The sequence below is a fragment of the Salvelinus fontinalis genome, chromosome 16 (genome assembly GCF_029448725.1).
Source record: "Salvelinus fontinalis isolate EN_2023a chromosome 16, ASM2944872v1, whole genome shotgun sequence".
Classification (NCBI taxonomy): Eukaryota; Metazoa; Chordata; class Actinopteri; order Salmoniformes; family Salmonidae; genus Salvelinus; species Salvelinus fontinalis.
Window position 1 is genome coordinate 21,786,359 of NC_074680.1, and position 72,089 is coordinate 21,858,447.

Consider the following 72,089-nt stretch of genomic DNA (forward strand, 5'->3'; position numbering starts at 1 on the left):
AGAACTACTTCCAGTAGGGAATGCATACATTTTCATTCAGTGGTCCCCCGATCAAGTGCCATGCTCTACCAACTGATCCACTCAGGACAGCTTGGTGAATAAGAGTGGCACCCTGATGCCAAAGTCATCCATTCACAGTTATAGAAAGTCATAACACCTGTATTGAGGCACAAATATTACATTTTTTTTTTCTAATTAATTTCTAACACATATGATTCTATTTGACTCGAGAATTAATAGCAGATACCAAGTTTGATAAATATGAGGGGTTCCAAATCCTCTCTGAAAGGTGAAGCTCAATTTGTCATGCCGCCTGCAATAACGGTAGTGTTAAGGAAGGAAAGGCTGAGAGAGAGTGTTGGGTGAGAGCCAAAGTTATGAGTAATGCTCCCTCTAGTCCATTATGTTAAGGATAATAAGCCACATTCTCCCAGCCAAGCATCCTACAACTAACCTCGTCCGCATGGACTCACACACGCGTACACACACACGTACATAGGCGCACACACACGTGTGTACACTCACACACATACACAGACGCACGCATGAATACACACACACAAACATACACAATCTGGTAAGAAGGAACACAGTCTCACTGCGGGGGCTAAAGTGTATCAGAGGAGAGAGGCTCACTGGCAATGGTGTCAAGGTCAAATGAAGTCAAACTGCACTGAAGTTTGGTTGACAACTTTCATAGAAGGGGGAAATAGAGGGTTTGTGTCGATGTCACGTAGGCCTATCTCAGTTAGCAATGTCTCTAAAACTCACACTCAAGTACCGTTTGTTATTATTTACTGTATATTAATTGCAACTAGATTGAATTCACATTAAAAAAAACAGATTCATTTTATTTTATTGATTTTCATTAAATGGGATAAAAAGTAGTCAGTCATGTTTTGATCTGTGCATATTCTCCATATTTTATCTCAGCGGATAGATGCCTTTCAGCTAGACCAGACGTGTCCTTGATTATGATAATTGTCTGAGCATGTTTCTGATTGACTTTCATGATTAGTGACAGTGATTATAAAACCACAGGCCTGTGGTGCTGCAAACTAACTTAAATTGTCCTCTCCCAAGGAAACCATCCGTCAGTAAAGCACAGATACCCCATAATAACTTGGTTTTAGGGCTTAATCAATGCTGGAAGACGCAAGGACAACCCCAGACAGCATTTAACACAGCTTCTCTATTTTCTGCTAACGTTTGAACCTCATTTGCTCAGAACAGAGGAGGCAGTCTATCTCAGGCCAAACACCATTAGGGCTGGGAATCATATTTCATAATCCAGTGGAGCCCCTTAGATCAATACTTTCCTGTGTGTGTGTGTGTGTGTGTGTGTGTGTGTGTGTGTGTGTGTGTGTGTGTGTGTGTGTGTGTGTGTGTGTGTGTGTGTGTGTGTGTGTGTGTGTGTGTGTGTGTGTGTGTGCGTGTGCATACTCAATCTTTATACCTCTGGCTCAGGAAGCTGGGAGACCATCATTCAGGGGTCCCTTACTCATTAGAAACAGCCCCCAGTGTGTGTGTGTTCATTTAATGGAAGCTGACCATGCTAATGACCATGAGGAATGGAGCCCAAATGTTTCTGTGAGCTGGGCACCAAAATATCCAGTTATTGCAGCCCAAATGTTCCTGTGAGCTGGGAACCATTAAAGCCAGCTGCTGCAGCCAGGCATTATGGACTGATTTCAGGGATAGTCCACTACTATTGTTTTCTGCACATTGCCAAAACCTCCATAGTTATTAGTCACTTACCAGATTGAACCTCTGCTCCCTCATCCTGTTCTAAGCTGTCTAAAAACCATAAGTGAAGCCACAGCAGGAACAGAAACTGCCAACTAGCCACTCAAATGGCATCCTAGTCACTAGAATTTGTGCACTAGGCACTATGGCTCTATTCGGTATACAGCCAACCAGCGACCCCAGCCATTTTGGTAAATCTCTTCAAATCTCTTCAACTTTCCCAAGGGAACTTATCACAATGTATGTTCAATCGATCCCTTCCCTCCTTTCCTGCCCCATTCCTAAGCATCTTCTCTCTCATCGTGAGGAATGTGTTAAATATAGTATGTTCTGTTTCACCCTCTGGTACTAAGAAAGACCATGTGTCCCAAAAGGCACTACTTTGGACCAGAGTCTGAAAGTAGTGCACTATATAGGGAATAGGGTGTCAGTTGGGAGGCACTCACAGTGTCAACCGTGTTATGTCTCACCCTGCGGTGACCCTCTGGTACTGAGAGAATCAGGCTGTCAAGTTAACAGTGGCCGGCCTATTAGTTGTCTGGCCAGCACAGCTACTGTGGTTCAAGGATGACCATGGGCAACCGAGGTGATTACTTAAACATTTCATATACAGAGTCGATAGGCTAAAGACTCCAAGATTAAACTGCAATGTGAGATTCCCATGTGCTGTGGTTGTGGTAATAACCATACAAGTATAGCGCATTGGAATGCTATTTGATTGATATACGACCAACTTAACAGATAAGTATTTTACTTATAGTAAGTAATATTTATTTAAACTAGATTATTTTGATTTAAATAGTAGTCAACCTGTACTAGAATCTTTCTGGGCCATGTCTCACCCACCAAAACATAAAACACATCTTAAAACTCAACGCAATGGTCCTTGAAAACACTCAGTCTAAGCACACCCTCTGTAAGCATAGCGTACAATTGATCAATTGTAAGTAAGTATGCCATGGAAAGGGAGAATATAAAACTCTCAACTGATAGTTGCTCCCAGGCATTTATGACTGAAGAATAATGACTGTCTGTGCTTCCCTTGGTCCAGAAAATAGCCCTTGACACTATAACGTTCAAACTAGAAACAAACCTAAGCAAATAAGACAGTGGATCAATCAAGGACATAAAGCTTCAGTTGATAGACGCTCCAAGGCATAAACGATTGAGGAGAGGTGGTCGCCATTGTGTGGATACAGAACGCGAGAGACTTTGTTGGTTCAGAAACTGGTTACTGAGCTAAATCACTGGTTTAGCACATTCACCAAGAGCTAAAATCTTACTTGAGATATGCATGAAGAACTAACATTTCTGTGGAAATGATTACATTAACAGCAATGCATGATTTATGAAAGTTAGATAACGTTCACATTCATCCCTCAATGTCTCCTCCACACTAGGACCATGGAAGACCTGGACATTTTATTTAACCTTTAATTAACTAGGAAGTCAGTTAAGAACAAATAATTATTTACATTGACGGCCTACACCGGCACTGGGCCAATTGTGCGCCGCCCTATGGTACTCCCAATCACAGCAGGATGTGATACAGCCTGGATTCAAACCAGGAACTGTAGTGACACCCCTTGCACTGAGATACAGTGCCTTAGACCGCTGCGCCACTCGGGAGCCCACGTATACGCACATACACTAAAGTGTATGTATACACTATCTTCAAATACTGTATGTCCTCAAAAAAGTATCTCACTCATGGACACTGGACTCCCCAGAGAGGGAGTGTTTGTTTGGTAGTTGAACTCTTTTATGGATGACCACATAACTGGAGGGCACAGAAGTGTGAGTCTAAAGGCTGATTACTGTCTCCACCAGGTCCACCAGGATCATAGGTTAGAGGTCAGAGGTTAGAGGTAATTTAGAGCGGTATACTATCTATAGGCCTCTTTTAGTTCTCTGCTCTCAGAGGAATCACAGTAGAGTATGTGTTCCTTTCCTAAATTCCTTTCCTGAGGATGGCTCACCTCTCACAGTTCTGGGTGACTTTAACCTCCCCACGTCTACCTTTGACTCATTCCTCTCTGCCTCCTTCTTTCCACTCCTCTCCTCTTTTGACCTCACCCTCTCACCCCCCCCCCCTACTCACAAGGCAGGCAATACGCTTGACCTCATCTTTACTAGATGCTGTTCTTCCACTAATCTCATTGCAACTCCCCTCCAAGTCTCCGACCACCACCTTGTATCCTTTTCCCTCTCGCTCTCATCCAACACTTCCCACTCTGCCCCTACTCGGATGGTATCGCGCCATCCCCAACCTTCGCTCTCTCTCCCACGCTACTCTCTCCTCTTCCATCCTATCATCTCTTCCCTCTGCTCAAACCTTCTCCAACCTATCTCCTGATTCTGCCTCCTCAACCCTCCTCTCCTCCCTTTCTGCATCCTTTGACTCTCTATGTCCCCTATCCTCCAGGCCGGCTCGGTCCTCCCCTCCTGCTCCGTGGCTCGACGACTCATTGCGAGCTCACAGAACAGGGCTCCGGGCAGCCGAGCGGAAATGGAGGAAAACTCGCCTCCCTGCAGACCTGGCATCCTTTCACTCCCTCCTCTCTACATTTTCCTCTTCTGTCTCTGCTGCTAAAGCCACTTTCTACCACTCTAAATTCCAAGCATCTGCCTCTAACCCTAGGAAGCTCTTTGCCACATTCTCCTCCCTCCTGAATCCCCCCCCCTCCTCCCTCTCTGCGGATGACTTCGTCAACCATTTTGAAAAGAAGGTCGACGACATCCGATCCTCGTTTGCTAAGTCAAACGACACCGCTGGTTCTGCTCACACTGCCCTACCCTGTGCTTTGACCTCTTTCTCCCCTCTCTCTCCAGATGAAATCTCGCGTCTTGTGACGGCCGGCCGCCCAACAACCTGCCCGCTTGACCCTATCCCCTCCTCTCTTCTCCAGACCATTTCCGGAGACCTTCTCCCTTACCTCACCTCGCTCTTCAACTCATCCTTGACCACTGGCTACGTCCCTTCCGTCTTCAAGAGAGCGAGAGTTGCACCCCTTCTGAAAAAACCTACACTCGATCCCTCCGATGTCAACAACTACAGACCAGTATCCCTTCTTTCTTTTCTCTCCAAAACTCTTGAACGTGCCGTCCTTGGCCAGCTCTCCTGCTATCTCTCTCAGAATGACCTTCTTGATCCAAATCAGTCAGGTTTCAAGACTAGTCATTCAACTGAGACTGCTCTTCTCTGTGTCACGGAGGCGCTCCGCACTGCTAAAGCTAACTCTCTCTCCTCTGCTCTCATCCTTCTAGACCTATCGGCTGCCTTTGATACTGTGAACCATCAGATCCTCCTCTCCACCCTCTCCGAGTTGGGCATCTCCGGCGCGGCCCGCGCTTGGATTGCGTCCTACCTGACAGGTCGCTCCTACCAGGTGGCGTGGGGAGAATCTGTCTCCGCACCATGTGCTCTCACCACTGGTGTCCCCCAGGGCCCTGTTCTAGGCCCTCTCCTATTCTCGCTATACACCAAGTCACTTGGCTCTGTCATATCCTCACATGGTCTCTCCTATCATTGCTATGCAGACGACACACAATTAATCTTCTTCTTTCCCCCTTCTGATAACCAGGTGGCGAATCGCATCTCTGCATGTCTGGCAGACATATCAGTGTGGATGATGGATCACCACCTCAAGCTGAACCTCGGCAAGACGGAGCTGCTCTTCCTCCCGGGGAAGGAATGCCCGTTCCATGATCTCGCCATCACGGTTGACAACTCCATTGTGTCCTCCTCCCAGAGTGCTAAGAACCTTGACGTGATCCTGGACAACACCCTGTCTTTCTCAACTAACATCAAGGCGGTGACCCGTTCCTGTAGGTTCATGCTCTACAACATTCGCAGAGTACGACCCTGCATCCCACAGGAAGCGGCGCAGGTCCTAATCCAGGCACTCGTCATCTCCCGTCTGGATTACTGCAACTCGCTGTTGGCTGGGCTCCCTGCCTGTGCCATTAAACCCCTACAACTCATCCAGAACGCCGCAGCCCGTCTGGTGTTCAACCTTCCCAAGTTCTCTCACGTCACCCTGCTCCTCCGCTCTCTCCACTGGCTTCCAGTTGAAGCTCGCATCCGCTACAAGACCATGGTGCTTGCCTACGGAGCTGTCAGGGGAACGGCACCTCCGTACCTTCAGGCTCTGATCAGGCCCTACACCCAAACAAGGGCACTGCGTTCATCCACCTCTGGCCTGCTCGCCTCCCTACCTCTGAGGAAGTACAGTTCCCGCTCAGCCCAGTCAAAACTGTTCGCTGCTCTGGCACCCCAATGGTGGAACAAACTCCATCACGACGCCAGGTCAGCGGAGTCAATCACCACCTTCCGGAGACACCTGAAACCCCACCTCTTTAAGGAATACCTAGGATAGGGTAAAGTAATCTTTCTAACCCCCCCCCCCCCCTTAAAAGATTTAGATGCACTATTGTAAAGTGGTTGTTCCACTGGATATCATAAGGTGAATGCACCAATTTGTAAGTCGCTCTGGATAAGAGCGTCTGCTAAATGACTTAAATGTAATGTAAATGTAATGTGTACATACACACACACACACACACACACACACACACACACACACACACACACACACACACACACACACACACACACACACACACACACACACACACACACACACACACACACACACACAACACAAGACTAATGAGGACAACAGCAGAAACCTGGCCTGGTTCTGTACTGGTTCATGTAATTGCATCCTTCAGTAGAAAAGGTGTCAGAGAGCAGAAGAGGACTACTAGTATGTGTGCCCTTCAACGTGGGTTGAAGGGCACCTTTAATTAGATGAGTCTTGGTAAATAGATTATAAAATAGAAGCTTCATGAAACCGAATGTCAGAGGTTGAATGAATGTCTGAGGATGAGGGATGCAACTTCCTACAGTACTCTATATGGTTTTGGAATGTTAGAGATATTAAAGAAACCCCTCAATGTTCCACATCCCCTTAACAAGTGATTTGATATGGGACACAATACTTTTTGTAACAAACAAATTGCAGTATCATCTCCCCAGACTTGGTTCTCAAGGGTAACATTCAGTGTTTCAGACTTTTCTTAATTATTCAGCATACACATGTAAAGTCTGTTGCAAATTGGTGAAATCTGAAGAGACATGTTGATGGAAAATAACTCAAAGCATCATTATAGCTTCTCTACATTATTTGTATATTTCTCCCAGAGAAGACAGTAGCATCATGGATCAAATCTCTAAAAATGATTTCCTATTATCGTAGAAGTCAGGAACATTCTGAGATCAGATGTGAAGTGAATTGTGAGGTAAAAGAAGAAAAGAAAAAACAATACGACAAAAATAAATCATCAAATACCAGGCAATAGTTTTTTTCAACAACAATTCAATGTCAATTGTATGTATATACAGTACAGTACACATTTGTGCAAAAACATGGATTCGAAAGACATTACATTATGAGCGGATCATTTCAAGGCACATATAATGTAATACCATAAAATCATTTTTTGTTGAACAAAAACTGAAATAGTTGCTTTCCATCTTTCTGGACAGACATGCTTGTTCCAGTTAACTCTGCTATGTGTTTAACACCCATCTTTCATTCTCAACCATCACAAAAAAAAATCCTTAGGCTGTAATTCTACTTAATGGAAAGCGTAAGATGCAAACGTATGACTTGTGCATGATTTGTCAAGTCCATAAAAATAAAAAAATCTTTCAACAGCTTGGGAAACAATCAAAAGGTTCAACAAAGCTTGATTACTTCTACCGTTTCATAAACTCTATATCCAAGTTGTGGTAAGTGACCAGTGGCCAATAACATAGGAGTGGGTTGTTATTGAGAGAAATACTTGGATCAGGGCTTGTATTCGTAAAGCATTCCAGAGTAGGAGAGGTGAACTAGAATCAGGTCCCTCCTGTCCATTGAATTCTTATTCAATATGATCTAAAAGGCTAAACTGATCCTAGATCAGCACTCCAAACCCAGGAGTCCGTGCAGCTTTTAGACCAACAGATCTCTCTGTTGTTTGTTGTTGTGATATGTGAAGACGAGAGAGATGTCACTCACTGCAGCAGGACAACATCGGTAGAATCTCTGTTCAGCACTAAGCAATGTCCAAGAAATGAATGTAATGACTAATTGACCATCATGAAAAACTATGCCCTCTTGTGGTAAATTTGAATGCACAGATTCTGCTCACTCTCTCTCTCCCTCTCTCTCTCTCTCCACCCCGTCTCACTCTCTCTATTTCTCTCTCTCTCTCTTTCTCACTCCCTCCCTCCTTCCCTCTGTCCCTCCCATCCTCTCTCTCTCAAATCCTTACCGTGAGACAATATTTCTCTCCAAATATCATTTCCTGAATGGCTGGTTTTATATTGGTTCTCTCTGTCACATTGAGTTGACACAGCAAGTCTAATTTACATAACCCCCAATTATTTCAATTCCCATTGCGAAAACATGGGATAGCCATATCTGTTATTGACACTGTGCTTGTTAGATTCATCACTGGCGAGGCAAATTTTGTAGCAATGAGTACACTGTCTGGCTATCACATAACTTTAAAATGGCCCAGTGGTTATGGAGCTCAAATCAGAACAAAACTGAATATAAAATGGCCCAGTGGTTATGGAGCTCAAATAAGAACCAAACTGAATATAAAATGGCCCAGTGGTTATGGAGCTCAAATCAGAACCAAACTGAATATAAAATGGCCCAGCGGTTATGGAGCTCAAATCCGAACCAAACTGAATATAAAATGATGAGAGAACTCTGATTGGACAAATCTGTCTGCACAGAACCGAGTAACACAACTTCAAGAAACCAATAACTTATAAATCAATTAGCATTTTAACTAAGGGAATATAAAAGGTAGCTGAATTCAACATTATAGTCCAGCTGGTGTATAAATTACATTGTAGACACAGGGGTCTATGAAATATATACTGTACAGGGTACTGTATGTAGTTAAGTGTATGTGTTAATACAAAGGGGGTTCTATAACACTCTGTTGTGCAAAACCATCATGCACGGCAAAAGTCTGTGTCTGCTTGAACATTGTTCTTGCAGTATACTGTGCTATTGTTCCCCACAGGGAAGTCTCTGAAGCCTATGCCCCCATTAGGGGTATACATGGGCTGTATGCGGTAGTCTCCCTTCAGGAGCTGCTCGTTGTTCAGGGACACTATCTGGAAGCTGGTCTCAGTCATTTCCAGTATAGAGTTATCCTTTTTGGTCCCTGCCTCTCCATAGTCATCTTTTCTCCTGCCTTTGTTGTATTTCCAATTGGTCGAGGACGACCGGTCCTTCTTGTGCATGTGCCAGCAGAATATGCTGAGGAGAAGCACCAGGACAACAATCACAGCGCCTCCAATGAGGCCAGCCAGGAGGAAGGGAGAGCTGGGGTCCTGCTGGGTGGCCTGCTCCGGCCACAATGGACCTTTATTATTATCTGGACCATAGGAGACCGGCTTAGTCACAGCCTCTGAACACACTGTATCATCCTTGGGCCGGTAGTTATTGAACGCGTCTAAGGGGATGACACAGATCCGGTAGGTGGATTTAGGCTCGAGGTTGGCCAACCGTATGCCCCGGTGCTCCCCTCCCACCATCCTATCCCGGACCGTGTCTCCAGACAGGCTGGGACCCATCTTGGCCCAGGTGACCTTGTAGGCTGTGACAGGGAAGGAGGCCACCCAGCTGACGTGGATGGCTGAACCGTTGAGTATGGTGAACTTGATTTGCAGGTTCTCCCGCTCTGGGTCCAGGGGTGGCAGGTTAGTCCTCTGTTCCCCGTCTCTGGGAGGGGACAAGGAGAAGAGAGGGGGGTGATGTGTGGGTGAGGAGGGGAGCTTGGAGGGGGGAGAGAGGGAGTGCATGTCTGATGGGGAGTCTGTCGAGGAGGGAGGGGAGCGGGAGGTGAGGCCTGGTGAGGTGGGGGGCAGGTTGATGGGCGGTGGGGCAGTCGTGGTGCTGTGAGGGCACTGGATCAGCTCAGTGTTCAGCTCTCTGATTACCATGCCACGGACCCTCTCAGGCTTCTGGCACATGAAGCCGCGCACGTTGAGGGAGGTTGGCAGGGACTTTAACCACAGTATGACCCAGTTAATGCTGCAGTCACACAGCCAAAGGTTGTTCCGAACAGTGAGCTGTCTGAGGCTGACGAGGCCCTCAAAGACCCCCTGTGTCAGGGACTGCAGCTGGTTGTTGGAAATATCCAGCCTCTCTAGCCTTCTCAGTCCCTCGAAGGACGTCACAGGGATCTCATTCATCTGATTATCCTGAAAGTTCAGCTTCACCAGAACGTCCCCCGGGAGCAGCGGGGGCGGGTAGGTGAGGGAGTTTCGTGCCAGCGACAGCTCCCGGAGCATTACCAGGTCCTGGAAGGTTCCAGGCGCCACACCTTCGTCTGTCAGCAGGTTCCCATCCAGCAGGAGGCGCTCTAACCTCGTCACATTCCTGAACGCCTCCTCTGCGATAACCGCAATCCGGTTCTCGTCCAATCGCAGCTCTTTGAGATCTTCCGGTAAACCAATAGGAACGCTGCTCAGGTGATTCTTTGTAAGGAAGAGCATCTTGAGGCTGATGGCCTCTCTGAACGCCCCTTCTTCCACCCCAACCGTGGAGATGGAGTTATCGTCCAGATGTAGCTCCTCCAGCCACAGCAGCTGGGCCAGTGCGGTCCGGGAGATGGTCTGGATATTGTTCTCCTGCAGGTGCAGCACCCGAACATTCTTGGGGAGGTTGATGGGGAACTCGTCAAGCTGGTTGCCGTAGAGATAGACATTCTCCACGGAGGCTACGTGGTGAAACTCCAAGGGGAAGCCGGCGTTGTTTATCTGATTGTTGTGGAGGTAGAGGGTCTTGTAGCCCTCTCCGATCCCTAGAGGCACCGAGGTCAGGCTCCTCTCGTTGCAGTAAACAAAGGTCCTGTCACAGCGGCACTCCTCTGGGCAGCTGGACCCGGACGCCCGGGAGAACTGCATGTGCAGGCCCAGCAGTATGGGTATCCACGGCCTGAGGAAAGAGACCCAGTCCTTATTCCACACACGCCCTGACTGATGGAGCTCCATTATTAACAATATGACATACAGACGATTTGTCGTAAGAAAAACTACAAATTCCAACAAACAAGCACCACAACAAAAAAAGGAACAAAAACAATAAAAATCCAGAGGAAAAAATGTTCTGTAACAAGCTGTGTCTGCTTAGTTCCCTGCCCCAGCAGGAAGCAGTGTCGGAGCGGCGGCAGCAGCACTGCTGGAGGAGGCCTCTGGTGGTAATCCCTCAGTAATTGCCTGTCCTAAGCCTCCAAACACAAGAGCAATGGTCTCATTAAGCAATGCGCCTCCTTCGCCGGCCTCCATCCACGCTCGCTCGCTATGGGGACGACAGAAAAGCTCATCACATTTTCACTCTCAGTCAGCCGCTGCGGAGCTCTGTGAGGGCCAATTTAAAATGGTGGCTACCAGAGAGCCGTGTAACGTACACTCAGGGTTATCATTGGAGAGCCCTCCCTCCTCCTTCTCTTCCTCTCTTTCAGTCTCTCTCTTGCTGTTTCTCTCTTTTGCTTCACACACGGCTGGGCACAGACTGATGCAGCCTCCGTTGGACTTGAAATTTGGATCCAGAGGCCTATTTCAAAGAGACAAATAGAGAAATCAGTGGGCTGTTCTTTCTTAGAATGCTTGTGTTTCCTCTATATAAACAGAAAGGAATACTTTCATTTGAATAACTCAAAGACAAAGTGAAGAGTTGTCAATTGGAGAGAACAGACTGGTGCATGGTAATGAGTTTGACTCTTATTTCATATTCCTCACCAGACATGTACTGCAGCAGTGGATATTATTTTAAAAAGTTGATGTTGAACCATGCTCTTGTTGTAAAAAATAATTAGATATCACTTACATTACAGTGTTCTTACAGTGTAATTACATTAGAATGAACAATGTAAGAAGTATTGTAACTCATAATTACATAGTTGTAAAAATGAAGTATATATGAACATTTCAGTAAAGCATTTAATCCATGTCAAAATCAACAATGGAAACATAATTGTGTGGAGTTGCACAATATCAATGTGCAGGTTGTACTTTTTAAAAAACTTCAGCATGTGTTGAAGCTGACAGGAAATGCTGAATGAAATCAACACAGAGAGAGAAATAAATACATAGAAAAACAAATGCATACATAAATGAATAAATAGATCAATAAATAAAGTAAATTGAGTCAGGAATAAAGACGAGCTGGCAAATGTCTTATGAGCGCTGAGTCGTGAAGTGAGTGATGCTGAAGAGATCACTGGCTCTGTGCACTCAAACTTGTAGAGGGCATTGAGGTGTTTAATCTGTCAAATGCCGCGGTGATGGACAGAGCTCTGCTCCACTGCACTCACAGGAAGCACAGAGCAGTCCTCCAATGGTAATGAGAAAGAGAGAGAGAGAAAGAGAGGGAGAGTGAGAGAGAGAGGGAGAGAGAGAGCGCGAGAGAGAGAGGGGAGAGAGGGAGAGAGAGGGAGAGAAGGAGAGAGAGAGAGAGAGAGAGAGAGAGAGAGAGAGAGAGAGAGAGAGAGAGAGAGAGATGCACATGACATGAAGAATGACATTTTATAACACAGCTCTTACACAGAGAGAGAGAGAGATACACAGAACCATCAGTAAAAACAGTTCTATTTAAATAAAAAAAAGTGTGATTCAGTTGTTTTCGTTAGAGGGGGAAGAGCAACTTGCAACTGAAGCTAAAGCTGGACATGATGAACATGGGCTGTCAACAGAGATAAAACTGGACAAATGTCTACTGTTCGGAGGGAAACTAAGATCGATGTGGACTACTACTGCTCTGAAGGAAGAGGTGCTGAATGCACAAGGTCACAAGACAAGACACAATACTCCAGTGAAGTTGAATGCCCTAAATATGCAGTTAATGATGATTATGCTTTAAAACATACAATGGAGAGTTGACATCTTTAATTAGCTTGTTATGCAAATAAAAGAGAGTGTAAGAAAATACACGAAAGTGGGCAAATACAGTTTGTATTCAAGCAGTCACAAATAAACTTGCAACCCACCTCCCATAATTGACAATATCACCACTATGCAACCTCAGACAGTATCCATTTTTAAAGCTGTTCGGACTGATCTTCAGATATGACCACATTAATTAATTATAAAGGTAGTTAAGAGATGAAGGGGGCAGGTAATGATATTACACGTGGCTGGCTGTCATTTCCTCAAATGTCATCCAAAATGGCTAAGACATTATCTGATGATGTAATGTAACTCTCCAGTGTTTACACTGTCAGGGCAGGAGGATCAGAAGGCTGGCTGACAAGGAGGTTAGTTGGTGTGCCTCCCCCGCAACGAATGGTAGACTGCAAAACATGGATCATCAGTTTCTAACTGGATACCTATTTATTTATCACAGGTAAAGCCTCGGCAACGTCCGTAAAAATCTTGGCCGATGTCTCCATCATAGCCAGCAATTTTAAGGTTGATTACAGTCGCCAGCAGCAGCGAAGGTAAAAGTTCCTCATCATTACCAATTTGTCACAGACCGCAGGTGAATTTCAAACGCTGCGCAAAAAAAGGGAATATAGGGAGAGACTTGCGGTGCCAATATATTTAATGTCTGAAACGGCTCACCTGCAGTGTCTTATTCAAATACAATAAAAAAATATATAAATTGATTTTGTTGAAAATATGAAGTTGGTGTTGTAGGATTGTTTTCCATTTCGAAATAAACATATGTGTGCGTAAAACATATGCGTAAAATCCAATTAATTATGTTTTAGTTAAACCAGCAATCTGCGACTGCTACATCAATTTTTTGACTTAAAAATGTATGATATATACCCATTGATACTTAAAGAATAGAACTTATGAATGCCTCATGACCTTAGTCTAACTGTCGTACCACACCAAAACACAAGCTTGCTTTACTCTATTGCTTGTAAACAATGTAATTGTAAACAAACAATGTATAGCCTCAAAACATAGTTGAAACTACAATTGTTATATCATGGACGGTCAGTCCTTGCATCCATAGCTCTGTCTATGAAGTTGAAAGTGGTGACTTCAGTCCAGCCCCATCCATCCCTCAGCTCTTTACCAAATCAGTGGCGGGGTATCACTCTGTTATTGTTTCAACTGCAGATTGCCCATTTAAAGTTTTAAAATATATATGTATATTTACCATCGCAGGGCTTTTAAATACCTAGTGGACAGCGTAGTATGTCTTTCATAACGCATGTCCAGATGTTAGCGATAAAACATAGGATAACCTATCGGCTACCAGTAAGACGGGCAACAACAAAGTAATGTGTCTTACTTCACCTTTTTCGGAGATGCTGAAAGCCGTTTTACTGTATATCCATTGAGCATGGTGAACTATCCCTGGTCAGATCCCACCAGTAAATGACACCTAGGGCAGGCTTTTACAATGTCAGGCAACGCTGCGATTCCACATTTTGACTGGTGTACTCCGTAGTTCTAGTGACTCTGTCCGAGACTCCCCGAAGGTGGGTGGTGTTGCGGGGGGCATGCTGTCCACTTGGGTCCGGGTCCAGGCAACGATTATCCGCAGTACGATGCTCCAGCAGCAGTCCTTTGCCTCTTGGGCTGGTTCAGAGGCGCCCCCGAGTTCCGCGTTGCCTTCAAAAGATTAAATGATTACATTAGGCGAAGAACGGGGGACTTTTGGCTCCCACCCCTTCCCCGTGTACACCCGAATGCAGCGGAAGAGCGCTGTTCCCAATAAAGAGGTCCGATCTCCTAGTCACAGTGACTAACATCGGATAGTTTATTGCTAATGCAAGAATTGTATTTTCCCGTTGAAACCCTTGGGAGACGTTTACTGCAATCAATTCAGCTGATAGCGATCTCTCCTCCCTGCCACTGCTCTCTCTCTCTCTCTCTCTCCCTCTCTCTCTCTCTCTCTCGCTATCTAATTCAATGCAAAGGAGCTTTATTGGCATCTGTTTAAATTGGCACAGCAAGTGAAATAAACAATAAAAAAAAGTGAGAAGAAATAAAAGCATCAACAAAGAACTTTCAGAAAATAACAGTAAACATTGCACTTGCAATGGTTTCAAAAAGATAAATACATTTCTAGTGTTATATTATCAGCTTCTACCGTGTTTTATCTATCTACCGTGTTTTATCTATCTACCGTGTTTTAGCTATCTACCGTGTTTTAGCTATCTACCGTGTTTTAGCTATCTACCGTGTTTTAGCTATCTACCGTGTTTTAGCTATCTACCGTGTTTTAGCTATCTACCGTGTTTTAGCTATCTACCGTGTTTTAGCTATCTACCGTGTTTTAGCTATCTACCGTGATTTAGCTATCTACCGTGTTTTAGCTATCTACCGTGTTTTAGCTATCTACCGTGTTTTAGCTATCTACCGTGTTTTAGCTATCTACCGTGTTTTAGCTATCTACCGTGTTTTAGCTATCTACCGTGATTTAGCTATCTACCGTGTTTTAGCTATCTACCGTGTTTTAGCTATCTACCGTGTTTTAGCTATCTACCGTGTTTTAGCTATCTACCGTGTTTTAGCTATCTACCGTGTTTTAGCTATCTACCGTGATTTAGCTATCTACCGTGTTTTAGCTATCTACCGTGTTTTAGCTATCTACCGTGTTTTAGCTATCTACCATGTTTTAGCTATCTACCATGTTTTAGCTATCTAAAACACAGTAGTGTGCAAGTCGTTGTAGTACACTAGTGGGGGAAGATATAGAAACAGATAACTATTTGTGGTATTCACAATGTTGTTTGTATTTCTCCTAACAGATATGGGACTTTATCAATGTTTGTTTGTTTTTAAAATCGGTGTGGGTCTGTGTGATCTGTGGGAAATATGTGTCTCTAATATATTCATAAATGAAGCAGGAGGTTAAGAAGTGCAGCTGTTTCCACCTCCTTTTGTGGACAGTGGGCACATATCATGTATTCACTTGAGAGCCAGGTCTATCTATGGTGTTCTCTCTCATTAGCAAGGCTATGCTCCTTGATTCAGTACATAGCCAATCATTTTCTTAATTTTTGGTCACTTACAGTGGTCAGGTATTCTGCTACTGTGTAATCTCTGTTTAGGGCCAGGAAGCATTTACTCATAATTTGATTGGATCTAATTGTGTTGCTGTCCTAGGCTCTGTGGGGTCTGTTTGTGTTTGTGAACTGAGCCCCCAGAACCAGTTGGCTGAGGGGCCTCCTCTGTAGGTTAAACTGTAGGTGCTTTTGTGGTGGAATGTGTGGGCATCACTTCCTCACAAGAGGCATTAGTGCCTGGCTGTGAAACAGAATAACTAGTCAACGTTGCTCCTCTGTCATTAGCTAGTTGCATACCAGATACATGTGTCTCATTTAACCATTGTTGATATGTTATTGGGCTACATTGCATGAGGCTATAACATATGAACCACAGCTCCACATACAATGAATGTACACAATTTATTTTTCAAAAGGACTCTTACCAAAATGAAAATAAAAGAGTCTTGAAAGACTATTTTGGGTTCCTTCTAATCAGGAACTTTAAGTGGCTAATAGTTTCTTGTGAAGAGTTGGACTGGGATAGGATTACAACATTTCCCGACCACTGTAGGCAGACAGTCTCCCGCTGAGATGAAACGTGTTCATTATGACGGTTTCAGATGGGAGCGTATGCTGTTATGATTTATTTAAATGGATAGCTAAGTCAAAATGGTCAGATGAGTTTGATTCAGCTGAGAACAAGACTCCAGCACACCCGCACATGCCCCCCCCCCCCCCCCCCCCCCCACACACACACACCAGTATTTCCTACATGTCTTAAGAAGCATTCTGCACTACTGGAGACCATAGAATTCCATGACCAATACATTCCCTCAGTATTTAAACAGTCACTTGGATACATTCCCTTAGTATTTGTCCATATCCAGTTTTTCCTACAGTGCGTTACATAGCACTGATTCAGCCCGCTCACACACTCAGCCAGTAGAATCCTATGTAGAAGCACCACATGGCCCATTCTTAGTTCCACACAAAAACAACAGAGTGGACATCCTAATACACAGTGCAGATAATATATTCTTGTCTGTGTTAGTGTAACGGATGTGAAATGGCTAGCTAGTTAGCGGGTACGCGCTAGTAGCATTTCAATCAGTTACGTCACTTGCTCTGAGACTTTAAGTAGGGTTGCCCCTTGCTCTACAAGGGCCGCGGCTTTTGTGGAGCGATGGGTAACGACACTACGTGGGCAACAGTTGTTGATGTGTGCAGAGGGTCCCTGGTTCGCGACCGTGTCGGGGCGAGGGGACGGTTTAAAGTTATACTGTTACATTGATGCTGTTGACCCGGATCACTGGTTGCTGCGGAAAAGGAGGAGGTTGAAAGGGGGGTGAGTGTAACGGATGTGAAATGGCTAGCTAGTTAGCGGGTACGCGCTAGTAGCATTTCAATCAGTTACGTCACTTGCTCTGAGACTTTAAGTAGGGTTGCCCCTTGCTGTGCAAGGGCCGCGGCTTTTGTGGAGCGATGGGTAACGAGGGTAGCTTCGTGGGTGTCAGTTGTTGATGTGTGCAGAGGGTCCCTGGTTCGCGCCCGTGTCGGGGCGAGGGGACGACGTGAAGTTATACTGTTACATTAGTATAATTTGTGGATAAGGCACTCAATCAACAATTCCAATGGCAAATATACATGAATCCTAATTCAAAAGCATTGTAATTGTCATTTTCAGTAAATTGTCCACTCATGTAATGTACCAGATATGAAGCAGCTATTGCCTGTGACCTTGATGCTGCTTTGCCAGCCAAATTTAAATCCCCACATGACCCTGCCTGGAAATGGTTGACGTGTGCTTTTTAATTATTGGTATCAATGCAGATACAATGACAGCATGTAAAGGGGTAGAGTAGGTGTTAATGGATGGGCTACATGGATAACCAATGCAAAGGCAGACAATCTGATCAATTTGTGATCATTAGTCATATGTAGATGACACACACCCGCAGGCACGCAGAAACGCACACACACATTTTAAATACTAACATTTTGCATCCACAAATCACATGACATCATAAAGGATTCAAACATTTCAAAGGTCGTTGATGCAAGGACACTTAAGGAAACAAAAAGCACCCTCTCTTCCACACAGCTAGGCTGCCCTTAACGGCTGAACCAGAGCAGTACCTAGCCAGTTGTTTTCAAGCCTGCGATCTGAAGGCCACCTACTGTAAGACTATGTACTGTATGTAGCCGAGACTGACAAATATCAATGCCACCAACTTCCATCTGTATCCCAGGCTGTCCAAGCATGACGTGATGGGCTGGTATTTAAGGAGCATTTCAGAAAAGGCCTGCTCCATTGAACAATCAAATGAGCAGGACACTTCCAAAATCAGCACCTCCCTCTGGCCTCCCACCACAACAACTATATCTGACTTATTCATACACACGCACACGCACGCACACACACACACACCACACACATGCGTGTGCGCACATACACACTCATGCATAACTCTCTCAAACACACATACACAGGCCTTTAGCCTTTGAATATCATCATTAGTATTATGTGTCCACTGCCTCATTGTGACATTATCTGGGGCTTTATGGCTCTAAATTCAACTGCCAAATGCCACATCTGCTCTCTCTCTCTCTGACCACTTCCATAATTAAAACGATATGCAAATCTGCCTGTTGGTTATTGTTATTAATGAGATGATGGGCCATATCAGGCCCTCACTGACAAAAAATCGCTCATGGTATTTTGTTTGCGTTGTGTTGGAATAACCTGTGTTATTATGCGATTATGTAGCCTACAGAATGAAGACTTTAGGAGTCAGCTGCTAAATCAACAAATGCAGTGTTTCTAAACACAGTCTTCAATATTCAAAGCACTGTCTGATTTTACGGAAATTGATTATTTACTCTCTAGCTCAAAAGAGGGAAGCATAATGATTCTATAGAATTTGTTTTTGTTATGTTAAGTGTGCCACAACTTTGCACGTTTCATCTAAACCAATATAGCACTTCTTATTTGAGAGACTACAGCGTTTGAGATTTTAAAGGAGGACAAAGGTTGTACGCGAACCATGAAATGAAACCTAGTGGATACTTTATGTGGACTATATGCACACATTCAGTCAGGCGCTGCAAGTTCAACAGGCTATATGAAGGTGGCAGTAGTGTACAGGATTGTACCACTTCTTACAGAGAGGGGGAGTCATGGTAAGTCACATGATACACACTCAAGCTTAAGGATATAGAGCTTTCCTTTGACCCCTTGAAGTGTTGTGCCATGAACAGTCTGTAAAACATATCATTGTGACCCTGCGAGTACATAGAGATGTACAGTTGATTATCAGGGCATAAATATCTGTCCAGAAAATATATTAATCTGCTGTGAAAGTAAACAATATGGATGATGCTTCAAAAAACATTTTCGTTCAATGTCTATAAAGGGCGAAGTTATTACCTTCTTAAATGATATTACATTCTGGCTTGAAGCCAATGTAGCTATATGCCAAATCATTCTCCACAGGATGTTGGTGGTACCTTAACTGGGGAGGACGGGCTCATGGTAATGGCTGGATTAGGTATCAAAAGTATCAAACACATGGTGTCAATGTGTTTGATGCCCTTTCATTCACTCCGTTCCGTTCATTATTATGAGCCGTCCTCCCCTCAGGAGCCTCCTATGACTTTCTCATGTTTTCATGCTACCATCAGATCCATCCATCCACGGCTACTTTTGTGAGATGTGAACAATATGAATTACATTTTTCTCTATGTCTGATGAGAGTCACAGCTATGAATGCTTCATTGTACCTTTCCGTTTGACCATATTTCTATCACAACACACACACACACACACACACACACACACACACACACACACACACACACACACACACACACACACACACACACACACACACACACACACACACACACACACACACACACACACACACAGAGAGAGACAGACCGACAGACAGACACACACACACACACACACACACACACACACACACACACACACACACACACACACACACACACACACACACACACACACAGAGAGACAGACCGACAGACAGACACACACACACACACACACACACACACACACACACACACAGAGACAGACCGGCAGACCGACCGACCGACAGACAGACAGACAGACAGACAGACAGACAGACAGACAGACAGACAGACAGACAGAGAGAGAGAGAGAGAGAGAGAGAGAGAGACAGAGAGAGAGACACAGAGAGAGAGACACAGAGAGAGAGACACAGAGAGAGAGACACAGAGAGAGAGACACAGAGAGACCTAGACATCTAGACAGCCATAACACCTCATCAGCCCCCTCAAAGGGAGAAACAATAAACAGACCCGGGGAGTAGGAGAGAAAGGGTGTCAGTGTTCAATCAGAAACGTATTTATTTAATCAGCCAGTTCTCAGTCGGAGGCAAATTATGAGGCAACAAAAAAAACCTGGGTACAACATACGTGATCTGGATGGCAGCACATGGATGTGGTTCGGTAATGTGTGTCAAGCTGTGAAAACACAGACTGGATTATAACAGAGAGACGCCTGTTACTGGCCAGACCACAGACACACTGACAGACAGGAGAGCTAAGGACAGGGAGGGTCAATGAGGTAACAGGAGCTCTCTTTCTCTATCTTTCTCTCTCTCACTACTTCTCCCTAACCTCTCATTTTCTTTGTCCATCCAACTCTTTCTCCTGCTCTACAAATCTCTATCCCTTCTTCTCCCTCACCTCTCGTTTTCTTTGTCCATCCAACTTTCTCCCGCTCTACAAATCTCTATCCCCTCTTCTCAACTCTCCTCTCTGTTTTATTTTCTGTCTGGAACGTTTTATCCCCGTGGCTAAGATGGCCCTGACGGAGGCCGTCTCGCCTCAAGTTCCTACTTAACGTTGCAGGTTTATACTTTCCTTTGTAAAACATACAGGTTTGAGATGAAATAACATTTTGGATTGACTGAGAGCATTGTTGTCACGTGTGCTCCCTCTCCGGCCTCTAGGTCACCAGGTTGCTCGTTATGGCGCACACCTGTCACCAGTGTTATGCGCATAATGACACTCATCTGGACTCCATCACCTCCTTGATTACCTGCCCTTTATATGTCACTCCCTTTGGGTTCTTCCCCAGTTGTCATTGTTGCTGTTTCATGTTGGTGCCCTGTTTGTGTTTCTTGTTAAGTTCATTTATTTATTAAATGTATTCCCTCCCTGAACTTGCTTCCCGACTCTCAGCATACATTGTTACAATTGTGTTTGTTCAACAATAAAATTAATCCTGTGGAATACAATTATCCTAATACTTGTGCATGCAGTGTACACATGACTGCGTGGCCTCACACAGTTCCAACTCCATCATCAAGTTCGCTGATGACACGACAGTAGTAGGCCTGATCACCAACAACAACAGGGAGGTTGCCACTCTGACAGCATGGGCCCAGGTAAACAACCTCTCCCTTAACGTCAGAAAAAAAGGATCTGATTGTGGACTTCTGGAGGAACCAGGTTGGGCACGCCCCCATCCTCATCATGTTCCTCAGCGTACACATCTCTGAGGAGCTGAAATGGTCAAACCGCACAAACACTGTGGTGAAGAAAGCACAACAGCGATTCTTGAATCTCAGGATGCTGAAGAAATGTGGCCTGTCCACGAGGGCCGTCACAGTGTTCTACAGGAGCACCATCGAGAGCATACTGTCGGGCTGCATCGCAGCCTGGTACAGCAATTCAGCTCTACCACCGCGGAACACATTGTTGGAGCTCGGAGCTCCTCCCCATGTCCCTCCCCTTAATGTGTATATATTATTATTAGAATTTTATTCTATATTTGTTGTTTTTAGCTGTGTACTGCATTGTTGGAGCTCGGAGCACAAGAATTTCACTGTGCCCTGTAATTACATCTGCAACACTGTACATGTGACTATCAAACTATCTAATCTAATTCCCATCTATCAAACTCTACCCCCTCTTTTCAACAGTACACACATCAGTCTTTCTCATTCATCTCTCATTCTCTTCAGCTCATTATTTATAGTCTTCTCTGTCAAATTCTATCTCTCCCCGGATCTCTATCGCCACCACTCTCTCCAAAAACGCTCTCTATCTCCTCACCATGCGTTGTCTTTGATATCAAGTCTGATTGGGGATATTCCACTCTGAGTTTTACATCCTAAATCCTTTGTAGTTCTGCCAGTGTCTTTTCTGTCTCTGCTCTTTTTTCTGACCATTACCATTATTTGTGTGACCCATTTTGACATCATCAGGCATCAAAGGAGTTCCCAGCAGTGTGTGTTCCATTTTAGATCTATCTTAGATCAACTTCAATCTCAGATCATAGGTTCAGAGTAGAGATATGGTCTGTGTCGCAAATGGCACCCTATCCCCTTTACAGCGTACTACATTTGACTATGGGGCTCTGGTCAAAAGTATTGCACGATAAAGGGAATCGGGTGCCATTTGTGACACACGCTATGTATCTACCCTGAACCCATGGAGGTTTGTTTAGAACACAAAGCGTGTCTGAATAGATACAACCCCTACTTGTTGGAATGGAATGAGTAGTAAGCTACAGTAATAACGTCCTGAGAGACCGTCATGGAGTCCGGTTCACCAACCAACACCCTCAGGCAGGCCCACAGGCATCCATGTACTAGGACACAACAACACTCACTCAGCCCAATCTAATGCTTCATTTTTCTGTCCTTTATTTTACTTTCATTTCATCCCATGATACAAGTGATATCGTTGTTGATATTCGCTGAACATCCAGTACTGTGCTTGATGGCTGTTTTGTGATTATCGCACCAGGTTAAACAGATAAACAGAGTAAACAGATAAATAGCTTCAAGCAATAACCAGGTTTCTCTCCTGACATCAACGTAGCTCTGATCTTCTCTTTTTCTTTCCACACTTGCTCCCCCACCTCTCTCTCTCTCTCTCTCTCTCTCTCTCTCTCTCTCTCTCTCTCTCTCTCTCTCTCTCTCTCTCTCTCTCTCTCTCTCTCGTCTCTCTCTCTCTCTCTCTCTCTCTCTCTCTCTCTCTCTCTCTCTCTCTCTCTCTCTCTCTCTGTCTCTCTCTCTCTCTCTCTCTCTCTCTCTCTCTCTCTCTCTCTCTCTCTCTCTCTCTCTCTCTCTCTCTCTCTGTCTCTCTCTCTCTCTCTCTCTCACTCTCTGTCTCTCTCTCACTCTCTCTCTCTCTCACTCACTCTCTCACTCACTCACTCACTCACTCACTCACTCACTCACTCACTCACTCACTCACTCACTCACTCACTCCTTCACTCACTCAGCATTCTTCCTCATTCTCTGTGCTCTGTGGAGCTTGTATCACTAGGTCTGCAGTGGCTGACCAGATCTCCTCCCTGTCTCCCCCTCTCATCCCTCCCCTCCACCTCCTTCCTTTCTCTCCCTCCTGCATTTCTCTCCCTCCCTTCTCCTCTCTTTTCCACCCCCTCCTCCCTCTTTGCATTCCTCCTCTTGCTCTGTGCCCTGGGCTGTCTGTATCAGTATGGACCCAGCCTGCAGGGGCCGACCAGATGGTCGGGGCCAGGAGAAGGCTCCACTCCACTGACTCAGAGAGGGTTCTGGCTGTGCTCTCGCCTGGAGGGCCGGACTGGGGGCTGAAGGCCGAGCTGGGGACTGAGGGCTGGACTGGGGTCTGAGGGCCGAGCTAGGGTGTGCCTCGCTTGATCTCAGTTGCACTGCACCACTGAAGACACCAGCTGCTACCTGCTGCCTGCTGCCTGCTACACATAGCTAGCTGCTGCAGCCCAAACCTCCCCCAGAGAGGAGGAAAGGGTGAGAAAGGAAATGTATGTCGATAGGACACACCCTTGCTCTTGGTCTGTATGACAATTAAGGCTCTCTAGATTGCATTCACATACTTTTCTTCATGTGCATCAGCATCATATGCATGCTTCATACATCGCTCCATCATGTCCCCCATTGTAAACATCGCTCCATCATGTTCCCCATTGTAAACATCGCTCCATCATGTCCCCCATTGTAAACATCGCTCCATCATGTCCCCCATTGTAAACATCGCTCCATCATGTTCCCCCTTGTAAACATCGCTCCATCATGTTCCCCCTTGTAAACATCGCTCCATCATGTTCCCCCTTGTAAACATCGCTCCATCATGTTCCCCCTTGTAAACATCGCTCCATCATGTTCCCCCTTGTAAACATCGCTCCATCATGTTCCCCCTTGTAAACATCGCTCCATCATGTTCCCCCTTGTAAACATCGCTCCATCATGTTCCCCCTTGTAAACATCGCTCCATCATGTTCCCCCTTGTAAACAGCGCTCCATCATGTTCCCCCTTGTAAACATCGCTCCATCATGTTCCCCCTTGTAAACATCGCTCCATCATGTTCCCCCTTGTAAACAGCGCTCCATCATGTTCCCCCTTGTAAACAGCGCTCCATCATGTCCCCCCTTGTAAACAGCGCTCCATTATGTTCCCCCTTGTAAACATCGCTCCATCATGTTCCCCCTTGTAAACATCGCTCCATCATGTTCCCCCTTGTAAACATCGCGCCATCATGTTCCCCCTTGTAAACATCGCTCCATCATGTTCCCCCTTGTAAACATCGCTCCATCATGTTCCCCCTTGTAAACATCGCTCCAACATGTTCCCCCTTGTAAACATCGCTCCATCATGTTCCCCCTTGTAAACATCGCTCCATCATGTTCCCCCTTGTAAACATCGCTCCATCATGTTCCCCCTTGTAAACAGCGCTCCATCATGTTCCCCCTTGTAAACAGCGCTCCATCATGTTCCCCCTTGTAAACATCGCTCCATCATGTTCCCCCTTGTAAACAGCGCTCCACCATGTCCCCCCTTGTAAACAGCGCTCCATCATGTTCCCCCTTGTAAACAGCGCTCCATCATGTTCCCCCTTGTAAACAGCGCTCCATCATGTTCCCCCTTGTAAACATCGCTCCATCATGTTCCCACTTGTAAACATCGCTCCATCATGTTCCCCCTTGTAAACATCGCTCCATCATGTTCCCCTTGTAAACAGCGCTCCATCATGTTCCCCCTTGTAAACATCGCTCCATCATGTTCCCCCTTGTAAACATTGCTCCATCATGTCCCCCCTTGTAAACAGCGCTCTATCATGTTCCCCCTTGTAAACAGCGCTCCATCATGTTCCCCCTTGTAAACAGCGCTCCATCATGTTCCCCCTTGTAAACATCGCTCCATCATGTTCCCCCTTGTAAACATTGCTCCATCATGTTCCCCCTTGTAAACAGCGCTCCATCATGTTCCCCCTTGTAAACAGCGCTCCATCATGTTCCCCCTTGTAAACAGCGCTCCATCATGTTCCCCCTTGTAAACATCGCTCCATCATGTTCCCCCTTGTAAACATTGCTCCATCATGTTCCCCCTTGTAAACAGCGCTCCAGCATGTTCCCCCTTGTAAACAGCGCTCCATCATGTTCCCCCTTGTAAACAGCGCTCCATCATGTTCCCCCTTTCCACAAAAAAATGCAGAAGAGTTGCAATAGTTGCTACGCCCATAATTACAGTAGTTCAAAATGTCAGTTGGTGACATTCATTGATTTTGCTGCCCTAAGTGAAGTGTTAGTGAAATTAAGTTTGGACCTACTGATACCAGGGTTTTTTCTTTATTTTTACTATTTTCTACATTGTAGAATAATAGTGAAGACATCAAAACTATGAAATAACATATATAGAATAATATAGTAACTTATTTTTTTTTAACAAATCAAAATATATTTGATATTTGATATTCTTCAAAGTAGCCACCTTTGATATTTGATATTGATACAGCTTTGATATTCTGCAAAGCCGACTTGATGACAGCTTTGCACACTCTTGGCATTCTCTCAACCAGCTTCATGAGGTAGTCATATAGAATGCATTTCATTTAACAGGTGTGCCTTGTTAAAAGTTAATTAGGGATCGGCGTCCCGTCAAAGGGACAGTTGTAAATCATGCAGCGCCTTGTGTCGCCATTGCAGATTTTAGAGAAACAACAAATGTTGTTACATATAAGTGTCTTATATCGGCTGAAAGCTTAAAACCTGTTAGGGCTATAGGGGGCGTATTGGAAAAACTGGAAAATATGTGCAAATTTTCAAACGGCCTCTTAATCAATTTTTGCTCTTACAATATGCATATTGTTAATACTATTGGATAGAAAAGAGTCTCTAGTTTCTAAACCCGTTTTAATTTTTTCTCTGAGTGGAACACAAGTCCTTTGGCAGCACTTTCCCCGACCAGGAAGTAAAATGCAAGATGTTTATGCTCGCTTCAACGCTCTGCCTATACATGGTCATGCCACCTATGACCCGAAACACACCTCGTACGCCTTCCTCTGGGTGTCAAGAGGACGTCAGAAGAGAAATCTTGCGTTTATCTTGTTCTGACGTGAAATAAGACCTATTTCTTTGGCGTGACCGTCAATTTCAGGAAGTCAGAAGCGCGCGACTTGGGAGAGATATCATGTTTTGTTTTGCTGCCGTTTCTGATGTGAACTATCTCCAGCTCGGATTTGATTTGATAAATGAGACCATGTCATCGTAATGTATGTTTTTTCAATATAGTTTAATCAGATTATTTGAATTTTTTCGGGAGTTTTGCCGTGTTCCGTAATGTTTCCTTTGTTTACGTTGGAGAGATCCATGCCACTCGACTAGTACCCCTGCTAAATGAAGATGGAAAGTTGCCATTCTGAATGGATTGAACGACTCTTCTGGACTAAGGACAACTTGATCAACATTCTGATGAAAGATCAGCCAAAGTAAGACCAAATTTATAATGTTATTTCATATATCTGTCGTGCATGTCAACTGGTCGCACGCGCCCAAGTGTGTCTGTCTGGCGTGGCTATGCTAATTTAGCGCTACATTTAGTTTTCGATGTAAAACATTTCATAAATCGGAAATATTGTCTGGAATCACAAGAATCCTGTTTTTCAATTGCTGCACAGTATGTATTTCTCAGAAATGTTTTATGAGGAGTAATTAGGTATTTGATGTTGGTGTCTGTAAATGTTATGTCTGCTTTCGGTGCAATTTTTGAGTGTAGCTGAAATGTAATTTATGATTTATACCATAAATATGCACATTTTTCAAAAAAAACATAAGCTATGATGAGATTTGACAATATTCTTGCAGAAAAATGTAATATGAATGCAACTGTCTCCTTCATGACTTGCCCAAATCTATCTGGGTGACTTCACACTAAATGTCATGAAGTTCACTCATACTTCAAGTTATCCATCTGACACTTTGCACATACACTGCTGCCGTCTTGTGGACACCATTGGAATTACAACCAGAGTGATGGCTGGAACATGGACCTTTCTGTTGCATTTCAAAGATGGTATTTTCTTCTACCAGATCTATTGTGTTATATTCACATACATTCAATTCACATTTCCACAAACTTCAAAGTGTTTCCTTTCAAATCGTACCAAGAATGTGCATATCCTTGCTTCAAGGCCTAAGCTACAGGTAGTTAGATTTGGGTTTGTCATTTAGGCGAATGTTGAAAAAAAGGGGGCTTTCCCAAAGAAGTTTTCATTTGTGGAATTTCTTTCCTTCTTAATGCGTAAATGACAAAGTCCATATAATGGCAAGAACAGCTCAAATAAGCAAAGAGAAATGACAGTCCGTCATTACTTTAAGACATGAAGGTCAGTCAATTCAATTCAATTCAACATTTCAAGAACTTTGAAAGTTTCTTCAAGTGCAGTTGCAAAAATCATCAAGAGCTATGATGAAACAGGCTCTCATGAGGACCGCCACAGGAAAGGAAGACCTGGAGTTATCGCTCCTGCAGAGAATAAGATTTACCAGCACCTCACATCTACTTCCGGGCGCCGAGCGAGATGGCTGCCTCGCTTCGCGTTCCTTGGAAAATATGCAGTATTCTGTTTTTTTATGTGTTATTTCTTACATTGGTACCCCAGGTGATCTTAGATGTCATTACATACAGTCGGGAGGAACTACTGAATATACGATTAACGTCAACTAACCACCGTTCCTACCAGAAATATGACTTTCCCGAAACGGATCCAGTGTTTTGCCTTCCACCCAATACAATGGACCTGATCCCAGCCGGCGAAGCTACTCGACGCCGTAAAAGGGGAAAACGTAGCGGTCTCCTGGTCAGGCTTCGGAGACGGGCACATCGCGCTCCACTCCCTAGCATACTACTCGCCAATGTCCAGTCTCTTGACAATAAGGTCGATGAAATCCGAGCACGGGTAACTTTCCAGAGAGACATCAGGGATTGCAACGTGCTCTGCTTCACGGAAACATGGCTAACTCAAAAGACGCTAACGGAGTCGGTGCAGCCAGCTGGTTTCTTCACGCATCGCGCAGACAGAAACAAACATCTTTCTGGTAAGAAGAGGGGCGGGGGGGTATGCCTCATGATTAACGAGACGTGGTGTGACCATCATAACAACACTCAGGAACTCAAGTCATTCTGTTCACCTGATCTATAACTCCTCACAATCAAATGTCGACCGCATTATCTACCAAGGGAATTCTCTTCGGTCATAATCACAGCCGTATATATTCCCCCCCAAGCAGACACATCGATGGCCCTGAACGAACTCTATCTGACTCTCTGTAAACTGGAAACCACACACCCTGAGGCTGCATTCATCGTAGCTGGGGATTTTAACAAGGCTAATCTAAAAACAAAACTCCCTAAATTCTATCAGCACATCGATTGTCCTACCAGGGCTGGCAAAACTCTGGACCATTGTTATACTAACTTCCGCGACGCATATAAGGCCCTCCCCCGCCCTCCTTTCGGAAAAGCTGACCACGACTCCATTTTGTTGATTCCAGCCTACAAACAGAAATTAAAACTACAAGCTCCCGCGCTCAGGTCTGTTCAACGCTGGTCCGACCAATCTGATTCCACGCTTCAAGACTGCTTCGATCACGCGGATTGGAATATGTTCCGCACCGCGTCCAACAACAACATTGAAGAATATGCTGATTCGGTGAGCGAGTTCATTAGGAAGTGCATTGACGATGTCGTACCCACAGCAACGATTAAAACATTCCTAAACCAGAAACCGTGGATTGACGGCAGCAATCGCGTGAAACTGAAAGCGCGAACCACTGCTTTTAACCAGGGCAAGGTGACCGGAAACATGACCGAATACACACAGTGTAGCTATTCTCTCCGCAAGGCTATCAAACAGGCTAAGTCCCAGTACAGAGACAAAATTGAATCGCAATTCAACAGCTCAGACACAAGAGGTATGTGGCAGGGTCTACAGTCTATCACGGATTACAAAAAGAAAACCAGCCCCGTCGCGGACCAGGGTGTCTTGCTCCCAGACAGGCTAAATACCTTTTTTGCCCGCTTTGAGGACAATACAGTGCCACTGACACGGCCCGCTACCAAAACCTGCGGGCTCTCCTTCACTGCAGCCGAGGTGAGTAAAACATTTAAACGTGTTAACCCTCGCAAGGCTGCAGGCCCAGACGACATTCCCAGCCGCGTCCTCAGAGCATGCGCAGACCAGCTGGCTGGTGTGTTTACGGACATATTCAATCAATCCTTATCCCAGTCTGCTGTTCCCACATGCTTCAAGAGGGCCACCATTGTTCCTGTTCCCAAGAAAGCCAAGGTAACTGAGCTAAACGACTACCGCCCCGTAGCACTCACTTCCGTCATCATGAAGTGCTTTGAGAGACTAGTCAAGGACCATATCACCTCCACCCTACCGGACACCCTAGACCCACTCCAATTTGCTTACCGACCCAATAGGTCCACAGACGACGCAATCGCAACCACACTGCACACTGCCCTAACCCATCTGGACAAGAGGAATACCTATGTGAGAATGCTGTTCATCGACTACAGCTCAGCATTTAACACCATAGTACCCTCCAAACTCGTCATCAAGCTCGAGACCCTGGGTCTCGACCCCGCCCTGTGCAACTGGGTCCTGGACTTCCTGACGGGCCGCCCCCAGGCGGTGAGGGTAGGTAACAACATCTCCACCCCGCTGATCCTCAACACTGGGGCCCCACAAGGGTGCGTTCTGAGCCCTCTCCTGTACTCCCTGTTCACCCACGACTGCGTGGCCATGCACGCCTCCAACTCAATCATCAAGTTTGCGGACGACACTACAGTGGTAGGCTTGATTACCAACAACGACGAGACGGCCTACAGGGAGGAGGTGAGGGCCCTCGGAGTGTGGTGCCAGGAAAATAACCTCACACTCAACGTCAACAAAACAAAGGAGATGATTGTGGACTTCAGGAAACAGCAGAGGGAGCACCCCCCTATCCACATCGACGGGTCAGTAGTGGAGAAGGTGGAAAGTTTTAAGTTCCTCGGTGTACACATCACGGACAAACTGAATTGGTCCACCCACACAGACAGCGTTGTGAAGAAGGCGCAGCAGCGCCTCTTCAACCTCAGGAGGCTGAAGAAATTCGGCTTGTCACCAAAAGCACTCACAAACTTCTACAGATGCACAATCGAGAGCATCCTGTCGGGCTGTATCACCGCCTGGTACGGCAACTGCTCCGCACACAACCGTAAGGCTCTCCAGAGGGTAGTGAGGTCGGCAGAACGCATCACCCGAGGCAAACTACCTGCCCTCCAGGACACCTACACCACCCGATGTCACAGGAAGGCCATAAAGATCATCAAGGACAACAACCACCCAAGCCACTGCCTGTTCACCCCGCTATCATCCAGAAGGCGAGGTCAGGACAGGTGCATCCAAGCAGGGACCGAGAGACTGAAAAACAGCTTCTATCTCAAGGCCATCAGACTGTTAAAGAGCCACCACTAACATTTAGCGGCCGCTGCCAACATACTGACTCAACTCCAGCCACTTTAAAAATGGGAATTGATGGAAATTATGTAAAAATGTACCACCAGCCACTTTAAACAATGCCACCTAATATAATGTTTACATACCCTACATTACACATCTCCTATGTATATGTATATACTGTACTCTATATCATCTACTGCATCTTGCCATCTTATGTAATACATGGACCACTAGCCACTTTAAACTATGCCACTCTATGTTTACATACCCTACAGTACTCATCTCATAGGTATACACCGTACTCTATACCATATACTGCACCATTGCCTATGCCGTTCTGTACCATCACTCATTCATATATCTCTATGTACATATTCTTTATCCCTTTACACTTGCGTGTATAAGGTAGTAGTTGCGGAATTGTTAGGTTAGATTACTTGTTGTTATTACTGCATTGTCGGAACTAGAAGCACAAGCATTTCGCTACACTCGCATTAACATCTGCTAACCATGTGTATGTGACTAATAAATTTGATTTGATTTGATATTGCAGCCCAAATAAAAGCTTCACAGAGTTCAAGTAACAGACACACCTCAACATCAAATGTTTAGAGGAGACTGCGTGAATCAGGCCTTCATGGTCGAATTGCTGCAAAGAAACCACTACTAAAGGACACTAATAAAAAGTAGAGACTTGCTTGGGCCAAGAGACACGAGCAATGGAGATTAGACCAGAGGAAATCTGTCCTTTGGTCTGATGAGTCAAAATTTGAGATTTTTGGTTGCAACCGCCGTGTCTTTACGAGACGCGGAGTAGGTGAACGGATGATCTCCGCATGTGTGGTTCCCACCTTAACCTGTTGGGGATGGGGGCGCTGTTTAGACTATTTATGCTAATGTGGCTAATTTTTTAAACGGCTTCCCACAAAATCCTTGATCGTACAATATGCATATTATTATTATTATTGGATGGAAAACAGTCTATAGTTTCTATAGGAGTTGAAATTTTGTCTCTAAGTGGAACAGAGCCCATTCTACAGCAATTTCCCTGACATGGAGTCAGATTTGAGAAATGTTGGCCACTTTTCTGAAGTCAGTTAAAAGGGCACTGTCGTTGCTATGACTATACGGACACTTCTTACGTCTTCCCCTGGATGCCTTTACGTGATGACGATTCCAACGGGCTCGATTGCGCGTTCACAGGCCCTACAAATGAAAAAACTCTGAAGCTAGTCATTCTTTGGGAGCTGCGTAACGCGCGTGGAAGACACCGACCCTCTCCTGTTCCAAGCGTTAGTTTAGCCTGTTATATTTCTCCGGTCATCTTTTCACTCGTTATAGGAGTTACAAACATCACAAAGTAGTTAATTTAAAGCGTTTTATAGCAATTTATATCCGTTTAGTGCGATTTTGGGACATTTATTTTTGCAACGATGTGAAAAGTTGGGCACGCTTTTCAGTTCATCCCGAACGTAGTTGACATTTCCACATGGCAAGAGGACAGCTTTCCACCAAAAGACGATTTCTCCCAAGAAAGGATCCTTTTACCAAGATACTGATGGAAGAACAGCTCAAGGTAGGACATTTTTATTATGATAAATCGTGTTTCTGTCGAAACATTTTAGTGGCTTAGGACGCCATGTTTTTTGACGTAGCTTCGCTTGGCGCAAACTGTATTGAAAAGTAAGGATAAATTAAAAAATGTAATAACGCAATTGTATTAAGAATTAAATTGTCTATCAATCCCTGTCCACCCTATATTTTTTAGTCACGTTTATGAGTATTTATGTATAAGAGTAGATCACTGTCTAAGTGGCGCAAGGACAAATTCTGACCAGCTGAGTTACATTTCACATTGTCTAACCATGATTTTGGTGGCTAAATATAAACATTTTCGATCAAACTGTATATGCATGTTGTAATGTGATGTTACAGGAGTGTCATCGGAAGAATTCTGAGAAGGTTAGTGAAAAAATTAATATCTTTTGGCGATGTTGACTTTTATCGCTCACTTTGGCTAGAATCAATGCTGGGCTGCTAATTGCTATGTGCTAAGCTAATATAACGATTTATTGTGTTTTCGCTGTAAGACACTTAGAAAATCTGAAATATTGTCTGTATTCACAGGATCTGTGTCTTTCGATTCGTGTATGCTGTGTATTTTTACGAAATGTTTGATGATTAGTAGTTAGGTAAACACGTTGCTCATTGTAATTATTCTAGTCCATTTGTGATGGTGGGTGCAATTGTAAACTATGCTATATACCTGAAATATGCACTTTTTTCTAACAAAACCTATCCCATACCATAAATATGTTATCAGACTGTCATCTAATGAGTTTTTTTGTTGGTTAGGGGCTATAAATATCTTAGTTTAGCCGAATTGGTGATGGCTACTGGTGTTGGTGGACAAATAAAAGATGGTGGATTATGCTAATGTGTTTTTAGGTAATAGATGTACATCTTTACATATTGTGTCTTCCCTGTAAAACATTTTAAAAATCGGAAATGTTGACTGGATTCATAAGATCTGTGTCTTTCATTAGCTGTATTGGACTTTAATGTGTGAAAGTTAAATATTTTAAAAAAATATTTTTTTTGAATTTCGCGGCACTGGTTTTTCAGTGGGGGGGGGGGGGGGGTGCCGCTAGCGCCACGCTGATCCTAGACAGGTTAAAGCATGGAGAAGGAGGTGTAGAGGTGCTTTGCTGGTGACACTGTCAGTGATTTATTTAGAATTCAAGGCACACTTAACCAGCATGGCTACCACAGCATTCTGCAGCGATACGCCATCCCATCTGGTTTGCGCTTAGTGGGGCTATCATTTGTTTTTCAACAGGACAATGACCCAAAACACACCTCCAGGCTGTGTGGGGGCAATTTTTCCAAGAAGCAGAGCACTGGAGTGCTGCGTCAGATGACCTGGCCTCCACAATCACCCGACCTCAACCCAATTGAGATGGTTTGGGATGAGTTGGACCGCAGATTGAAGAAAAAACAGCCAACAAGTCCTACGCATATGTGGGAACTTCTTCAAGACTGTTGGAAATGCATTCCAGGTGACTGCCTCATGAAGCTGGTTGAGAGAATGCCAAAAGTATGCAAAGCTGTCATCAAGGCAAGGGGTGGCTACTTTGAAGAATTTAAAATATTAAATATGTTTTGGTTACTACGTGATTCCATATGTGTTATTTCATAGTTTTGATGTCTTCATTATTATTCTACAATGTATAAAATTGTTAAAATAAAGAACAACCCTGGAATTAGTAGGTGTGTCCAAACTTTTGACTGGTACTGTATATACTTACACATATTTAACCCCTTATGTTTGTTTGCACAAAACTACCTCCATACTTCATTGATTTGTATGGCTTACCTTCAGACAATTCACATAGAGCAAAATGGAGAACAACATCGTTTTTGTGACTGTCTCCCCTATCTAAAGAATGGTAGAATTACTTTGTAGGCCGCAGATGTTTCTGTGAGAATACTTGGTGTGACAGACAGCGCTGTAGCTCTGCCACTTTCCACCGCAGATGCAGAACGGCGACATCGGCGGATGCTGTTGATTGAGTTGAAGCCCATGCAATAAAACAGATATCTCTAGCTGACAGATTTTGATGGGAAGTTTTTATTATATTACTTAGATTGATGCACCAGTTCGTCATTAGACTCTAGATGGGGTTTTATCTTCTCTGACATGCTGTTCTTTCCTTTCTTCTTGATCCAGTCTGATTCATATGACTGGTTAGTTCTAAAACTAGTGTACTATATAGGGAATAGGGTGACATTTGGGATGCAGACCTCAGATTTTGAACATTTGGGATGTAGTCCTCTGTCCACTACGCTTCCTACTTCCAAATCTATTCTCACTGTCGTGCAACGAAACGTGGAGCTCTTCAGAACTATGTTGTTACACAGAGTCAGAGGGAAGACAACCTGATGGTTTGGAAATAAAAAACGATTCATTCCATGTTCCACATGACGTCAGTAGAGCAGTAAAAGCCTGCTCAGTCTACCCCAGCTGTGCAGTTGGAAGGGCAATTTGTGTTCTGACTGACACTATACCATCACCAGCATGAGAGAGAGAAAAAAGAAAAAACAACAAACATATTGCTCTCTTCTCAGCCCAACTCACAATTAATTAATTTAACCACACACAGTTAGTGTAATACAGTAGATCCATTACTCAAAGTTCTACAGTAACATTCTTGGCAGCGTTGGTCTTAACTTCACCACAGCTACATGAAGATCCAGGATCAACACAGCCTCATGACGATCCAGGATCAACACAACATAGACTATCCAGGATCAACACAGCTAAATAACATATATATTTTTTCATCTTCAGCTAGGCCAGTGAGTGACGGTATTGTAAGGCATAAAGAACAGGATTCTTTTTTTGCTTTATATCATTATTTACTAGAGGGTTGGACCTGAAGAGATACACTACATGGACAAAAGTATGTGGACACCTGCTACCAGTTTTTCCCAATTGTTTACACACTAAAACTGGCCCATGAGGCACAATGACCCAAACCTGTAACTCATTTAGTAGAACATAAACCAAATCTGCAATAAAACTAGCACATGTTTTGCTTTACACTCAGATTGCAATTCTATGACAAACATTTGGCAAAACACAACACACAATTCTCTACCTTTGGCACAACCTTCACGACCAAAATCTCTTGTGTGCAAATGAAAAGCAACACTCTTCAACAAGCTAAGCTCAATGTCCAATTGATCACTTTCACCCTGCACATGTGCAAACACTAATTGCATAAATGTTCACTTTGTAATCAGACCTTTGGTATGGATAAAAAGGCCACAGGTGAGTACTCCTGTGTTTGGAAGAAAACTTGGCGGAGAGAAGTAGGGGTAGAGGTAGAGGTGTAGGAAGAGGTGGGGGTAGAGGTGGAGGTAGACCAAGAACAAGGAGAGTAATCTCTGGTGAAATTCTGGCGACTATGGTGGACAATGTGGTCAAGCATGGTTTGACCTTGAGAGAGGCTGGGCAGAGAGTGCGGCCCAATCTGAGCCGCTTCACCGTAGCGTCCATCATCCAGACGTTCCACAATGAGAATAGGTATGTACTGCATACATTGGATCTCTCTACTACTTTTACTACTTGACAGTAGAACAACGTAAAGCACAGTAAAGGCTGTAGATTCCAATACATACTGTAAGGAGAAACAAAGTAAATGTTTAATGTATTACTGTATGAAATTGGGAGCTGTACTACTTTGTAACATGTTTATCTAGTATACTGTATTAATGTAGTGTTTACTGTACTGTATGCTATTTTTATTTGTTAAGCTGAAAGATGATCACCGCGTGTCTATTTACAGACAAACTGGAGGCTGCCATTGTGCAAATGGTAGTTGAAAATAATGCAATAAAACACCGAAAAATCCAACAACAGACTATTGAAAACCCTGCCATCTTCCATAACATCACAGTGAGCTTATCAACCATCGCCCGCATCCTTAAGAAACACCATCTCCGGAAGAAAGGAATTCCCAAAGAGTGGAGGATAAACAGTACGAATATGTGAAAGTAAGTAATGTACTATTATTACACTCTTGAAACATTAGAGACTCATTGATGTTGCCAGTGAACTTTACTATACAGTAATTACAGTATTTACTCTCATTTCAGAGAATCATGGAGACAGACATAATGGTGCCAGAGGGGACGGCATCCGTTTTACGTGCTCCTAACCATAGTGTGGTCTACAGCTTATCATGAGGTACTCTACCTCAAGCGAGCATAACCTCAAGACTTTCTTAATATTAGAGATGGCACATCAGCTGTTATTGACAAATATACACAGACCACCACCCCTCGTCTTACCGGAGGTTGCTGTTCTGTCTTGCCAATGGAGGGAAAACCCAGCCAACTGTATATTATCCATGTCCTTGTTCAGTCACGACTCAGTGAAACATAGGATATATATTTATTTTTTTACTTCTTAGGGTTAGGTCTATTTTCCTGAATTTCCACCTGACTGACGTGCCAAAAGTAAACTGCCTGTTACTCAGGCTCAGAAGCCAGGATATGCATATAATTGGTAGCATTGGATAGAAAACACGTTGAAGTTTGTAGAAATGTTAAAATAATGTATTGATGTGGTATCCATACACAATTACATACACAAATACACAATTGATGTGGTATGCAAAAATCCAAGGTCCCAGGCTCTTCTAATGGAAAGCTATGCAATTCTAGCTCCCAAGATTGCAATTCATATGGCTTCCACTAGATGTCAACAGTCTTTGTTTCAGGCTTGTTTCTTCCAAAACGAGGAAGAATTTGGAGTTTTGGTACAAAGAGTTTCAGTGGAAAATCAGTCTGTCGGAGGAGCGCCTGCTAATTTTACTTTTCTATTGAACATACTTCTTTCCGTATGAAATATTATAGTTTATTTACATTTCATTATAGCTTGAGGATTAAATAGAAATGTAGTTTGACTTGTTTGAACAAAGTTTAGCAGTAGCGTTTTGGAATCCTTTGTCTGCATGTTGAACGAGTGGATTACTGAAATCGATGGCGCCAAGTACACTGACTTTTTGGGATATAAAGGTGGATTTTATCTAACAAAACGACCATTCATGTTGTAGCTGGGGCCCTTGAGATTGCAAACAGAGGAAGATTTTCAAAGTAAGTGATTTATTTAATCACCATTTGTAATTTTATGAAACCTGTGCTGGTTGAAAAATATGTTGATGTGGGGCGCCGTCCTCAAACAATCGCATTGTATGCTTTCCCTATTGTAAATCGGACAACACAGTTAGATTAACAAGAATCTCAGCTTTTAAACGATATAAGATACTTGTATGTTCATAAATGTTTAATATTATGATTATTTATTTGAATTGTGCACCATCCAATTTCACTGGACATTGTCGACAGGTGTGCCGCTAGCGAGACGACTAGTCTTAGAAGTTTTTCCCATTGGTAGGATAGTCTGCTTCTCCGAGACCAGGCCCAAATCCCTGTCATTCGCATGAAGAAAAGACAGAAATACAGGGGTAGAATTGAGAATTCGTCGGCGAGTGGGTAACCTACCTCTACCATCCATTCTCTTGGTCAACGTGCAATCACTGGAGAATAAACTGGATGATCTCCATTCGAGACTTTCCTACCAACAGGACATTAAAAACTGTAATATCTTATGTTTCACGAGTCGTAGCTGAACGACAACACAGAAAATATGTGACCTGTTTCAAGAAACTGGGCGTACGTTGTGGGTCACTTCTTCATACGAGAGCCATTTGAACAAAATGTTTTCTTTTCATCAAAATTCGTTTTTTGGGGGGCAGAAATGCCTTCTGGAACATGTGAACTTTCATGTGCCTTAATAACAACCTTGTATGCCATCTGTAAATATGAATACAATTGTTAAATTCCGATCCTAGTTGGTTAGCCACAGAAAAAGACAGCAACCGGTTCATTGACTACAGCTCAGCATTCAACACCATAGTGCCCACAAAGCTCATCACTAAGCTAAGGACCCTGGGACTAAACACCTCCCTCTGCAACTGGATCCTGGACTACCTGACGAGCCGCCCCGAGGTGGAAAAGGTAAGCAACATCACATCTTCCACGATGATCCTCAACACAGGGGCACCTCAGGGGTGCGTGCTTCATCCCCTCCTGTACTCCCTGTTCACCCATGACTGCGTGGCCAAGCACGATTCCAACACCATCATCAAGTTTGCTGACAACACAAAAGTGGTAAGCCTGATCAGCGACGATGATGATACAGCCTATAGGGAGGAGGTCAGAGACCTGGCAGTGTGGTGCCAGAACAACAACCTCTCCCTCAATGTGAGCAAGACAAAGGTGATCGTGATCGTGGACTACAGGAAAAGGATTCACATCGATGGGGCTCTAGTGGAGCGGGTCTAGAGTTTCAACTTCCTTGGTGTCCACACCTCCAACAAACTATCATGGTCCACACACCAAGAAAATCATGAAGATGGCACGACAACAACTTTTCCCCCTCAGGAGACTAAAAAGATTTGGCGTGTGTCACTAGATTGTCAAAAAGTTCTACAGCTGCACCATCGAGAACACCCTGACCGGTTGAATCACCGCCTGGTGTGGCAACTGCTCACCATCCGACAGAGGGTAGTGCGTACGGACTAGTACATCAATGGGGCCAAGCTTACTTCTATCCAGGACTTATGTATTAGGCGCTGTAAGAGGCAGGCAAAAACAAAATGTCAAAGACTCTAGTCACCCAAGTCATGGACTGTTCTCTATTCTACCGCATGGCAAGCGGTACCGGAGCGCTAGGTCAAAAAGGCTCCTAACAGCTTCTACCCCCTAGCCATAAGACTGCTGAGCGATTAATCAAATGGCCACCCTGACTGTTTACATTGATACCCCCCCCTCTTTGTTTTTACACTGCTAGTGCTTTACCCCTACCTACATGTTCAAATTACCTCAACTAACCTGTACCCCCGCACATCGACTCTTTACCGATACCCCCTGTATATAGCCTCATTATTGTTATTTTATTGTGTTACTTTTAATATTGTTATTTACTGTAGTTAATATAGTAAAGATTTTCTTAACTTCTTGAACTGCATTGTTGGTGAAGGGCTTATATGTATCATTTCACGTTAAGGTCTACACCTGTTGTATTTGGCGCATGTGACACATACAATTTGATTTCATTTGATTTGGATGTACGTCCCATCCCACATGAACTCATATTCATAGAGAAGGCAGGATTCAATTTAGCGAAGAGGAGGAGGAGAAGAAGGAGCATCATTGGTCAACGTGCCATTATTGAGGTACCTGGCCAGCGCGGGGGTAATGTCACCATATGCGCAGCTATGAGCCACAATGGGGTCCTTCCACCTCCATGCCACCCTTGGACCATACAACACTGCCCATCTCCTTCATTTCCTGAACTCCTTACATGACAATCTTTTTCAGCCAGAGCAGAGATGGCCAAGTGATCCTGAGCAGCAAATGTATGTTCTAATTTGGGACAACGTGAGTTTCCATCTGGCTGCTCAGGTCTGCAACTGGTTCCATGACCATCCCAGGTTTATAATTCTCTATCTCCCACCATATTCCTAATTTCTCAACCCCATTGAGGAGTTGTTTTCAGCATGGCGATGGAAGGTGTATCGCAAAACCCCATGAACCTATGGCCCTTCTCCAGTCAATTGAGGAGGCCTGTGGTGACAGTCCTGTCAGGGTAGATGCATCATGTCAGAAGATATTTCCCCGCTGTCTGGCAAAGGAGAATATCAACTGTGATGTTGATGAAAATCTGTGGCCGGACCAAAACGACAGACCTGACTGATTTTGTTTTCGCAGTGGAGTATTTGTTTCTTGATGATTTGGATTTTACTGTATTTGAACAATTTTTTAAAAATGTATTCCCTACAATTCATTTAACATACAGTACAGTAGTACAAATAGGTCTATTTGTCTTCCTTTGCATATGAAAAATATATTTACTATATGTTTTCATTTTTACTGTATGTGTGCTTTCTGTTTGACATGTATTGAATGATGTTGAAATATAAAACGTACATTTTTGCATTTGTGTTCCTTTCTTGTTTGAGTAAAAAAACAATAAACAGTATAACACAATCTTAGTCTTTACACTTAAATAGGTTTTAATAGCAGTGTTTTGAATGTCGTATTTGTAACGGCTTTCATATTCGTCCTCCTCCTCGGACGAGGAGAGGAGAGGCGAGAAGGATCGGACCAATACGCGGAGTGGTTAGTGTTCATGATGAATTATTTATTATAACGGAAAAACTGAACACTGAAAATGCAAAACAAATAAACGAAGTGCAGAAAACAGATACAGTACCGTGTGGTGAAAAACACAAACACGGAAACAATCACCCACAAACAAACGGTGTGAACAGCCTACCTTAATATGGTTCTCAATCAGAGGAAACGTCAAACACCTGCCCCTGATTGAGAACCATATAAGGCTAATTAACAATGAAACTAAACACAGAAACAAACAACATAGGCTGCCCACCCAGCTCACGTCCTGACCAACTAAACACAGCTAAACAAAGGAAAATAAGGTCAGGAACGTGACAGTACCCCATCCCCAAGATGCGGACTCCGGCCGCAAAACTGAACCTATAGGGGAGGGTCTGGATGGGCATCTGTCCACGGTGGCGGCTCTGGCTCTGGACGTTGTCCCCACCCCACCATAGTCAATCCCCGCTTCCGTAGCCTCCTCCCAATGGCCACTCTCCAAATTAACCCACCTGGATTAAGGGACAGCACCGGACTAAGGGGCAACACCGGAATGAGGGGCAGCACCGGACTGAGAGGCAGCACCAGACTGAGGGGCAGCACCAGACTGAGGGGCAGCACCAGACTGAGGAGTAGCACCGGACTGAGGGGCAGCTTCGGACTGTCTAACGGCTCTGGCTGCTCATGGCTCGCTGACGGCTCTGGCTGCTCATGGCTGGATGACGGCTCTGGCTGCTCATGGCTGGCTGACGGCTCTGGCTGCTCATGGCTGGCGGAAGGCTCTGGCTGCTCCTGTCTGGCGGAAGGCTCTGGCTGCTCCTGTCTGCGGGAAGGATCTGGCTGCTCCTGTCTGGCGGAAGGCTCTGGCTGCTCCTGTCTGGCGAAAGGCTCTGGCTGCTCCTGTCTGGCGGAAGGCTCTAGCGGCTCCTGTCTGGCGGACGGCTCTAGCGGCTCCTGTCTGGCGGACGGCTCTAGCGGCTCCTGTCTGGCGGACGGTTCTAGCGGCTCCTGTCTGGCGGACGGCTCTAGCGGCTCCTGACTGACAGGCGGCTTTGAAGGCTCAGGACAGACGGGCGGCTTTGAAGGCACAGGACAGAAGGGCGGCTTTGAAGGCTCAGGACAGACGGGCGGCTTTGAAGGCTCTGGACAGACGGGCGGCTTTGAAGGCTCAGTACAGACGGGCAGCGCAGGCGGCGCTTGGCAGACGGACAGCTCAGACGGCGTTGGGCAGACGGGCAGTTCAGGCGCCGCTGGGCAGACGGCAGACTCTGGCCGGCTGAGGCGCACTGTAGGCCTGGTGCGTGGTGCCGGAACTGGAGGTACCGGGCTAAGGACACGCACCTTAAGGCTAGTGCGGGGAGCAGCAACAGAACGCACTGGACTCTGGAGACGCACAGGAGGCTTGGTGCCTGAACTGGTGGTACCGGGCTGGAGACACACACCATAGGGCGAGTGCGTGGAGGAGGAACAGGGCTCTGGAGACGCACAGGAGGCTTGGTGCGTGGTGCCGGAACTGGTGGTACCGGGCTGGAGACACGCACCATAGGGCTAGTGCGTGGAGGAGGAACAGGGCTCTGGAGACGCACAGGAAGCCTGGTGCGTGGTGTAGGCACTGGTGGTACTGGGCTGGGGCGGGGAGGTGGCGCCGGAAATACCGGACCGTGCAGGCGTACTGGCTCCCTTGAGCACCGAGCCTGCCCAACCTTACCTGGTTGTATGCTCCCCGTAGCCCGACCAGTGCGGGGAGGTGGAATAACCCGCACTGGCCTGTGTTGGCAAACCGGGGACACCATTCGTAAGGCTGGTGCCATGTATGCCGGCCCGAGGAGACGCACTGGAGACCAGACGCGTTGAGCCGGCTTTGTGGCACCTGGCTCAATGCTCAATCTAGCCCTGCCAGTGCGGGGAGGTGGAATAACCCGCACCGGGCTATGCACACGTACAGGGGACACCGTGCGCTTTACCGCATAACACGGTGTCTGCCCGTACTCCCGCTCTCCACGGTAAGATCGGGAAGTTGGCGCAGGTCTCCTACCTGACTTCGCCACACTACCCTTTAGCCCCACCCCCCCCCTCCCAATACATTTTTGGGCTTGACTCACAGGCTTCCGTGCTAGCCGCGTACCTTCATAACGCCGGTTCCTCTCTCCGGTTGCCTCTGCTCTCCTAACTGCCTCCAGCTGTTCCCATGGGAGGCGATCTTTTCCAGCCAGGATCTCCTCCCATGTGTAGCAACCCTTGCCGTCCAAAACGTCCTCCCATGTCCATTCCTCCTTCTTGCGCTGCTGCTGCTTTTTCCACCGCTGCTTGGTCCTTGGTTGGTGGGTGATTCTGTAATGCTTGTTCTCCTCCTCGTCTAAGGAGGAGCATGGATCGGACCAAAACGCAGCTGGTGAGGAATACATAATGACTTTATTTAAACAAGACGAACACGAAGCACACTTGAATAACTACAAAACAACAAAACGACGTAGACAGACCTAAACATGAGAACTTACAAAAACACGAAGAATGCACGAACAGGAACAGATTAAACAAACGAAACAGTCCCGTGTGGTAACAACACAGACACGGAAGACAATCACCCACAAACTTGATTTTGATTGTTGTGTTTCATTATGCACGATCTCTGTGGGATTTAGGGAAATTGTCTAACTGTTTTGTGTTTAGAGTTTTGAGTACATGAGATGTAGTTTCAGCAAAACGTGTGTTAAAGAATTGAGAAAAACTGTAATATGGATGTGGTCCCCCCTTTGCTGCTATAATAGCCCCCACTCGTCTGGGAAGGCTTTCCACAAGATGTTGGAACATTGCTGCAGGGACTTGCTTCCATTCAGCCACAAGAGGGGTGGCCCGTCCTTCTTTCCAAGATAGCATAGCAGTTCCGACCTCATTTTGTCCTTGTATTGTCGTGTCCTGTATATATATATTTACACCTTTCTTCGCATATCTTTTATATATTTTATTATCCAAGAACTCAACTACAAAAAGCTTTCCTGCAACCCGCCTCACCAATTACAGAAAAAAAGAAGTATTATTTACCTCAAATCTGAAAATTCACAATTGAAGCTAGCCAGAAGCTATCCAGAAGCTAGCCAGAAGCTAACCAGATGCTAGCCAGAAGCTAACCAGAAGCTAGCCAGAAGCTAGCCAGAAGCTAAACAGAAGCTAGCCAGAAGCTAGCCAGAAGCTAACCAGAAGCTAGCCAGAAGCTAACCAGAAACTAGCCAGAAGCTAACCTGAAACTACCCCGAAGTTAGCCGGTTTACTGGCTAACGTTCGTATTTCAGCTACCCACGTTTTGTGGTCATCAGCTATTCCTTTAGCTCGATAATCTATCGGCACTTTTGTACAACGCGACTCAGACCAGAACATACCGGACTTATTTTTCTCACTATCCCCGGATTTCAACCGCAAGCTCTGGACATTTACACCTTGATTTCGCAGCTAGCTAGCTGCAAACCGTGTGACTATTTGCTTACGTCGATCCCGGAGCAAACTTAAATTATTCCGGAGCTAGCCAGCTGAAGAGTTCCATCAGCCATTCCTGGGCTATAATCACCTATCCGGACCCGTTTTTTTTTACTACAAATGCGGAGCCCCACCGGGCCTTCACGACTGACTACCGACGTCATCTGCTCGAGGGAGTTAGTTGGCACCTCCGTCGCGACGTTACCTGAACGCTCATCTGGGGCTCGCTAATCGTTAGCTGTCTTTTTTTTATTTTTTATTTTATTTTTTCCCCTTTTCTCCCCAATTTTTCGTGGTATCCAATCGCTAGTAATTACTATCTTGTCTCATCGCTACAACTCCCGTACGGGCTCGGGAGAGACGAAGGTCGAAAGCTATGCGTCCTCCGAAGCACAACCCAACCAAGCCGCACTGCTTCTTTAAAACAGCGCGCCTCCAACCCGGAAGCCAGCCGCACCAATGTGTCGGAGGAAACACCGTGCACCTGGCCCCCCTTGGTTAGCGCGCACTGCGCCCAGCCCGCCACAGGAGTCGCTGGAGCGCGATGAGACAAGGAAATCCCTACCGGCCAAACCCTCCCTAACCCGGACGACACTGGCCCAATTGTGCGTCGCCCCACGGACCTCCCGGTCGCGGCCGGCTGCGACAGAGCCTGGGGGCGAACCCAGAGACTCTGGTGGCGCAGTTAGCACTGCGATACAGTGCCCTAGACCACTGCGCCACCCGGGAGGCCCCGTCGTTAGCTGTCTTATCGGCTGCTATCTGAATAAGTATATCGAAACATTTTCTTGGGTCACTATATCTACTTTGCCAATTGGATTGATCCCCTCTACCACACGGAACCCCACTAATCTACCGACGGAAACGCACGAGGTGACTAAAAATAGACCTCCATCCTATGCTATCTTGCTACCGATAGCCAGCTACCCGGCCAGCTGTCTGGATCGCCATGACCCCAACCAACCTCTACTCACTGGACCCTTATGATCACTCGATTAAGCATGCCTCTCCTTAATGTAAATATGCCTTGTCCATTGCTGTTCTGGTTAGTGTTTATTGGCTTATTTCATTGTAGAGCCTCTAGCCCTGCTCACTATACCATATCCAACCTTTCAGTTCCACCACCCACATATAAGATGACATCACCTGGTTTCAATTATGTTTCTAGAGACAATATCTCTCTCATCATCACTCAATACCTAGGTTTACCTCCACTGTATTCACATCCTACCATACCTTTGTCTGTACATTATTCCTTGAAGCTATTTTATCGCCCCCAGAAACGTTCTTTTACTCTCTGTTCTAGACGTTCTAGACGACCAATTCTCATAGCTTTTAGCCGTACCCTTATCCTACTCCTCCTCTGTTCCTCTGGTGATGTAGAGGTGAATCCAGGCCCTGCAGTACCTATTCCCCAGGCGCTCTCTTTTGATGACTTCTGTAACCGTAATAGCCTTGGTTTCATGCATGTTAACATTAGAAGCCTCCTCCCTAAGTTTGTTTTGTTCACTGCTTTAGCACACTCTGCCAACCCAGATGTTTTAGCCGTGTCTGAATCCTGGATTAGGAAGACCAAAGATTCTGACATTTTCATCCCTAACTACAAGATTTTCAGACAAGATAGAACGGCCAAAGGGGGCGGTGCTGCAATCTACTGCAAAGATTGCCTGCAGAGTTCTGTTTAACTATCCAGGTCTGTTCCCAAACAATTTGAACTTCTACTTTTAAAAATCCACCTCTCTAAGAACAAGTTTCTCACTGTTGCCGCCTGCTATAGACCACCCTCTGCCCCCAGCTGTGATCGGGACACCATATGTGAGCTGATTGCCCCTCATCTATCTTCAGAGCTCGTGCTGCTAGGCGACCTAAATTGGAACATGCTTAACACCCCAGCCATCCTACAAACTAAGCTTGATGCCCTCAATCTCACACAAATTATCAATGAACCTCCCTGGTACCACCCCAATTCCGTAAACACGGGTACCCTCATAGATATCATCCTAACCAACTTGCCCTCCAAATACACCTCTGCTGTTTTCAACCAAGATCTCAGCGATCACTGCCTCATTGCCTGCATCCGTAATGGGTCGCGGTCAAACGACCTCCACTCATCACTGTCAAACGCTCCCTGAAACACTTCAGCGAGCAGGCCTTTCTAATCGACCTGGCCGAGGTATCCTGGAAGGATATTGATCTCATCCCGTCAGTAGAGGATGCCTGGATATTTTTTTTAAATGCCTTCCTCACCATCTTGAATAAGCATGCCCCATTCAAGAAATTTAGAACCAGGAACAGATATAGCCCTTGGTTCTATCCTGACCTGACTGCCCTTAACCAACAGAAAAACATCCTATGGCTTTCTGCAAGGGCATCGAACAGCCCCCGTGATATGCAACTTTTCAGGGAAGCTAGAAACCAATATACACAGGCAGTTAGAAAAGCCAAGGCTAGCTTTTTCAAGCAGAAATTTGCTTCCTGCAACACAAACTCAAAAAAGTTCTGGGACACTGTAAAGTCCATGGAGAATAAGAACACCTCCTCCCAGCTTCCAACTGCTCTGAAGATAGGAAACACGGTCACCACCGACAAATCCACTATAATTGAGAATTTCAATAAGCATTTTTCTACGGCTGGCCATGCTTTCCACCTGGCTACCCCTACCCCGGTCAACAGCACTGCCCTCCCCTCTGCTACTCGCCCACGCCTTCCCCATTTCTCTTTCTCCCAAATACAGTCAACTGATGTTCTGAAAGAGCTGCAAAATCTGGACCCTTACAAATCAGCCGGGCTATATAATCTGGACCCTTTCTTTCTGAAACTATCTGCTGAAATAGTTGCCACCCCTATTACTAGCCTTTTCAACCTCTCTTTCGTGTCATCTGAGATTCCCAAAGATTGGAAAGCAGCTGTGGTTATCCCCCTCTTCAAAGGGGGGGACACGCTTGACCCAAACAGCTACAGACCTATATCTATTCTACCCTGCCTTTCTAAGGTCTTCGAAAGCCTAGTCAACAAACAGATTACCGACCATTTCGATTCCCACCATGCCTTCTCCGCTATGCAATCTGGTTTCAGAGCTGGTCATGGGTGCACCTCAGCCACGCTCAAGGTCATAAACGATATCTTAACCGCCATCGATAGGAAACAATACTGTGCAGCCGTATTCATTGACCTGGCCAAGGCTTTTGACTCTGTCAATCACCAAATCCTCATCGGCAGACTCGACAGCCTTGGTTTCTCTAATGATTGCCTCGCCTGGTTCACCAACTACTTCTCTGATCGAGTTCAGTGTGTCAAATCGGAGGGTCTGTTGTCCGGACCTCTGGCAGTCTCTATGGGGGTGCCACAGGGTTCAATTCTTGGACCGACTCTCTTCTCTGTATACATCAATGATGTCGCTCTTGCTGCTGGTGAGTCTCTGATCCACCTCTACGCAGACGACCCTATTCTGTATACTTCTGGCCCTTCTTTTGACACTGTGTTAACAACCCTCCAGGCGAGCTTCAATGCCATACAACTCTCCTTCCTTGGCCTCCAATTGCTCTTAAATACAAGTAAAACTAAATGCATGCTCTTCAACCGATCGCTGCCTGCACCTGCCCGCCTGTCCAACATCACTACTCTGGACGGCTCTGACTTAGAATATGTGGACAACTACAAATACCTAGGTGTCTGGTTAGACTGTAAACTCTCCTTCCAAACTCACATCAAACATCTCCAATCCAAAGTTAAATCTAGAATTGGCTTCCTATTCCGCAACAAAGAATCCTTCACTCATGCTGCCAAACATTCCCTTGTAAAAGTGACCATCCTACCAATCCTCGACTTCGGTGATGTCATTTACAAAATAGCCTCCAAAACCCTACTCAATAAATTGGATGCAGTCTATCACAGTGCCATCCGTTTTGTCACCAAAGCCCCATATACTACCCACCACTGCGACCTGTACACTCTCGTTGGCTGGCCCTCGCTTCATACTCGTTGCCAAACCCACTGGCTCCAGGTCATCTACAAAACCCTGCTAGGTAAAGTCCCCCCTTATCTCAGCTCGCTGGTCACCATAGCATCACCTACCTGTAGCACGCGCTCCAGCAGGTATATCTCTCTGGTCACCCCCAAAACCAATTCTTCCTTTGGCCGCCTCTCCTTCCAGTTCTCTGCTGCCAATGACTGGAACGAACTACAAAAATCTCTGAAAGTGGAAACACTTATCTCCCTCACTAGCTTTAAGCACCAGCTGTCAGAGCAGCTCATAGATTACTGCACCTGTACATAGCCCATCTATAATTTAGCCCAAACAACTACCTCGTTACCTACTGTATTTATTTATTTATTTTGCTCCTTTGCATCCCATTATTTCTATCTCTACTTTGCACTTTCTTCCACTGCAAACCAACCATTCCAGTGTTTTTTACTTGCTGTATTGTATTTACTTCGCCACCATGGCCTTTTTTTATACTTTTATTTATATATATATATTTTGTTTGCCTTCACCTCCCTTATCTCACCTCACTTGCTCACATTGTATATAGACTTATTTTTCACTGTATTATTGACTGTATGTTTGTTTTACTCCATGTGTAACTATGTGTTGTTGTATGTGTCGAACTGCTTTGCTTTATCTTGGCCAGGTCGCAATTGTAAATGAGAATGTGTTCTCAATTTGCCTACCTGGTTAAATAAAGGTGAAATAAAAATAAATAAAAAAGAGCATTAGTGAGGTCAGGCACCTATGCTGGGCGATTAGGCCTGACTCGCAGTCGGCGTTCAAATTCATCCCAAAGGTGTTTGATGGGGTTGAGGTCAGGGCTCTGTGCAGGCCAGTCAAGTTCTTCCACACTGATCTGGACAAAGCCTTTCTGTATGGACCTCGCTTAGTGCACGGGGGCATTGTCATGCTGAAACAAGAAGGGCCTTCCCAAACTGTTACCACAAAGTCGGAAGCACAGAATCGTCTAGAATGTCATTCTGTTCAGTAAAATTAAGATTTCCATTCACTGGAACTAAGGGTCCTAGTCCGAATCACAAAAAACAGCCCCAGAACATTATTCCTCCTCCAATAAACTTTATAGTTGGCACTTTGCATTGGGGCAGGTAGCGTTCTCCTGCCATCTGCCAAACCCAGATTTGTCCGTCGGACTGCCACAATGTGAAGTGTGAATCATCATTCCAGAGAATGCGTTTCCACTGCTCCAGAGTCCAATGACGGTGAGCTTTACACCACTCCAGCTGAAGCTTGGCATTGCGGATGGTGATCTTAGTCTTGTGTGCGGCTGCTCGGTCATGGAACACATTTCATGAAGCTTCCGATGAACAGTTCTTGCGCTGATGTTGCTTCCAGAGGCAGTTTGGAATTCGGTAGTGTTGCAACCGAAGACAGACGATTTTTACAAGTTACGCGCTTCAGCACTAAGCGGACCCGTTCTGTTAGCTTGTGTGGCCTACCACTTCGCAGCTGAGCCGTTGTTGCTCCTAGACATTTCCACCTCACAATATCAGCACTTACAGTTGACCGGGGCAGCTCTAGGAGGGCAGACATTTGATGATCTGACTTGTTGGAAAGGTGTCATCCTATGACGGTGTCATATTGAAAGTCCCTGATCTCTTCAGTAAGGCCATTCTACTGCCATTGTTTGTCTGTAGAGATTGAATGGCTGTTTGCTCAATTATGTACACCTGTCAGCAACAGGTGTGGCTGAAATAGCCGAATCCACTTATTTGATGGTGTGTCCACATACTTTTGGCCACGTAGTGTAACTTTTCTTCAGGTGGCACAATACCAAGCACCAGGCTGCCACCTCACACGCCAGATTAATGGAAGCATACCGCTGCAAATGGATCACATGTGGCTCATATCCTTCTGCACGAGGAAAAGTACAAGTATTATAACTAATAATCAACAAATATTGGACATAGGACTAGTCACGTCTTCTAGGAAAGGGAGATGAAAGAAACATTTATATCATGGAGACACATGGTTATCTACCTGTGTGTGTGTGTGTGTGTGTCTACATGTGGAATTGTTTTTAGTGAGATTTGTAACCGTTGTATAATTCATGTGTTCTGGGCTGTTCCGGACTCTACCTGGGCTTTAGGTTAATCACATGATACATGAGATTAATTACGTTGGCATTAGGAACCTGAGGAGCCAGCACCTGTCCCGTCAGAGCCATACATCAGCATTAAGAAATCAGCCCTCCGCGATCATTATTTATCAGGCCCGGTAAATGCCCCTAAGGCCCCCAAAGTGCTGCAGGAGCTGAGGCGAGAGAGACCATTTACATGTGTGTTTAAAGGCCCCAAGCCTACCTTAATCACAAGAGAATGGTCTCCTGAAAGGGCTTCACAAAGTTTTGTTTTTGTAATTATTTATATATTAAATAGATTAGCTCGAGAGCAATATTACAGTCTGTTCAATGACCGCAAAATTCAATGTAAAAATGGAATCAAGGACAACCAACTAAAATACAAAATTACTTCTTTGTAACCATAATGATTTTCATGGTGGTGAATTAGGGGGTGAGGATTTACACTGGGATAGTCTTGTCAGAACATTGTGAATTACTTTATGTGTTAATGCGAAGTTGACATTTGAAACATGGACAGTCCAACGCCAACAGAAAGCGAGTCATACATCAAAACAATCCAGGCCTTTCATATTAAAGTCCAGCCAACAGAGAAATTGACTCATAAATCAAGATGTACAGTATAGCACTGTCCAATTCATTGCATGTGGCATGTGGCATGTTGCATACTGTATTTCAAGGCTAGCGGAGAGGGCACTGTTTCAGATATGCATTAGCCATGTTCGGGAAGGAACACAGCGCCGCCCCTCAGGCACGGCCTGCATCCCAAATAGCACTCTATTACCTTACATAGTGCACTACTTTTGACCAGATACCTATGGGCCCTGGTAAAAAAAAAGTAGTGCACTATATAGGGAATAGGGTGCTATTTGATGTGTTCCATGTGTTCTATGTTCCATGTGTCCTTGAATTCTGTGCATTCCGTAGAAATGTCAGACAACTCTAGTTGGGGTATTCTAGAACTCCACATTCCCAGGCAAAGCACATTCCTGGGACATGCTAAACTCCCCCTGGGGTCAGGGATTGGCTTGTGTCCAATCCAACTGATAGCTAGGCTTATAACAAGAAGGACATCTTAATGAATGGCCTTTTTCTTGTATCTTTACATGCGGAGTGGGAACATAACATTTGGGCTGTCTGACAGTAGGCATCAAAGGCAGACAGGTAGACAGGCAGGCAGACAGGTAGACAGACAGGCAGACAGACTGGCAGATAGGCAGGCAGACAGGCAGGCAGACAGGCCCTCATATCTCTCTCGTTCTCTCATTCTCTCTCAAATCAATTCAAGTGGCTTTATTGGCATGGTAAGATTGCAAAAGCAAGTGAAGTAGATAATATACAAAAGTGAAATAAACAATAAAAATGAAGAGTAAACATTACACTCACAGAAGTTCCAAACGAAAAAAGACATTACAAATGCCATATTACGTATATACTGTTAAAGTCAAAAGTTTACATACACTTAGGTTGGAGTCATTAGAACTCGTTTTTCAACCACTCCACAACCACTCCACAGATTTATTTTTAACAAACTGTAGTTTTGGTTCATCCTTGGGAGCAATATCCAAACACCTGAAGGAACCACGTTCATCTGTACAAACAATAGTATGCAAGTATAAACTCCATGGGACCAAGCAGCAGACACACCGCTAAGGAAGGAGAAGTGTTCTGTCTCCTAGAAATTAATGTACTTTGGTGCAAAAAGTGCAAATCAATCCCAGAACAACAGCAAAGGACCTTGTGAAGATGCTGGAGGAAACAGGTACAAAATTATCTTTATCCACAGTAAAATGAGTCCTATATCGACATAACCTGAAAGGCCGCTCAGCAAGGAAGAAGCCACTGCTCCAAAACCACCATAAAAAGACAGACTACAGTTTGCAACTGCACATGGGGACAAAGACCATACTTTTTGGAGAAATGTCCTCTGGTCTGATGAAACAAAAATAGAACTCCTTGGCCATAACGACCAATGATATGTTTGGAGGAAAAATGGGGTGGCTTTCAAGCCGAAGAACACCATCCCAACCGTGAAGCACGGGGGTGGCAGCATCATCTTGTGCTTTTCTGCTGGAGGGTCTGGTGCACTTCACAAAATAGATAGAATCTTGAGGAAGGAAAATGTTGTGGATATATTCGAAGCAACATCTCAAGACATCAGTCAGGAAGCTAAAGCTTGGTCGCAAATGGGTCTTCCAAATGGACAATGACCCCAAGCATACTTCCAAAGTTGTGGCAAAATGGCTTAAGGACAACAAAGTCATGGTATTGGAGTGGCCATCACAAAGCCCTGACCTCAATCCTATAGAAAATGTGTGGACAGAACTGAAAAAGCGTGTGTGAGCAAGGAGGCCTACAAACCTGACTCAGTTACACCAGCTCTGTCAGGAGGAATTAGCCACAATTCACCCAACTGATTGTGGGAAGCTTGTGGAAGGCTTTCCAAAACGTTTGAGCCAAGTTAAACCGTTTAAAGGCAATGCTACCAAATACTAATTGAGTGTATGTAAACTTCTGACCCACTGGGAATGTGATGAAAGAAATAAAAGCTTAAATAAATAATTCTCTCTACTATTATTCTGACATTTCACATTTCGCATAAATATGGGTTGAATTTACAATGGTGTTCTTTCTCTCTCTCTATATATATATATCTAAATTCAATTAAGTTCAAAGGGCTTTATTGGGATGGGAAACGTATGTTTACATTGCCAACGTAAGTGATACAGACAAGAAACAAAAGGGAAATATAAATGTACTGTAAACATTGCACTCACAAAAGTTTTTAAATAATACAGTGATTTTGAATGTTATTATGGGCTGTGTTGTAACAATGTGCAAATAGTTGAAGTATGAAAGGGAAAACAAATAAACAGATAAATATAGGTTATATTTACTCCAGGTATGGTATTTGTGTTCCACTGGTTGCCCTTTTCTTGTGGCAACAGGTCACACATCTTGCTGCTGTGACTGCACACTGTGGTATTTCACCCAATAGATAGGGGATTTTATCAAGATTGGATTTGTTCTCAAATTCTTTGTGGGTCTGTGTAATCTGAGGGAAATAGTTGTCTCTAATATGGTCATACATAGTGCTGTATGTAAGTGCTGCTCGGTTTCCAATTCATTTTGTGTGGCAGTGTGCACATAGCCTGTCTTCTCTTGAGAGCCCGATCGATAGCAAGGCTATGCTCACTGACTCTGTACATAGTCAAAGCTTTCCTTAATTTTGGGTCAGTCACAGTGGTCAGGTATTCTGCCACTGTGTACTCTCTGTTAAGGGCCAAATAGCATTCTAGTTTGCTCAGTTGTTTTGTAGATTCTTTCCAATGTGTCAAGTAATTATCTTTTTGTTTTCTCATGATTTGGTTGGGTCTAATTGTGTTGCTGTCCTGGGGCTCTGTGGAGTATGTTTGTGTTTGTAAGCCGAGTCCCCATACCAGCTGGCAGAGGGGACTCTTCTCCATGTTCATCTCTCTGTAGGTGAGGGCTTTGTTATGGAAGGTTTGAGAATCACTTCTTTTTAGGTGGTTGTAGAATTTAACAGCTCTTTTCTGGATTTTAATAATTAGTGGGAATCATCACAATTGTGCTCTGCATGCATCATTTGTTGTTTTACATTACATTATACACAGGGTATGTTTTTGCAAACTTCTGCATGCAGAGCCTCAGTTTGGTGTTTGTTCCATTTAGTGAATTCTTTGTTGGTGACTGGACCCCAAACTTCACAACCATAAAGGGCAATGGGTTCTATAACTGATTCAAGTAATATCCTAATTGGGATGTTGAATTTTATGTTCCTTTTCATGGACTAAATGACCCTTCTTGCCTTGCCTCTCAGATCGTTCACAGCTTTTTGGAAGTTACCTGTGGTGCTGATGTTTAGGCCCAGGTAGATATAGTTTTTTTGTGTGCTCTAGGGCAACAGTCTCTCGTGGAATTTGTATTTTTTTGTCCTGGCAACTGGACCTTTTTTGGAACACCATTAACTGTCAGGGCCCAAGTCTGACAGAATTTGTTCAGATGATATACAGTGCCTTCGGGAAAGTATTCAGACCCTTTGACTTTTTTTACATTTTGTTACGTTACAGCCTTATTCTAAAATTGATTAAATAAATAAAAATATTCAGCAATCTACACACAATACCGTTGACAGTTCATTTCAGAGCAAAAACCAAACCATGAGGTCAAAGGAATTGTCTGTAGAGCTCCAAGACAGGATTTTGTTGAGGCACAGATCTGTGGTAGGGTACCAAAGAATGTCTGCAGCATTGAAGGTCCCCAAGAGCACAGTGGCCTTCATCATTCTTAAATGGAAGAGGTTTGGAACCACCAAGACTTCCTAGAGCTGGCCGCCAGGCCAAACTGAGCAGTCAGAGGAGGACTTTAATCAGGGAGGTGATCAAGAACCCGATGGTCACTCTGACAGAGCTCTAGAGTTCCTCTGTGGAGATGGGAGAACCTTCCAGAGAGACAACCATCTCTGCAGCACTCCACCAATCAGCATTTTATGGTTGAGTGGCAAGACGGAAGCCACTCCGCAGTAAAAGGCACATCACATCCCGCTTGGAGTTAACCATAATGCACCTAATACTCACAAGATTCTCTGGTCTGATGAAATCAACATTGAAATCTTTGGCCTGAATGCCAAGTGTCACATCTGGAGGAAACCTGGCACCATCCCTTTAGCGAAACATGATGGTGGCAGCATCACGCTGTGGGGATGTTTTTCAGAAGCAGTGACTGGGAGACTAGTCAGGATTGAGGGAAAGATGAACGGAGCAAAATACAGCAAGATCCTTGATGAAAACCTGCTCCAGAACACTCAGGACCTCAGACTGGGCAGAAGGTTGACCTATCAACAGGACAACGACCGTAAGCACACAGCCAAAACAACGTATGAGTGGCTTTGGGACAAGGCTATGAATGTCCTTGAGTGGCCCTGCCAGAGCCCGGACTTGAACCTGATCGAACATCTCTAAAGAGACCTGAAAATTGTTGTGCAGCAATGCTCCCCATCCAACCTGACAGAGTTTGAGAGGATCTGCAGAGAAGAATGGAGGAAACTTCCCAAATACAGTTGTGCCAAGCTTGTAGCATCACACCCAAGAAAACTCGAGGCTGTGTTCGCTGCCGAAAGTGATTCAACAAAGTACTGAGTAAAGGGTCTGAATGTTTATGTAAATGTGATATTTACACTTTTTTTTATATACATTTCTAAAAATGTAAAAAAAAAAAGTAAAAAAAAAGTTAAAACCTGTTTTTGCTTTATCATTATGGGGTATTTTGTGTAGATTGATGTGTAGACATAGTTTTTTGTCAATTTTATAATAAGGCTGTAACCTAACAACATTTTGAAAAAGTCAAGGGATCTGATTTTTTTTCAGAATGCGCTGTAGGTGCTACAGTAGGCCCTCCTTGGTTGGGAACAGAAGCACCAGATCATCTGCAAACGGTTAACATTTGACTTCAGAGTCTAGTAGGGTGAGGCCGGGTGCTACAGACTGTTCTAGCGCTAACTAGTGTTCTACAGTTGTTCTCTCTCTCTCTCTCTCTCTCTCTCTCTCTCTCTCTCTCTCTCTCTCTCTCTCTCTCTCTATAAACCTCCTGTCTCCTGTCTCTCTCCACATCAACGCAAGCGGCACTGGGCTTAGCCGTATTTGTATTATTAATCCACATGCTGGCTGGAAGCTAGATCCCTCAAACAAGAAGAGGTATTGTGCTTTTTTTTAATGGAGGGAAAGAAGGAGGAGGGAGTGTGTGTGTGTGTGTGTGGGGGTACCAGTCACATTTCCCATCAGGGTCCGTCTTGGCAGAGGTGGGTAGTAATACCCCAGGGCATGATGGTCATCTTTCAACAGGATCCACTAATGAACTGTTTTTATTTGACAGCATGCAATTACCAACTTGGCGATGTCATAAAACTTTCTCTCGCTCTCTCCTTCTCCCTGTGACTAATTTTCTCCTCTCCCTCCCTTTTTCTCACCCTTCTAAATTATTTATCTCCAAATTATTCCATCTCTTATCTTATTTTAGTAGCAACATCTGAAGTTGAACTCATTCTCTTTGCCAGTTTGTGCATCCACATTTGGAATCAAATTTTTGCCCCTGACAGTATGGATGTTGTCAGATTCCCCGTACTAACATTTTAACATAACTCTTTACAGAGCAGTCTGTGCCAGAGGAGGCTGGTGAGAGGAGCCATATGAGGACGGGTTCATTGTAATGGCTGGAATGGTATCGATGGAATGATACCAAACATCAAACACATGGAAACAACATGTTTGACTCCGTTCCGATGATTCCATTCCAGACATTTTAATGAGCCCGTCCTCCTATAGCTCCTCCCACCAGCCTTTTTGTCTGTGCATGGCACTACCTTCCTCCTACTTTATAGAAGGATTCAGATACAGCCTCGCATACCAAACATCTGTCAATGAGTAGAAACACTGAAATTTGTTTCATGATTTTCTGTAAATGCTGCTAGATATGCTGCATGGTGGGTTTGTTGGAATTGTTGTCCCCCACGATGAGGTCAGGGAGGGGACTGTGGATCTGTTAGTCACACGTGATATCTCAAGAGAGCACTGGATGATTTTGATGAAACTTACTGTAATTTAATGTGAAATAGTTTTATCCCCCAAAAATTTCCCAAGAGGAGAAAGAGGGGAGAAAATATACAAATTCCAGAGAGCTTATTTTCTAGTCTCAGTACTTACTGTCCCTGCTGCCCTTGAAGCTCTCAAAATGTCAAACAAATGTATTGTTCACTTTTAGCTTGTTTTTATAGCACTTCTGACCTTAGACAACACAACCCACTCCAAACCAAACACTAGGAAAACCTGCACATAAACACGCACACACACACGCACACGCACACGCACACGCACACACACACACACACACACACACACACACACACACACACACACACACACACACACACACACACACACACACACACACACACACATGCACAGAGAAACCACTACGAAACAGAAAGCACTCTTTTTGAATATCCCTCTCCCTACCACAGTTTATGTTGATGATAGATTATCATTCTGTTTACAGGTGGACTAGATTATCATGATGTTTACAAGTGGACTAGTTGATGCCTTTTTTTTCTCCACTCTGAGAGACTTCTAGGGAGTTCAAGGTCCATGGCCAAGGCCTGAGCCTCTCTTATCAGTATGCCGTGCAGCAGAGCAGACAAAACACTTTCATCATAATGCAAAGAATGAGCTCGGAGATGATACTTTGCAAATGTCTATTTTCCACAACGAGGGTGAGATTGGGATCTCCCGCTGACTGAGAGAGAATGGCCCTCTCTCTGTCTGTTTTTCAACTCTCTCTCTCTCTGTATCTCTCTCTCTCTGTATCTTTCGCTCTGTATCTCTCTCTCTGTATCTCTCTCTATGTATCTCTCTCTCTCATTTTCTCTTCCGACGTCTCACTCTCTCACTCTCTCCTTCTCTCTCTCTCTCTCTCTCTCTCTCTCTCTCTCTCTCTCTCTCTCTCTCTCTCTCTCTCTCTCTCTCTCTCTCTCTCTCTCTCTCTCTCTCTCTCTCTCTCTCTCTCTCTCTCTCTCTCTCTCTCTCTCTCTCTCTCTCTCTCTCTCTCTCTCTCTCTCTCTCTCTAAGAACACAGATAATATTAAGATTATACTTACTTGTGTCAATGATCATACTGATTTGTGGGGGTATTTCACTTCACAGGAACAATGAGTCATCTGGCTAACTTTGAGATGATCAATGAGCTAGCAGGCAGATTTTGAGTTGAACCGTGAGTTAGCAGACTAATTTTGAGTTGAACAGTGAGTTAGCAGGCTATCTGCCACGTCCTGATCTGTTTCACCTGTCCTTGTGATTGTCTACCCCCCAGGTGTCGCTTATTTTCCCTGGTGTATTTATCCCTGTGTTTCCTGTCTCTCTGTGCAATTTTGTCTGTATGTTCAAGTCAAGCACTGTGCTTGTTCCGTGCTCCTGCTTTTCTATTCTCTTTTACTAGTCCTCCCGGTTTTGACCTTTGCCTGTTTTTCTGGACTCCATTCCCGCCTGTCTGACCATTCTGCCTGCCCTGACTTCGAGCCTGCCTGCCATTCCGTACCTCTGGAACTCTGAACTGGTTTTGACTTTAGCCTGTCCATGACCATTCTCTTGCCTTCCCCTTTTGGATTGTTAATAAACATCTTGGACTCTAACCATCTGCCTCCTGTGTCTGTGTTACGAATCCCGCCGAGGATGGTGCCTCTTCCCGTTGGTATCACCTGTTTTGTGTTTAGGGTAGGGGGTTATTTAAACCCAGTTGGCCCGCCCACTTTAGTGCGGTCTTGTTATTCTGTTTGTTGGTGTGGTGTTTTCGTATAGTGGATTTCAGTCCTATTCATGTTGGACAGTATTTTGACGCGCCCGTTGTTTGTGTGGCGTCGCCGCTTCTGAGATTATTTCTGGGTGAAATAATAAAATCCACTTGATCAAGATTACCCTGCTCTCTGCACCTGACTCCTTCATTTCCACCATCGGAATTGTGACAGTCTGCATCTGGGTCTTGCCTGGTGCCCTTAGACTATCTTCGAGTTGAACAATGAGTCAGCTGTCTAACTTTGAGATGAGTCTGCCAGTATGCATATTCATGTATCTCATGTATGTCACAGTAAAGCTATTTCCAGGACATGGACTAAGTGCGGTTGGGTTAGTTTTAAATTCAATATTGCTACACTATGTTCTACAAAAACTGTTGACTTATTTAAATGGTGGGTTGTCTCTACAGAAAACTTGTACTTGGTTTGGACAGCTACTGTGATATGCATACAGTATTTATTGTTAAAATGTATTCTCTTTTAACCCCTAAACCAAACTCATGCTGAGCTAAATCTCTTACTCTTCATCTGTCAAAATGTAGACTTGTCTTCCAACTTCTTCAAGGTTCTATATTTTTTTACAGTCCTCTCTGGGACAATGTGTAGACAGCACACAGAGAGCTGGACTGTGTTTTGCAAGCTAGCTCATTTGTGTGAGTGTACATTACCTGTACATAAAACTGCTGACTTGACCCCCTGTGTCATAATTTACGACACAGTCTGTAAAGCCGTGCTAATGGGCACACCCTACCTAAAAGACCATGCTTTAAAGAGGCCAACATATGCCATGCCACGTTGTCTTTCGAAGCATTCTAAATGGCACCCTAGTCCCTATATAGTTCACTACTTTTGATAGGGCTCAAGCTAAAAGTAATGCACTATTTAGTGAAAAGGGTGCCATTTGGGACGTATGCTGTGACTGTGGCATGTCCACTCATTTCACTCCATCAAGCGGAAAGGAAAGGGAAGGAAAGAGAAGTCCCCCACTGAAAAAACTAATGGGATTACCAGGAGCTCTTACATATGACCACTCCTGTACACACATATGACCAATCATTGCCCCACATTTTTGTTCAGCTTAGTTAATTTGTATTTATTGTATGCATTTTATAAGCCCTATGCCAGGGCAGAGCGGTGTCCTGGCAGTGGAAAACCATAGAAGGAGGCTGTGCCAAGCTGTACTCACTGTAATCAGGAACCCCCGGCCAGACAGTGTTAGGAGCATTCCAGTGATAACCTGTGTTGACAGTGAGGTCAGATTACTGTACGGTACATCTCTCCAACATTAGCTACACACCTCTGCTTTGATCCCTGACAGCCCAGCCATCACTCCGGCTGGTGCCTGGGAGAATTCACTGGAGGTCCGACCGAACGGCCACGGGATCTAGAGTCCAGGATCCAGAGTCCAGGATCCAGAGTCCAGGGTCCAGAGTCTAGGATCCAGGGTCTAGGATCCAGAGTCCAGGGTCTAGGATCCAGAGTCTAGGATCCAGAGTCCAGAGTCCAGAGTCCAGAGTCCAGGGTCCAGAGTTCAGGGTCCAGGATCCAGAGTCCAGAGTCCAGTGTCCAGAGTCCAGAGTCCAGGGTCCAGAGTCCAGGTCCAGAGCCAAAACCTTCCTGAGATATTTCAGCAATATCTCGATTAATTCAAATTGTTTTTGTGGCCATATCATTTCATGATATGGCTGATACATGAAAATAGGCTCATGGTGCAGCCTGTATCTTGGACGGTTGCCTTGCCAACACAAACTGACTCACTTCTTGGAATATTTCAATTTGCAACAATAAATCAGGACAGGGAGCAGCAGCCAGCCAATCTACCCAGGGTCTGGAACTCAAGCCGTCACATTGTGTGCGTGTTTGTGGCTGGTATGTGTGTGGCTGGTGTGCGTGTCGTGTGTTTTTGTGTGTGTGTGTAGCTGGTGTGTTGTATGTGTCTGCGTGCATGCTTGGATGCGCATGTGTGCATTGAGTCTAGGGGGCTCAGAGCGAGGTGTCTCTCTGGATCATATCTGTGCCACTTAATCATGTCTCCCAGCAGCTGAACAAATGGAGATAGATGTTGTTTCCACTTCTGCTCTTATCCCTGTGAGTGTCTTACACACAGGCATGACCAAGCCCAACACATGCGTGTCACAAGATAATCGAGCTGCTGCACATGTAAACTACTTCACAAAACATTTTTTTTTAAAGGATAGAGTGGAAGTGTGAGCTACCTCAAACAGAGGACAGGATAGCAATAGGAGAGACCGAGGCAGCACGGCGTACACAAGGCTTTTGTAACTTATGTTCTGACAAGCCCACCACGGCTAGCACTAAATACATGGCTAACAAGCCCTCCCTGGCTAGCATAATATTAGTGGCTAACAAGCCCTCCCCGGCTAGCACAAGCTACGTGGCTAACAAGCCCTCCCCGGCTAGCACAAACTATGTGGCTAACAAGCCCTCCCCGGCTACCACAAACTACGTTTTTAACAAGCCCTCCCTGGCTAGCAAAATATACATGGCTAACAAGCCCTCCCCGGGTACCACAAACTACATGGCTAACAAGCCCTCCCCGGCTACCACAAAGTATGTTTTTAACAAGCCCTCCCTGGCTAGCACAATATACGTGGCTAACAAGCCCTCCCCGGCTACCACAAACTACATGGCTAACAAGCCCTCCCCGGCTACCACAAAGTACGTTTTTAACAAGCCCTCCCTGGCTAGCACAATATACGTGGCTAACAAGCCCTCCCCGGCTACCACAAACTACATGGCTAACAAGCAATGCAGTGCAACTCACAGCATACTTTCACAATTTGACCAGTCCAGTTAGATTCAAACTTGGGTACACATACAACCACTAATTTGTAGTTTATACGTATGTGTATAAGTAGCTAATTAGGCCTGTATTATGTCTTATTAGCCATATATTAGTTCTTAATTATTTTCTCATTCAAACATTATATGTCATGTATAACTGGCCATAACTTAGCTATAATAAAGGCATATTAATAGTTAATAAAGAGCGGTGGCAGATAGCCTATCGGTTAAGAGCGTTTGACCAGTAACCATAAGGACGCTGGTTCGAATCCCTGACCCGACTAAGTGAAAAATGATTAGTGGTTAATATATGTACATACAATTAAAGTGTTGTCCTTGATATTTACATTGTGATATTGGCTTTTATGTAATACTTAACATGACTGAACATTTCTGTCCAGACAACAGAATTTAAAGGGTTAAAAAAACAATGATTTCCCCCAAAACATTCTCTGTGGTATGTCATTGTACTGTACATGTGGTTTTGTGTGTGTGTGTATACGTGTATGTGCATTCCAGGTTGCTTGTGTCTTGTGTGTGTATAAATAAATAAAATGACCGAACACTGCAGAAAGAGTGACATTTAACCAACATGCACACCCACATATTGCCTCAGATTTCTCAGATGGGGCTTTATATTTACATGTTAGTCATTCACCAGACACTCTTACCCAGAGCGACTTACAGTATAGTGACTGCATACATTTTTGTACTTATTCGTATTTTTCGTTCTCTATCAATGTAATCACCTTCACATGCCATGCGGGGTGTGTAATGTTGTGTACATGTTGCTCCCTAACCACTGTCTTCAGCTACAAATCACAATCCAAATGATTACATCTCAGAGTGGAATGTACTACATGACATGCTATAGTACAAATCTGATGTCGTGATTGTAAGGAGAATAAATAATACATAACACAGGTTATTTTGTTCAAACGGGTAAAAAAATGCACAAAAACGGAACTGGAATAAGTATTGTTCTATTGTTAGCTGCACTATAACCCTCTTATTAAACCACTGAGTGCCACCCACTGGCTCTGCCTGCACCATTACATCATACCCAGGGCTGGACCATTTGTGTGTCACTCTCACAGCTGACAGTTAAATCTCATTGGCTATTCCCAATTCAAAAAAACATTCAACCCTGATGAGAAGAGAAAAGGAGACCGGATCGAGACATCCCCGCCAGAGATTTAGTATGTGTGTGTGTGTGTGCTTGTGTGTGTGTACTTGTGTTTGTGTGCTTGTGTGTGTGTGCTTGTGTGTGTGTGCTTGTGTGTGTGTGCTTGTGTGTGTGTACTTGTGTATGTGTACTTGTGTGTGTGTGCTTGTGTGTGTGTGTCTGTCTATATCTATACGTGTTTGCTAGAGAGCCTTAGCAACGGTTTATTTTTCTCGCTCTTTTTCCCCCCAGCTCAGTTGAGGTCGATGCTTTGCCTTCTGCCTGGTCTGCCGCCAGCTCTAGGCCTCTTTAATGTGAAAGACACAAGGTTAGGGGATCCACTTACTAAACAGCAGCAGCCCCCACCAGGTAATCAACTGAGCATGGCATTGCAATTTGACCTGGGTCAACTGGGTCCACACCTCCCCTTTAAGACAGCATCAGCAACGCCACTTCCCCTTTAAGAAAGAAGGAGAAGCCCCTGTATGTATGTCCCAAATGGCACCATATCCCTATTTAGTGCACTACTTTTAACCAGATCACTATGGGCCCTGGTCAAAAGTAGTCTGTCATTTGGGACGTATCCCCTGTAATGAGAGAGGAAATGTTGAGTGACCTAACGCTAATACAGCAGCTCGTCCACATCAGTCGATGGGAATTTGAATGAGATGCTTTCTCTTTAGCATGGTCTCTACTGATCTTATCATGACTAACTCCAAATCCTCTTTGTCTCCCAATTTCTTAGTGGTTGTTGTGTCCATTGTTTCTTGCCTGGGAGTACAATATAAAAGTTTGTTATAGTATATTTAGATTGTTACATAGAATTGTTTCAAAGAGATCATTTTGAATCTGTTTTCAAGCTAGCCTACAAGCCAAATGTACGTAGGAGTTAGGCCTAACCACTAATTGGGGTTAAAAAATATGACCTGCGGAAATGAGGTCTTATCCAAATGGAGCTGATTGGGAATCAAGCATTAAAAAAAAGAGGCAGAGCATCACACCCACTTGGCAGACCTTAACTTTTCCACTTTTCTTTTTAAGCTTTGTTTCTTGGCAGAACCATGTATAAGAGTAGAATACAAGCCACCATGACCATACTCTGCCAGACCTCCTTGAAATACCAATTAAAGTGAATTTAGTCACGTTCTCCTGTTCTTATTCCCCTCTTCCTCTGCCTCTAGACTGATGCTTATATGTTCTCCTGGCCAAGTGCTTTGACGGCACAACACATTCTTTACGAGCAAAGAAAGAGCTTAATGTTACCATCTTGGAACCAGTTCTGAATACATGCTCTCGGAAAATCTGAAACACACCAGCGATCAATAACAATGCTACATGTTGCCCAGTTATTACAGAGATAATGCTACATTGATTGGTTTGATCTCCACTCCCGTTCTACAGCCCTGGCTAACGTAGCAAAAGTTCTGTAACTTTCCCAAAAGCTAGCTATCTCCACGAGATACATCGAAGCTGATTCAGTTCAATTCAGCAACAATCTTTTATTTTTTATATTCTCTATCTAACCTGATCATAAGGTGCAAAGACCTACAGGGCCCTGTGAAAGTATCCCCCCCCCCCCTTGGCATTTTTCATTTTTTTTTGCCTTACAACCTGGAATTAAAATAGATTTTTGGGGGCTTTGTATCATTTGATTTACACAACATGCCTACCACTTTGAATATGCAAAATATGTTTTGTTGTGAAACAAACAAGAAATAAGACAAATAATCTGAAAACTTGAGCGTGCATAACTATTCACCCCCTCAAAGTCAATATTTTGTAGAGCCACCTTTTGCAGCAATTACAGCTGCAAGTCTCTTGGGGTATGTCTTTATAAGCTTGACACATCTAGCCACTTGGGATTTTTGCAAGTTCTTCAACAAAAAAATTCTCCAGCTCCTTCAAGTTGGATGGGTTCCACTGGTGTACAGCAATCTTTAAGTCGTACCACAGATTCTCAATTGAATTAAGGTCTGGGCTTTGAGTAGGCCATTCCAAGACATTTAAATGTTTCCCCTTACTCAAGTGTTGCTTTAGCAGTATGCTTAGGGTCATTGTCCTGCTGGAAGGTGAACCTCTGTACCAGTCCCTGACGATGAAAAACATACCCATTTTTTATTTAAGCAATGGCTTTTTTCTGGCCACTCTTCTGTAAAGCCCATCTCTGTGGAGTGTACGGCTTAAAGTGGTCCTATGGACAGACACTCCAATCTCTACTGTGGAGCTCTGCAGCTCCTTCAGGGTTATCTTTGGTCTCTTTGTTGCCTCTCTGATTAATACCCTCCTTGCCTTGTCTGTGAGTTTTGGTGGGTGGCCCTCTCTTGTCAGGTTTGTTGTGGTGCCATATTCTTTCAATTGATTATTATTGGATTGTTTGGAGAGCTCCTTGGTCTTCATGGTGCCGCTTGCTTGGTGGTGCCCCTTGCTTAGTGGTGTTGCAGACTCTGGGGCCTTTCAGAACAGGTGTATATATACTGAGATCATGTGACAGATCATGTGACACTTAGATTGCACACAGGTGGACTTTATTTAACTAATTATGTGATGTCTGAAGGTAATTGGTTTCACCAGATCTTGATATAGGGGCTTCACCAACTTGAAACAAGTTATTTTTCTACTTTCACTTCCATAATTTGGACTATTTTCTGTATTTCCATTACATGAAATCCAAATAAAAATCTATTTAAATTGCAGGTTATAATGCAACAAAGTAGTAAAACGCCAAGGGGGATGAATACTTTTGCAAGGCACTGTAAACATGAGATCAGTATTTTTGCATCATATAACGATACCTACTCACTACATACTCTATAGAGAAACCCAGACAACTCTCTAAAATTAGGTGAAAATGTATTCTGTCTCATACTCTTCGTTCAGTGTATTCGTCTGTACGTTTTAGAGATCTGCTGAGGGGGAGGCAAATCTGCCCAAAAATAACTAAATACGGTAAGCAGGACACGAGGACAAGGCACTGGGTGAACAGCTAACTTGAGAACTCTCCAAAAAACATCCTGTGCCCTGATATTGTTCACAGTTTGGGAGTTGAAGACCCCAAGCCACTGTTAGCCTCAATACGTCTCCCCTCATTTGTGTAAGAGAATACCCCTGGAACCATCCAGGACTTGCTCTCACTTTCATTTTCCTACAGAGTGTTGTTGCTGCATATTTTAGCTCTGCCCTGGGGCTGGAAGCCACTTTAAACTGTCTCCAAAGCCAGGGAAACCAGCATCCAACCAGCCCTGCAGCCCAGGGAGAGGAGATCTACAGATATACTGCACTGTGAGTCTTGTAGTCATTAGGTACCCAATGACTGCACTGTCAATGGTCATGTTCAGTGTGTGTGTGTGTGTGTGTGTGTGTGTGTGTGTGTGTGTGTGTGTGTGTGTGTGTGTGTGTGTGTGTGTGTGTGTGTGTGTGTGTGTGTGTGTGTGTGTGTGTGTGTGTGTGTGTGTGTGTGTGTGTGTGTGTGTGTGTGTGTGTGTGTGTGAGTGTGTGTGTGCGCACGTGCAAATGCGTGTTTGTTTCCAGTGTTTTATCTCTCCACAACCCCAGCGGCATTTGCCACCTGTCCACAGCGACCCGGCCAGCAGCGAAGCTGGTATGTCAGCAGTCTGTCACTGTCTCACAACACAACAATCCACAATGACTTCTGTGACATAAGCAAAGCATAAACCCTAGAAGGGATAGTTGCTTTTGTCAGCATACAGAGTAGTAGAAAACATAAATGCATTTTCATCACAATATAAATGGCTGGGAGCCATAGGATCCATTTTAAACAGTGACTTCTTTTTAGTAAAAAAAAACACTTCCAAAACTTCTTCAGGCGCTAGATATAACTGAAATGTCGAACTCTAAATCAACAACTGCTGGTAAAAGTTTGCATTCTATTCTATCTCATTTTTGTAGAAAAATATTAAATATTGAAACAACGTTATAAATTACCTAGAATGTTTTATATTGTATTAACATAATTATATTAAATAAAACATTGCGAGTTGATCCAGCTCACCAAGAAAGCGCATTTTACTTGTTTTGAGTTGATTTAGCTTAATCAGAAAATGCATCAAGAGATTTTGTATTGTTTTAAGATATTCTGACTTGTTTCAAGACTTTTTAGCTTAAAGTAAAAAAATGATCTGCCAGTGCACTAAGAGAATTTGTCTTGGTAACACGTCTTACTAAGATCAAATAACTTGAAATTAGATTAATGATCTTACACTACTTGTGTAAAGCTTAAAATATGCTGTATATTTTATTTTTTGAAATAAGAACAATTATCTGCCAGTGCACTAAAATTATTTACCTTGGTAAGAGGGCAAGTCAATGCATTCTAATGGTAAGAGATATCTCCAGTAGGTAAGATTTTACAAAATTGCAGTGTATTTTTCATTGTTAGCTTTCACAAGTTCTGAGATGTATTTCTTCACAATATGGACCGTATGAATTTTACTATTCCTCTGAACAGCTCTGTCCAGGATGTAATGATTGAGGTAGTATGTGAATTCATTAATCAATGTCAGTAAATAGAACTGCAGGGCAAACAGCTAAACAGAGGCGCTGATGGGATAGAAACCATTACTGTGGTTTCACCTTCGATCAATACACTGTAAAACACAAGTGGATGGCTGCAAACACAATAGGAAAACAGAGATGTGCAATACACACGTACAAAGGCACACATACACACACACACGAGAGGCATTGTAGTGAAGCCCCCCCAATTATACTTTCATTTTATTTATATTCTGATGAATGAAGCAACTAATGTAACAATGTGATCTGGTTCTGTCTGTGTTGTTTTGAATCTATTATTCCCAGCTACTAATTCCCAGTAGTGGAGAAACGGTGAACCGCTTCAGGGATTTCATGGACTGACGTCCGTCTGTAGTTATTTTGACTTCTTGTTCAGATTCAAAGAACTAACATCAATACATTAGATCAGACTAGATGACATCCATGTGTTTTCCGTGAATTGCATTTTGTAGTAGCACTGTATTTTACACTACTGTTTTCAATAGGGGATTGTATGATAGTAAGGGTACTTGTGCTAAATCAACTCAATTGTGTAACTACATGGTAACCCAGTACCAAATGGTGTAAAAGTCAAGCAGTGCTTGATTAAACAAACAAATTATTTATATGTTAATACTGTGTAATTACAATTGTAATAAGTATTCTTATTATCTAAGAAAACTATTATTTCTTACTGTAAATACCTAGTAATTATTTAATTAATTCATCATTTTTGCATAAAATAAAATACCACAATATAAATTCACTCAACCAAATAAATCAAGTGACAGTATAATACTGTATTTCCAATAGATTTCCTTACAATATACTAAGACACATTTGCAGAAGTGCAGTATGTGTTCATGCCGTGTCTTTGGGATATAATAAATGACAGCCCAGCAAGAATTCAAACCATCTATAAAACTACTCTTACATTTACATTTAAGTCATTTAGCAGACGCTCTTATCCAGAGCGACTTACAAATTGTGTATGAGACTTACAAACATGTGTATGAGCACTTCCGCTTCAGTTCTTCCTTGTACTATACACATTTCACATTTGATCTCAATATAACTTTGAATATAACTTTCAAAATAACTTTCAAAATAACTTTGAATATGGTTTCTCATTTCACATTTGATCTCAACTTTGAATATAACTGAATATATTTTTGTTGTTCATTGTCTGCTCATAGCCTACTACTATTTAACCTCTAGAAAAATTGTCTTAAACATCAACATAATAGATGTTATTTATTGCCCAGCCTTAAGCATGCAGCAGCAATTTAACAGTGCCCCGTAGGTACATAGTCATTACAGCAGGTAATTAGGAGACTGGCTCTATACCTTCTCTAGCGCTGCTGATTGGTACACAGTCAGGGACCCTGAATTCCTGGGGTCTCACGGTCCTCTGCGGTGATTCCCCGTCCCCGTCCTGAACTGATGAGTTGTAAACTTCCAGAGAGAGAGTGGGAAACCCGGGGCACTGCTCAGCGGCACAGGCGACTTCTCAGTGAGATCAACACCTCAGCGTTTCCTTCTCTTCCACTGGTGTAACTTAACCCTCTCCCTCCCTACCTCCCTCAACTTCCCCACAGCCCTGGACCAGCCCTCCATAGGCAGGCAACCTACATCCAGTTGGATTCTCAACTTCCTCTTTATTTAACCCATAAGCCCAGCTAGCGATGAGCTCACAAGTACAGTATGACTACAGTAGGCTCGGGTTTCCAGGCATCTTGAAGGAAGGAGAGCCTGGGGAACACCATAGAACAAAAGGGAGAGAGGAGAAATAGAGAGTGGCCAGGATGGTTGAGGAGTCAGGAGACTGAGGTTAACTCGGTAGTACGGCGACCCCCTCTCTCCACTGTCTCTCATGGATGAAGACCATGTGATGATCCATCCGACATGCTAAAACTACCCAGGCTTTAGAACTGAACCACAACCTCCTCAGAGATAGATCAAGGAAGGGTAAACGCTACTCTCGAGAACAATGAGTGGTTCCCAAAAAAGAGGAAGATAAGTTTGTAGTGGAAAGGTTTTATGAGGTCAAAGTGAACCATTTATTATGTAGCTAGCTATGGTGTCTGTATTGGTTAGAACGGGCTCTCCACAGGTTCATCACTGTGTGATGTATTTAGAAGGGGATCTCCACAGGTTCATCACTGTGTGATGTATTTAGAAGGGGCTCTCCACAGGTTCATCACTGTGTGATGTATTTAGAAGGGGATCTCCACAGGTTCATCACTGTGTGATGTATTTAGAAGGGGCTCTCCACAGGTTCATCACTGTGTGATGTATTTAGAAGGGGATCTCCACAGGTTCATTACAGTGTGATGTATTTAGAAGGGGATCTCCACAGGTTCATTACAGTGTGATGTATTTAGACGGGGCTCTCCACAGGTTCATCACTGTGTGATGTATTTAGAAGGGGCTATCCACAGGTTCATTACAGTGTGATGAGTTTAGACGGGGCTTTCCACAGGTTCATTAGAGTGTGATGAGTTTAGAAGGGGCTCTCCACAGGTTCATTACAGTGTGATGAGTTTAGACGGGGCTCTCCACAGGTTCATTACAGTGTGATGAGTTTAGACGGGGCTCTCCACAGGTTCATTACAGTGTGATGAGTTTAGACGGGGCTCTCCACAGGTTCATTACAGTGTGATGAGTTTAGACGGGGCTCTCCACAGGTTCATTACAGTGTGATGAGTTTAGACGGGGCTCTCCACAGGTTCATTACAGTGTGATGAGTTTAGACGGGGCTCTCCACAGGTTCATTACAGTGTGATTAGTTTAGACGGGGCTCTCCACAGGTTCATTACAGTGTGATGAGTTTAGACGGGGCTCTCCACAGGTTCATTACAGTGTGATTAGTTTAGACGGGGCTCTCCACAGGTTCATTACAGTGTGATGAATTTAGACGGGGCTCTCCACAGGTTCATTACAGTGTGATGAGTTTAGACGGGGCTCTCCACAGGTTCATTACAGTGTGATTAGTTTAGACGGGGCTCTCCACAGGTTCATTACAGTGTGATGAATTTAGACGGGGCTCTCCACAGGTTCATTACAGTGTGATGAGTATAGACGGGGCTCTCCACAGGTTCATTACAGTGTGATGAGTTTAGACGGGGCTCTCCACAGGTTCATTACAGTGTGATGAGTTTAGACGGGGCTCTCCACAGGTTCATTACAGTGTGATGAGTTTAGACGGGGCTCTCCACAGGTTCATTACAGTGTGATGAGTTTAGACGGGGCTCTCCACAGGTTCATTACAGTGTGATGAATTTAGACGGGGCTCTCCACAGGTTCATTACAGTGTGATGTATTTAGACGGGGCTCTCCACAGGTTCATTACAGTGTGATGAGTTTAGACGGGGCTCTCCACAGGTTCATTACAGTGTGATGAATTTAGACGGGGCTCTCCACAGGTTCATTACAGTGTGATGTATTTAGAAGGGGCTCTCCACAGGTTCATTACAGTGTGATGAGTATAGACGGGGCTCTCCACAGGTTCATTACAGTGTGATGAGTTTAGACGGGGCTCTCCACAGGTTCATTACTGTGTGATGAGTTTAGACGGGGCTCTCCACAGGTTCATTACAGTGTGATGTGCTGTCATATAAAATCAAATCCATACAGTAGTCTATCAAATCCATCAAATTGTATTTGTCACATGCACAAAATAAATTCTTACTTCATGAGCCCTCCACCAACAATGCAGAGCTAAAAAGTAAGAACATTTGCAAATAAAAATAGAAAATAGTATCACAATTAAAAAACAGTAACAGTAACCATAAGGAATACCGGTACCGAGTCAATGTGCAGAGGTACGTGGTAGTTGAGGCAATATGTACATGTAGGTTGGAGTAACAGTGACTAGGCAATCAGGATAGATAATAAACAGACTAGCAGCAGCATATGTGGAGTGTGTGTGTGTGTGTGTGTGTGTGTGTGTGTGTGTGTGTGTGTGTGTGTGTGTGTGTGTGTGTGTGTGTGTGTGTGTGTGTGTGTGTGTGTGTGTGTGTGTGTGTGTGTGTGTGTGTGTGTGTGTGTGTGTGTGTGTGTGTGTGTGCGTGTGTGTGTGTGTGTGTGTGTGTGTGCGTGTGTGTGTGTGTGTGTGTGTGTGTGTGTGTGTGAGAGACAGAGATCAGTGTAAGAGAGACAGTTCAAAAAAGTGTCAATTAACTGTCGTCTTATATGACTTGCTATGACCTATTTCTACATCATGTGTCTAATCAGAATGCCGCGGAACACATCTGTGTTGCATCGTTAACGGTAATGACATCATCTCGTAACCTCTCCCAGTACCGACGGTAATGGAACTGTTTGGAGAACGCTAGCTAGTCATTATGCTGTATACATAACATAGAAAACTCCAGCCCAAACTCCAAAGGGTTACGCCGTAGAAGTATATTTGCTGCAGTTTCCTAAAACTTTGTATTGACTGTTTGCAAAACAAACCTATTTACACTAGTCCTTTATGAGTCTGTGTTGCGAAACTCATTATCGACTTGTTAGTAGTTGTGGTACAGAGAAAATGTATGTTTTTTCTTGATGGAAAATCACTGTATATCTGTAGTGTACAGGGATTCACTGTAATTCATATCAACAGGAATGGACGGTGAAGGCAATCTGCACTAGAATTTCTCCTCTTGGTGTTTATGCTGCTTGGCCCCAATTCCGGCCCCGATTCCAGCCCCAATTCCGGCCCGAGTTAAGTGCTTGTGACTGGAACTTAATTTACTTGTTATGCGTATTCTGACCTTGCTATTCGCCCGCTATTCGTTCAGGTATGGAGATCGAATAAGTTAAACTTTGGCGGAGGTGTGTCCATAGATAAGCCAAATTCTGACCTACACTTAATTCTCTCATAATTCCACCACCTTTATGTGCGAGGAAACCATGAATAAGGTTGAGCGAACAAGTGGAAAAAGCATCTACTTTCTTTTTTCAGATTGAAATAACAGCATTATCTATGCAATGTAATTTCTAAATGGATAAGAGCTATTGATAAGAGCTTGGTAAATGAGTAATCCGATTGGAGAAGGGGATTGTAAATACACATATTGTTTTAGATAATTGTTCCTTATGATCCCTGAAGATGAATGTGAAACCAGTCATATCGAAGCAAACAGAAAATCAAATTAACATGAAATGTATTGAGGCCCTATTTGGAGGCACCTTCTTCTGGTAAAAAAAAAAATCCCAATGCCCCATGGCAGTGATAGAGGACATTGCCCTGTGTAGGGTGTCGTCTTTCGAATGGGACGTTAAACTGGTGTCTTGAATTGCTGTGGTCATTAAAAAGCCCATGACACCTATCGTAAGAGTAGGGGTGTTAACCCTGGTGTACTGGTTAAATTCCCAATCTGGCCG

The 72,089-nt window shown here is 44.3% G+C and overlaps 1 protein-coding gene across 1 annotated transcript; it reads right to left on the reverse strand.

Moving 5' to 3' along the window:
• Positions 1-6,433: 6,433 nt before the first annotated feature.
• LOC129812818 (leucine-rich repeat transmembrane protein FLRT2-like) lies at positions 6,434-14,661 on the reverse strand. Its single transcript, XM_055864712.1, has 3 exons — positions 14,075-14,661; positions 11,233-11,378; positions 6,434-11,123 (listed from the first exon to the last, which is right to left on the reverse strand). The coding sequence occupies exon 3, from the start codon at positions 10,814-10,816 to the stop codon at positions 8,768-8,770; it is 2,049 nt and encodes a 682-aa protein (XP_055720687.1). The 5' UTR covers positions 10,817-11,123; positions 11,233-11,378; positions 14,075-14,661; the 3' UTR covers positions 6,434-8,767.
• Positions 14,662-72,089: the final 57,428 nt, after the last annotated feature.

Bases quoted from the DNA above. Each gene is read 5' to 3' on its own strand.
- LOC129812818 (XM_055864712.1), bottom strand. From the start codon at position 10,816: ATGGAGCTCCATCAGTCAGGGCGTGTGTGGAATAAGGACTGGGTCTCT.